The sequence below is a fragment of the Bos indicus genome, chromosome 13, assembly GCF_029378745.1.
Source record: "Bos indicus isolate NIAB-ARS_2022 breed Sahiwal x Tharparkar chromosome 13, NIAB-ARS_B.indTharparkar_mat_pri_1.0, whole genome shotgun sequence".
Taxonomy (NCBI): Eukaryota; Metazoa; Chordata; class Mammalia; order Artiodactyla; family Bovidae; genus Bos; species Bos indicus.
Window position 1 is genome coordinate 38,466,400 of NC_091772.1, and position 61,198 is coordinate 38,527,597.

Here is a 61,198-nt window from a genome sequence, read left to right on the forward strand (position 1 = left end):
AAAAGTCTGGCGCTTTCCCTCAACATAAAGCTCCTGAAAGTTACAGGCTATTTTTGTATGTATTCTCCACATCAGCCCAGCTAGGACCTTGAACGTGTTGACAAGTGCCACTGCCCAGGTGGTGACAGGGCTTTAAAGATCTTGGAATACAGAGCACCAGGGTGAAAGGCAGGATCTCATCTGCCTCCCCTGGGCCGCCTCCCCCTTGCCCCTTACCCTGAGGCCTGGGCAGGGCTGGCTCCCGGGTGAACAGGGCTGTTTTGTGTTACAGGCACACATGGCATTCAGAGATGTGGCTGTGGATTTCACCCAGGATGAGTGGGTGCTGCTGAGCCCAGCTCAGAGGTCCCTGTACCGGGAGGTGATGCTGGAGAACTACAGCAACCTGGTCTCACTGGGTAAGCCTGCATCTCTTAGGACCCGGGTCCTGGCTGCTGGCAACTTGGAGCAGCCCTCTTGCTTTCTGGCCTTACCTTTGGGTTGGACTCCAAAGCAGAGACACTCTATAAACGTGTACAGCTGTGTATATATGTGTGTGATACTCCGCATTTCTAGCCTTCTCCCGCAGGCTCTCTGGTAAGCCTGGCATCTCTTCCTAGTCAGTATCTTCTTGTAAACGAGGGAGGTGTTCTCTCACAGCATGAAGTCGGGTCAGTGAACTCCCATCCTGGCTTCCCTTCCCTGGGGGAGCTCACCACTCTCACATCTTCCCCACCACCTTTAGAAATCCTCCCCCCTGGTGTGGCTCTGAGTGCAGGATAACCTGCAACCATCTTGTTCTCTTTTCCTCTGAGCAGGCATTCCGTTTTCTAAACCAGAACTCATCACCCAGCTGGAGCAAGGGAAGGAGACCTGGAGAGAAGAGAGGAAATGCTCGCCCGTCAGCTGCCTGGGTGAGTAGGGACCCTGGGTGGTTCAGAGGGCTGGGGGTGGGGAGGTCTTTCTGCCGGGCCCCTGGCCGCTCACTGTATGCACTGCCCTCCTGGCCTCCTTCCAGACCTGCAGCGGCACCCGAGCGTCCTGGTGTCTCGTCTCCCTGCACTGGGTTTGCCGTCTCTGCCTCACTTAGTTCCCTCCCACATACATAGTCTGGTGGCTCATGTTACTATATTTTTAAAAGGATATTTTCCCTGGATTAGAATTTTAGATTGGCTTATTTTTTCACCACTTTAAGGATACTGTTCCCCTGTTCAGGCCTCCCATTGTTTCTAATAAGAAATCAGCTGTCATTTCCACAGTTATTGCTTTGTTTTTTTGTTACTTTTTAAACCTCTGGTACTTTCAGAGCTTTCTGTATTTTGGTGTTCAGCTGTTTGACTGCGATGTCACTATTTTTCCTGTCATAGCGTGTGCTCAGATTTTTGAACCTATAAATTTATGGTTAGAGCCACATTGGGGAGATTTTTGGACATGATTCTTTCATGATTCTTTTGTTCCCTTCTGTTTCCTTCTTTTTGGAATGATATTCACATGTGTATTAGTCCATTTTACATTGTCCCACAGTTTACTGAGCCTGTTTTTTTTTTTTTATAACTTTCCATTTTTGTGATGATGCTTCCTAATTGTTCATTAATGAAGAGCAGATTTTCCTTTACCTCCTTTAACAGAAAAGCAGATACTTAGAAGATACATTTTTAAGTGAAAAATTGCAAAACAATGTTTATTACATAGTTGGGTTTGTGTGAAAGACTGTGTCAACATGTATATGTGAACATAGACATCTGCATTATTATTCACCATGATCAGTGGTTAGCTTGGGGGGTAGAGAATTGGAAAGAGTGGAGTTTCTGGGGAGTTTTTTGACTTGGCATTCTTTTTAAATGATAGAGGAATAGATAACTGTAGGGAATTGTGTGTTTTTTAGCTTTTAAAATACTGTTGACAATTTCATAATAAAGAGAAGTATATGTTTTTTTTTTCTGTAAGAGATTTTCTATTTCTCAGTTTTATCAAATTTGAAAGCTTAGTTAATTGTGTCTTAAAATCAAGGGAAATAGCATATATAATAGAAATCATTTATATTTTTTAAGTTTTTATATCCTTGTTTTTGGTCTGCTAAGAGTCATAGCAGATTACTCGCCAATGTCATTGTAATTTATATCAAATCCTCCATTTCTTTCTAAGTTTTTGCTATATATTTCACTTCAGTGTACTGTTAGGCATGTAAAGGTTCATGACAATTTTATCTCATTCATTAATGAAGTTTTTAATGTTAAAATTCTTTTGTTCTATATTATATTCCTTAAACTTTCATTTTTTTCTAAAAAACTTTTTTTTATTTTACACTGATGTATAGCTGATTAATAATGTTGTGATAGTTTCAGGTGGACAGTGAAGGGACCCAGCCATACATATACATGTATCCATTCTCCCCCAAACTCCCCTTCCATCCAGGCTGTCACATAACATGAGCAGTGTTCCCTGTGCTGTAGAGTAGGTCCTTGTCAGTTATCCGTTTTAAATAGAGTTGTGTGTTACATATCAATCCTATTATTTCTTATTAGTCTTAGCACCTGTTTTGCTGTGGCTCTTTGTTTTTTAGAGAGTTTTGGTATGATATCTAATGTGATTTGCGGTGTCATATAGCTGCTATTGCATTTTCTGCCAAACCAACTATTATCTTTGAATAGGGACTTTGGCCTTTTCACATTTACTGGAACAGCTGATGGATTTCATGGGACTTACTTAGGGACTGTAGGGCAGGTACAGAGGCACTTAGGGAAGAGCTCAAGGTAGAGGCAGCAGCATCTCTCCTAGCTCAGGCTGCTGAAACACAGCAGCAGAATTCATGGCAGAAGCAAAAGGTTTTACTGTGTTTCTGGAGGCTCGCAGTTCTTGGTTGGCAGAGGTGTTGGCAGTTTACAAAGGAGGCTACCCTCCTGGACTTTGAATGGCCACCTCCTCACTCTGTCCTAACCCGGGCTTTCTGAGGCTGCACATCCTGGCTTTCCTCCTACAGGGAGGTCATCAGACATATCGATTAGAGCCTTATGACTTCTTTTAACCTTAATCACCTCTTTGAAGGCCCTGTCTCAGAATACAGTAGCATTCTCTACTGATGGAATAATTCTAGAATGTAGATGTATACACAGTTGGTTTTCAAAAGTTCAGTTCATCAGTGAATGCAAGTGTTCAGGCAGATGCAGTGAGGTCTGGACCTGGTTCCTCAGACTATGTGATCTTGCATTCCGCCAGCTGAGTAGAACCAGCAGTGCTGAAGCAAGGTGTTCAGTGTTGACATCTCCTTACGAGAGGTACTATGAGAAGAAAACTTTTATATTGATTCCTGGTGCCATTTTTATTTTGGTTAATTATGGAAGTTAACAAGACTCAAACTGATCCGTGGCACCAGTCATTGGGGGACCTAGACCGTGTGTGTGCTGTCTACTGCTGAAAGCCTCCCGAAAGTGAAAGTGAAAGAAAGTGTTAGTCACTCAGTTGTGTCCAGCTCTTCTGCAGGTACCTCTGTCCATGGATATTCTCCAGACAAGAATGCTAGAGTGGGTTGCCGTTTCTTCCTCCAGGGGCTCTTCCCGACCCAGGGGTCAAACCTGTGTATGCTGCATTGGCAGGCAGATTCTTCCCTGTCTGAGCCACCAGGGAAGCCCTGCCTTGTGGGAATTCTGGTCCAGAGTAGGCCTCTAATAAGTATTTGTGCGTGAGTCGGGACCCTCCAGGTTCAGGTGTCTCACATGTGGTATCTAACCACTCCACTGTGTTGCCTCCTACACCAGGGTCTTCCAGGCTCAGGGACAGCTCTCTTCTTCCACCCCATCCTCCCAGGGAGACAGGGAAAGAGAAAGACGTTTCCATGTGGGTCCTCTGGTTAGAGCTCTCTTGGTCACAGACAATCCCTTTGGACCCTGTTTGTGTCACTGGGTGGCTGTGCATTAGGAGGTCGTTGTAGTGGGTCCTCTGCAGGAAGTCTTGCTGGGTGGCCCTGAAGATGTAAACATTTTGAAGAACAGGGACTGGAGTCTTAACCATCAGACCAGGCAGAACTGCTTTGGCGGCTCCACGTCTCAGTTCTGACTCAGACTCTTCTCTCTGCCACAGAACCAAAGCCAGAACTCCACCTCTGTCCTTTCTGCCCTCCGGATCTCTGCAGTCAGAAATTCCACATGCAGCAGGTGCTGTGTAGTCCCCCACCCTGGATCTTCACGTGCCTGTATGCCGAAGATCCCGTCCAGCCAGGAGACCTGTGCCTGGAGGACCAGCAGCAGCAGGCCGCTGGTGGTAGTGCCTGGATCGAGGAAGTGGAAGGGCAGGAGGGAGAAGGTGCCCGGCCTTTGTTTGGAAAGACAGAGAAAAGTACTGTAGAAGCATTCCCCAGGCCACCCCAGAGGCAGCCAGTCATCTCTGGGGGTGGGGTCCCAGGTATGGAGATAGAGGCCGGCCCTGCACAAATGGGGACCCCTGAGGAAACAGACAGGCTGTTGAAGAGGATCGAAGTCCTGGGGTTTGGGACTGTCAACTGTGGAGAGTGTGGACTGGGTTTCAGCAAGATGACGAACCTGCTCAGTCACCAGAGGATCCACTCCGGGGAGAAGCCCTACGTGTGTGGGGTGTGTGGGAAGGGCTTCAGTCTAAAGAAGAGCCTGGCCAGACACCAGAAAGCGCACTCCGGGGAGAAGCCCCTCGTGTGCGGGGAGTGTGGGCGGGGCTTTAACCGGAAGTCGACGCTCATCATACACGAGAGGACACACTCCGGCGAGAAGCCGTACATGTGCGGTGAGTGCGGGCGAGGCTTCAGCCAGAAGTCGAACCTCATCATCCACCAGAGGACACACTCTGGGGAGAAGCCCTACGTGTGCCAGGAGTGCGGGAAAGGCTTCAGCCAGAAGTCAGCCGTCGTCAGGCACCGAAGGACACACCTGGAGGAGAAGACCATCGTGTGCGGCGACTGCGGGCTGGGCTTCAGCGACAGGTCGAACCTCATCTCGCACCAGAGGACACACTCAGGGGAGAAGCCGTATGCCTGCAAGGAGTGTGGGCGCTGCTTCCGGCAGAGGTCCACACTCGTCAACCACCAGAGGACACACTCGAAGGAGAAGCCTTACGTGTGTGGCGTGTGCGGACACAGATTCAGCCAGAATTCAACCCTCATCTCGCACAGGCGCACACACACTGGGGAGAAGCCTTACGTGTGTGGGGTGTGTGGGCGGGGCTTCAGTCTCAAGTCCCATCTCAATAGGCACCAGAACACGCACTCCGGGCACAAGCCCATCGTGTGCAAGGACTGCGGGCGTGTCTTCAGCCAGCAGTCCAACCTCATCCGACACCAGAGGACGCACTCGGGGGAGAAGCCCCTGGTGTGTGCGGAGTGCGGGCGAGGCTTCAGCCAGAAGTCCAACCTTGTGGCACACCAGAGGACGCACTCTGGGGAGAAGCCGTATGTGTGCAGGGAGTGTGGGCGGGGCTTCCGCCACCAGTCGGGCCTCATCCGGCACCGCCGCACACACACAAGGGAGCAGCCGTACAACTGCCGGCTGTGCGGGCGAGGCTTCGGCAACAAGTCCGCCCTGCTCATGCACAAGTGGTCACACTTGGAAGAGAACTCCTGTCTGTGCACAGAGTGTGGCCAAGGCTTTCCCCACAAGTCACACCTCATCCTCCACCAGATGACACACCAGGGGAGGACGCCGCACGTGTGCAAGGCATGCGGGCAAGGCTTCAGCCAGAAGTGCCACCTCAGCAGACATAGGAGGAATGTGTGCCCACCACAGACCACTGTTTCAGTCTGACCCCGAGGCCCCGCGGGAGCATCCTTACTGACCCCCTCACCCGCTCCAAGAGCGCAGACTAAATCAAAACATTTTACGCTCTTCTTGAAAACGCATTCCCTAAGCGGTCAAAAAGACATTTGAACTCAGTTTACTTCCTCTACCCCAAGTTGTCGTGTTTGGGGCATTTTGTTCTAATAAAACTCTGCTGCTTTACAAATCTGTGGCCTCAACTGCCTCTCTCATTCACCCACCTATAAAGGTAGGGAATCAGGGGTGGTACAGAAATCTCGAGCTTCTGAGGCCGTGGTTCTGCAGTAATGCAGTCCTTTGGATGACATAAGAACTGAGTCAGTCTGTGATTCTTGGACACTCTGGTCCTTTGTAGAGGGAGAGGATCCCGGAACTGTGTTCAGGGGATTGGGGCGAGGGAGGGGGTCTTCCAGGAAACACGACCTCCCCTAAGCCGCTCACTCTCACCTGCAGCCCCCTCCCCACTCTCCCCCAACTCCCGTGGCAGCCCCCTACTGGCTTGCCTCCTTTGCGCTCTCTGCTGCCTCCTCCTCGCTCTCAGATGTCTCTACTTCTGCCTTTGCTCAATCAAATCAGTGGTTAGGACCACTGCTACTGTTTAGAACCACTGCTACTGCTTAGAGTTAGGGTAAACACACCACGAATAAGTGTGTGTCAGCTGGTTAACCTCGAAGAAATGAACAAACATCTAAACACTTAAATCATGTATAAGTAGGAAATCTGAACAGACTAACACGAAGGAGATTGAGTTAGTAATCAAAAACCTTCCAAAATAGCCTGAAATCAGATGGCCTGATCGGCGACTTCTAGCATTTAAAGGATTAACACCCATTCTCAAAATCTTACCAAAAAAGACTCTTCCTAAATCATTCTGTGAGGCCAGTATTACCCTATTAGCAAAACCTGACAAAGACAACACAGGGAAACTACAGACACCTAACCCTTATGGATATAGACGGAGAAACCCTTAACAGTATTAGCAACCAAATCCAGCAGCATATGAAAAGGATTTTCACACTGTGACTGAGTGGTTTCCTGGCTCAACATAGGAAAAAAAATCAATACATCATGTAAACAGAATAAAGTGGGGGGGGGGGAGCAAACACATTCCATTTATATGAAATATCCAGGATAAGCCAAAGCAAAGAGACAGAAGGCATGATAGTGGCTGCCAGAGACTAAGAGAAGAGGAAATGGGGATGACTGTTCCCCATTAACAATAAAGGACTGCCTTTGTGGGTAAAAAAAATGTTCTGGAACTCCATGGTAATGATGGCTGCAGAACATTGGAAATGTTAAAAACCATTGAACTGTATACTTTAAAAATGGCCAAAATGGTAAACTTTATATTACCTGAATCTTACCTCAATTAAAAATTTTAATCTTACCCACCCAAATCTTGTCATTGGAGGAAAAATAAAAACCCGGGGCCACAGAAATACCTGGGACCTAGAATTGCCAACATAAGATAAAGCACAACACACACTCGGTAAAACCCTAAACTGGCAGTGACAGCATTTCAATTGTTAAAAAAAAAAATGAAGTTTTCCAAAGCAAATTCTTTGTCATACTTGGAAGCAACTCAAATGAATGAGAGAAATGGTTCTGAGAAACCAGAGGCTTTGCTCTATTTTTAGATCAGAGCTGATCTTTTGGGATTGCTAAATCCTCTGAGTGTCTATTTATTAATCTGTTAAGTGTGGAAGCAAACATTTCAGAAGCAGGTGTAGCCACCCTGCTGGCCAGCCGGCCAGAATGCCTGGCTCTATAATGTCAGTTTGAGGAGAAGAAAGAAAGCAAAATGTAGTGTTCTGATCTCTGCTCGAGCTGCATACAGTATTATAGAGAAGAACAACTCAGTCCTTACGGAATACCAGGACAGTCCACAGCCAAAGGCCGTGTCTGTGCCCCTGTCTCTCGGTGCTCCCGGTCAGCCAGAGGGGCTGCCTGCACAGAGGAGAGGTGTAGCCAGGGATGTTCTCATCAAAGGTGGGGAACTGCCTGTAGGATCAAGGAATGACGACAAGGACCTGGAAAGTCAGAGGAGAGAAAGCCGAACCCAGGAAAAATTGGAGGGAGAATTTTTAGGTATGAAAACGACAGCTATAGATTCCAGAGAGAGAGACTCCTGTGCCTGGACTTTAGGGGGTGTATTAGGGAAGTAAGATAAATTGTTACTAATGGTCAGGTCAAATCCTGGAGGGCTTCAAAAACCACCTTGAGAAATCTAGAATTGGAATTATAAAGGAAAGGGACAAAATAAAATACTGAGGCATTTAAACCACGGGAGAAACTTGGTGAAAGCGTTTTAAAAAAACAAAAACAAAAAACAGCCTGACAATAACTATTACTCAGGTTTGGATGTAGATGGTAGGAGAGAAAAGGTAAGACGCCTGGCCTGTTTCAAGTCAGCCATTAAACATCTTTCAAAGCTAGCACATATTTCTACTTTTGCTATTTTATCTCAAACCTGAAGGCCACCATATGCTTCCAGCTGCATCTGTAGCTCTTTTTTTTCTCTCTCTCTTAAAGCATGTCTCCACTCTCCATGCATCGAACTGCAGAGATTCCTACCAGGGCTCAGATTGCTGAGTAAACAATGGTGGTTTCCATTCTGAAAAAAGTAACCCTGCTGCCCACCGCCCTGAGAATGTGGTGTGGGAACCAAGGGATGATTAGGTCTTAGTTGGTAAATTTTCATGTTGTCTAGTGGAGTTGAAGGAGCCTTTTCAGACATTCCCTTCACATTGTGGTGGTGGTTTAATCACTAAGTTATGTCTGACTCTTGTGATCCCATGGACTGTAGCCCTCCAGGCTCCTCTGTTTATGGTATTTCCCAGGCAAGAACACTGGAATGGGTTGCCATTTCCTGCTCCAGATCTTCCTGGCTGGGGGATCAAACCCACATCTCCTGCATCACAGGCAATCTGTTGCCTTTCAGGCAGATTCTGTGTTCTTTTTAAAGAGAGAAACTTGCCAACTGACTCAGGCTGAGGTCCTGACTAATGGCATTCTTTATTCCTCGTGATTTGAATCTAGATGTTATAAAAACAGTGGTGAAGCTGCCTGTATCTGAGTCAGTATAAATGCCAAGCCTCCCTGCCTGCTGCTTCTGTACCCAAGAAGAGAATTAATCACCTATGTCTCTGCTTCAGATTCTCTAAAACTCTTTCAGCTGTATTCCCTGAGAAAATAGCAGCAAATTCGGAATCTGTCTAAACTCCATTTAATGGCAATTTCTCATGGCCTATTGGTTAATAAATCATATCTGGAGTTATTTGTTAAAAAATAATGATTCCCTGGCGATCTAGTGGTTAGGACTGTGCACACCCACTGTGGGGGCCTGGGTTTGGTCCCTGGTCTGGGAACTAAGATCATACAAGCCTCAAGGTGTGGCAAAAAAAGAAAACAACTCACCACCACCACCAAAAAATAATAAAGAATATATAGGTAAGCTTATCACTGAAAATCCATAGTTAGACAAGTGCTGTAGTTGCCCTACCATTGTCACTATTAATTAGGCCTTCTTTTACACTTGCTTGTACACAGCTGTAGCCACAGGCGTATATGGTCAGTCATGTCTGACTCTTTGCAACCCATGGACTGTAGCCCCCAGGCTCCTGTCCATGGAATTCTCTAGGCAAGGATACTGGAGTGGGTTGCCATTTCCTTCTCCAGGGGGTCTTCCCAGACCCAGGGGTCGAATGCACATCTCCTGCATCTCTTGCTGGCAGGTGGATTCCTTAGCAGTGTGCCTCCTGGGAAGCCCTTGCATCCATTTGGGGGTGGGGTGCGTAAATGAAACGATAAGAACAATAAAACAGCAAAACAGTAAGATTCTGAGATGCTTTTTTTTTGTTCCCTGGAAGATGGGGAGATGTGGGAACATGAGGTTGGACGTCTGACCAGGTTGTCAGGAGGGCACGAAGGTACAGACAAGCTCTGTGTAAACACTGCACTTCCACCAAGTGTGAGGCCAGCATGCGGAACTTTGAATCGTGACGAGTCGGAAACATGACAAGTGGCTGGAGTAGGAAATGTCAGCCTGTGTCAAGTCTCAGCAATGAGGTAAGTCTCAAGGCTGGACGCACCCTTGCCCACATCCTACCACAGAGAGGACATGCCATGGGATTCAAATGAAGGGAGAGGGTTAAAGCCCTTTGTAGCACCGAGAGGCTGACAGGACAGGGTGACTGGACACAGATGACTGGACCTGGCTGCAGTTTTAATTGGTGACCTTCCCCGGACACCTCCCGAGCCACTGGGTAAGGGACAAACCTGCTAACATGTGGGAGCCTTAAACTCTCTGCATCCGGCATCCTCTCTCAGCATCACGGCAGGTCCTCACACACTGGGTCACTCTTTATGTCTGAAATATTCTGAAGTTTTCCACCCCATAGGGCGGGCACACACTAAATGCTCCCTCAACACCTTTTGATTGGATAACTTCACTTTCCCTGTAAAAGCTGATCCTGATTTTAAGGAATTTGAAGGAGAGAGTAAGAGAAGTGAGGGATATTTCCCCAAGAGGGAACAGATTTCTTGGTACCTGGAGCAAAAAAATCAGGATGTTGGTCTTTGGGCACAGAGGTTCCCGGTGACTCAGCAGTATGGAATCCGTCTGCCGATGCAGAAGATGTGGGTTCAATCCCTGGTTCTGGAAGATCCCCTAGAGGAGGAAATGGCAACTCACTCCAGTATTCTTGCCTGGAGAATCCCCATGGACAGAGGAGCCTGGTGGGCCACAGTCCATGGGGTTGCAAAAGAGCTGGACATGACTTAGCAACTAAGACAATTATTTTTTTAAAACAAGAAAATAGATTTCAACTTTATTAGTGAACAAAGATATGTATGTAAGTAGTCTACCCACAGAGACATCTAGAAAACTCTCTGGATGGTACAACTATCCCTCCTTCACTTGAGATTTCTGCACTGTTTTATTTTCTTACAATAAGCATGTAATGGTTTGCAGAAACAATAAATCATCTCCAGTAAGAGAATTAGTAAATCGGGCTTCCCTGATAGCTCAGTTGGTAAAGAATCTGCCTGCAATGTAGGAGACCCTGGTTCGATTCCTGGGTCAGGAAGATCCACTGGAGAAGGGATAGGCTAGCCACTCCAGTATTCTTGGGCTTCCCTTATGACTCAGCTGGTAAAGAATCTGCCTTCAATGCGGGAGACCTGGGTTCCATCGCTGGGTTGGGAAGATCCCCTGGAGAAGGGAAAGGCTACCCACTCCAGTATTCCAGTCTAGAGAATTCCATCGACTGTTATAGTCCCTAGGTTCCCAAAGAGTTGGACACGACTGAGCGACTTTCACGTTTTCTTCACTTCAGTCTGTCAAAATTTGATGAAGCCTAAATATGCACCTTGGTTGTAAAAGTGCCTAAAGAGATAAAACACACTGTTACCTGTTTTATAACAACCTATAAACCCACATAACCAGGATATTATTTGAAATGTAAAATGTTCTGAAGTTTTGCAGATTATGAGATTTGATATCCAAATATTTTCTAGTCTACTGACACACATACTTTTATTTTTCTTTACAACCTTATATCAGAACTATCTGATTAAAAAACAACAACAAATGTGTTTTTCAAACTCCACAGCCAGGATACCCCCTGCTGCAAAGCCTGCGGTTTGTCTACAAGATTCTTTTGCCCGAACTCAAAGATACAGTGAATTTTCTCAACAGCTATTTGCTGAGAACCTACCCCACCATGTTCATCTTGCTAGACTTGCAGGAAATCAAAGCAGAGTCTGCAGCAGAGAGGGTTTATTCGCAGAGCCACCGAGCAGGGAGATGGGAGAACAAACCTCAGACCTGCCTCCACAAAGGCAAGGGACTTGAGATTTGCAGGATAACCAGTCAGGCAGCAGGGCGGCCTGAAGCGCAGGGAGTGGTGACTGGGGAAAGGTATGATGAGCCTCATTCTGCACAGGTGGAACCAGGCTTCAGATTCCCACTTCCCTTAGGTCACCCCGGGGATGCTGGCGCCCACCCAGCTTAGCTGGCTGAGCGCAGACAGATGCGGCTGACTCCAAGTCCCTGGAAAACAGCTCGGGCCAATGTCTTGTCTAGGTTCCGAGCCCCTTGGAGGACAAGCAGATCTTAAAACAACCTTGATTAGTGCTGGCAGGTGAGGTCGATTTGACTCATCACCCATGGTGTCACTGCCCCATGCTGGGGACTGGAAGGAGGTACCAGAATCTCATGCCTGCAGATGTTTGGTCTCTGGGGAGACAGGCATGTGACTGGGGAGAACTGGCTGGACAGGTCATCTCTGTAGAGGGAGGGGCAGAGGGGCTGGGGTAGGAGCCTCCCAGCCTGGAGCTGAGGAGTCAGGTAATGCTCTGGGGCCCGGGTGGGATCTCAGAGCAGAACCAGAGAAGAGGCTGTGGTGATGTCTAAGCTGCTGGTCCAGGAGACCTGGGCAACTCAGGAAGGGCGTTTGGGTTTCTCACGAGGACAGTTGTGGGTGCCTGTAATGAGCAGGACACAGGCAAGATGGGAGGAAGGAGGCAGAGGGACCCGAGTTGCTGGGGAGGCCAGGCCTGAGCAAGGGCAGGGCCAGGATTTGGGTAGCAGGGTTGGGACCACAGGGCAGGCATCATGCCAGCTGGTGGGTTTGGGTGACTTGGGCACAGGCGGAGTTGTCGGGGGGGCCCACGGGGTATGTACTGGGGTTGCCCTGGCGAACGGTGACAGAGAGCCAAGCAAAGTGACTTGGTAGCCCATCAGTGCTGAAGCCAAAGGCCCCAGAAAAGGGACAAGACAGGAGTGAAAAGAGCAGATTCAAGGACTGGTCCTCAGCGCCCGCAGGGGACAGAGACCGAGCGCTGGTATCTGCACAGAGCAGCAATTGAGGCCACCCTGGTCACAGGACTGCGGCCTGAGGACACCCTGACAGAGGTAGGGACTCCTGGAGCATTCCTGCAGCTGGGGGTGGCCGGAGAGGCTGCAGGGAGGAGACCCCGGCCCTGCTGGGCCTCTGGCAACCCTCAGGCAGGAGGAACCTGTGTCTCCAGGCCCGTTGGGTGGGACGGCCCGAGGGGAGACAGGCCCCCTACAGCCCCTGCCCTCCCTGATTTGTGGGTGACAGCATGTGTTGGGCCTTAGGCTCTGTGCTTGGAGTCGTGAGCCTCACCTTTCAGAACTGGAACCAAGCGCTTATTGACAGAAAGCCCAGTCACTAGTCACTGGCCAAGTTCAGTTCCCAATGGTGCGGCCTTCAGCTCCAGAAGCCACCATCAGCCCCTCCACCTGCAGCTTGCTTCTTCAAAACCACAAGAGACTCAGCTGTTTCGGGTCTCTGACCTTGAAACACTGTTTTAAAGGGCTCCACTGATTAGGTTAGGCCCACCTGGGACAACCCCCTTTTGATTAAATCAATTAATTGCTATTGTTATTTTTAAATGGCATCAGAGGCTTTTGTCACCTCTGCCACATAAGATAATCCAGTCTCATGAGCAACACGCCTTGGTATTCCCATACATGTGACTCACTGGGAATCATCTTGGACCAGCTTGTCTCGCCCGGTCCCTGGCATGTTGTACCCCCATTTGAGAAAGAAAAAGAGTGAAAACGGGGCTGAATATCAAAGAAAAAGGACAGTAGACTAAAGCACTGCACGAGTCAAGAGTTCTCCAGAGAACCAGAGCCGATGGGATAGACGTACACTATAATAGGGAGCGATTTATTACAGGAACTGGCTAGCGCTCCTCGTGAAGGCTGAGAATCCTCACCTCCTGATGTCCGCAGCTGAGACTCAGGGAAGCTGGCCACCTGGTTCCAGTTTGAGCACAGAGGCCGGAGAACCAGGAGCATGGGTGGTGTCGGCCCAGTCTGAGGGCGGGATAAGAGGTCCCAGCTCAGGAGCCAGGCAGGGGCGTGAGTGCTCCCCTCCTTCACCTGGTTGTCCAACCCCCACCCCATCCACACATGTGACGTCATCACAGCAGGAGCAGGGACAGGTGGGCGTACCTAGGAGGCTCGGGAGGCGGGGAGGTGGTAGGGCTTGGAAAGAAGCCTGGGGTCCCCTGTCCCGTGATGAGGAAGTTGTCCAAGGCCTGAGAGCACCGGGGGACGAGCGGGTAATAAATTTAATTTCTTCAACATGAGGAGCCAAATCCGGATCTGTTTGTTGTATAAATGTCCACTTAAAATAGCTAAGAAAATGGCCAGGGAAAGAGCTAACAGCTAACTCTGAATACTTCGCTGACATATACTTTCTATATTAATCTACACAGTAACCATCCATTTTAGGCAACCGTGGTGGAAAAGGAAGGAAAGTGTTTTTTGGAGCTTGCTGACTGAGGACAGAGCCTCCTTCTTCAGACAACTTCTCACTGACTCACTTGGACTCATTCTGTGTACTTACTCCCAACGTGGCCCCTCAAAGTCCTTACCTCTTTTTTTAAAAAAATTTTTATTTATTTTAATTGGAGGCTAATTACTTTACAATAGTGTAGTGGTTTTTGCCATACATTGACATGAATCAGCCATGGGTGTACATGTGTCTGCCATCCTGAACCAACCTCCCGCCTCTCTTGATGGTCCTGCCTCTCACACCTTGGGGAGCTGAGCACAGCAGGAGCCATGGGAATGGTGGTGGGTGCTCCTGGGACAGGTGATCAAATCAACAGCTGGACCCGGCTTCACCCTCTGGGACCTTCCCTTGAGGGGAAGCCGTCGGCTGCCTGCCTTGCAGGGAGGCCACTAGAGCAGCCCAGGTGGTGGCGGCTGGGGGGCCGTTGGGTGGGGGTGTGGGTAGGTGGGTGTGTTTGTGGCCACCGGCAGTGCCCCCTGACCTGCCCCACCTCCTCCTCTCACAGGTGTTGGTCCCCAGTGAACACCCACCCTCTTCTGCCCCAAAGTGTCTCAGTACCCATTTCTAGGGGGCCTCGCCCCAACGGGCTCTACTGTGAGGGGCCCTGGCTCTCCTGAAAGATGTGAGGGGGAGGGAGATGGGTTGAGGGTTCACTTGACTCCCCTGTCCCTTGCGCCCTTTATGTGGCCACTGGGCCTCTGACCTGGGAGCCAGGGTCACTGCCGTTCAAGCCCACAACCCCACTGGGGCTCCCGTCTGACTCTGCACCCATCCCCCTGCCAACAGGCGTCCACCCTGGGAAAGGAAGTGCAGGCGGCGATGCCAGCAGCCACCCTGACAGGGTCTATCACTTATGGTCATGAATTAATTATTCTAAGTTAACGAATATCCTATTTTCAGAGGTTAAAAGAAACAATTCTGAGACTCCGTGATGGCAACGTTAGCATATTAGCACGAAGACTGAGACGATAATCTGAAAAAAAAGGAATGAATCACAGTTTCACATTCCTGTAACTGGTTTATTTGAAGCTTACCTGTCAACCAGAGAACAAGCCATAACAATACGAATAGTGATGAGTTCAGCTTCATAGGGAAAGACTCTAATAAGCTCAATCTTTATGCACTACTTTGGAACCAATTTACTAGATATATTAAGCAAATAACATGCAGAGCAGTATGTGGTTTCCCACTACTTGTCTTAGAAGAGGGGACAGAATATAGGTGTGTTACTTTCACTTAACGTTTACGTGTACTCTACACGAACACAGACACATACGACATACACTTGCTTATATAATCCTACGCTACTTCTGGAAACACACAACTGACACGGAGGTCACTGGTGGTCTGAGGAAGGGAGTGAGTGGTCGTGGGGCGGACATGGGAGGGAGACTTCACGAGATTTTACACTTCTTTGCTTAGAACCATATGCAATTTTTGGAAAAGACCAGGAAAGACTGAAGGCAAAAGGAGAAGGGGGTGGCAGAGGAGGAGATGGTGAGATAGCTTACCAACTCAAGGGACGCAAATCTAAGTAAACTCCAGGAGAGAGTGAAGGACGGAGGAACCAGGCATGCTACAGTCCACGGGGTCACAAAGAGTTGGACACGACTTAAAGACGGAACAATAACAGTATGCAATTACTGTGTACTGAGAAATAAATTAAGATTCAAGAGCAAATGCAAAGACAAGCAGCAACACACCACTAGTGTACACTACGTTCATCAGGATCCAGGGCGTTTGGGGAAATACTCAGGGAGTGAGGGCATGGGTGGCTTACACTGTCACATAGTTTTTAAAATCTTATGAGTGGCTCTCAAGCTCGATTTCCAAACCTCGAATATGCATTTGGAAGGAAGCGAACACAGCACAGCCGGAGCTGGGTGACTTCTCTGAATGATGCCCGTGGGGCTTTCAGGCTTAGCGTTCATCCAGGCCAAGCTTAGCAGCAAAGAGCGAGGTGATGGGCTCATCCCCACTTTCCAGGGCCAGGTCGTATGCCGTCTGGCCTCTTGTGTTCTTCTTCTGGATGCTGGCGTTGCATCTGCTAAGGAAAATGGGGGTGAGCTGACGGATTCCAGTCCCTGAGCCTCAGGGCCTGACTCCTTGCTGCTGCTGGGGCTCCCGGGCCCCCGTCCCAAACTTCCCCGAGAGGCCACCATGACCCAGCCCTCAAGGGTGGCTCTACCCTGAGCCCTTCTGACAGGCTCTGCGATCTCACACATCCAATGCCAGTCCTGACAGAGGGTTCCCATAGCCTCCATACCCACAACCAGGTGGATTTAAGGGGGGCAGCATTCTCATTGTGCTTTGAAAAGCCCTTAGTGCCTTGGGAGCCATGGTGGGATGGTGGCCCCCATTCACTGGGTCAGCTGTTCGGGCACCAGGACCCCCTGAAATCCTCACAGACCAACAGGGGGATCACTGTGGCAGTTGGAGTGTCCCCCAGAGGCCAAGGAACGTACCCCAGTAAGGCAGCGATGCACTCCCTTCCTGCCCGGCCAAGCAGAGTTGCTTCATGAAGAGCTGTATTTTGGAGCCTGTTTGGGTGGGGAAAAATCCCTGGCTAAATCCTTGGTTAGAATCCTCGAGAGACTGGAGAGGGAGCAGGCACAACGGGGCCTTGGTTTCACCCATGACCTACTTAACTAACCCAGGAAAATCTCTTGACTCTCCCCTTTCTGCTCCTTTCCTTGGAAGATTAGCAGGGTAAGCTTTGATATCAGAGAGAAAGTTTTAAAGTGAGGAATCCCACAAGGATCTGGTTTGTAGTCAATTTATACGAATACACACTATGTTAGTATGTTTCCTGCAAGAGTTCATGGAATGTGTGGGACATGGTCTTACCCTTGGTTTGAATCCTGGTGACTGTCCTATGACAATAACCTTTCAGGGCTGAGGCTCCTATTCTTGTGTGGGGACAATGACCTTGGCTTCAGTGAGTGTGGCTTGTGTGATATGAAAACAAACACCAGCCTTAGGGCCCTGAGGGCAGGCCTGAGAGGTCAGACAGCATATTTTGCTATGTGCCAGACTCTCTCTCCACGTTGCCTGGTCAGCTTGGCCCAGTGAGGGAGCAGTGGCTGTCACAGTGGAGGAAGGGGTGGTACCTGCATTCCAGAACTCACGAAAGGCTCCTGATCAGAGGTGGCAGGAGTGATGGAAGGTGGGAGTCATGGCTGGAGACAGAAATGAGATGAGCAGCTGAAGGTCTGCATTCTCCTGGCCCCTGGTCCTTCCCTCGACACCACCACCCCGTCCCCTGCACGTGCAGATGTATCTGCAGCCATAAACGTATCCCAGTGGAGAAAAAGTGTGTTGGCTGTCAGGAGCCACGTTAGGCATTACTGACAAAATGGAGGCACGGCCCCAACTCCCTCTCCTTGTCCCGCAGCCACGTACCCAGGATAAAGGAGTTAGGCCTTGTGATTCTGACTTGTTCTTTCCTCCCCTCAGCTGAGTAGACTGAAAAGAATATTAAGGTGTTCATTGTTCTTGAGAGGAGCATGAGAAGGCACAAAGCCTTCTGCAGCTGTGCTCAGAAAATAATTCATAAAGTTAGCCATTGACATTTGTTCAAAGACTTTTACAAAAGAGTGTTCCAGGGTGAGCACATAGGCCGCAGCTTGAGGCCATGGGAGGGATTGCTATCTGAAGCCTATTTGTGAGGAAAGTGTTTATGGCAAAGGAATATGCTGGATTTAGGGCTTAGGAATAATTAAAATAGTTAGAAGCTACAGATTTAAGGAATGTTGTAATGTTAGCATATTCTACTATAGCTTATAGAGATTAGGAACTTTAGGGATATTAATAGCTAGAAGCCCTTAAGAAATAGTGAGCTTAGGAGGAGGAGCTAAGATGGCAGAGGAATAGGACGGGCAGACCACTTTCTCCCCAACAAATTCATCAAAAGAACATTTAAACGCTGAGTAAATTCCACAAAACAACTTCTGAATGCTGGCAGAGGACATCAGGCACCCAGAAAAGCAGCCCACTGTCTTCGAAGGAGGTAGGAAAAATATAAAAGACAAAAAAAGAGACAAAAGAGGGAGGGACAGAGCTCCGTCCGGGAAGGGAGTCTTAAAAACAGAGAAGTTTCCAAACACCAGGAAACACTCTCACTGCCGAGTCTGTGGAGAGCCTTGGAAGCACAGAGGGCAACATAACAGGGAGGAAAAATAAATAAATAATTAAAACCCACAGATTACTGAGCCCAACGGTAACTCCCCCAGCGGAGAAGCAGCACAGACGCCTGCACCCGCCACTAGCAAGCGGGGGGCTGGGCAGGGAGGTGCGGGCTGCATTGCTTAGAGTAAGGATCTGGCCTGAATGCCCCGAGCACTATCTGAGTGAACTAACTTGGGCTAGCAAACGAGACTGTGGGATGACTACCACGCGAAAAGCCAGCCCTAACCTAAGACACCGCCAGGCCCATGCACAGAACAAAGGACTGAACATAGATAGCCGGCTGCAGACCATCCCCCTCCGGTGACAGGCAGCCAGAGCCGAAAGGGGGCAATTGCAGCCCCACACAGACATTATCTACAAAACTGTAAGTGGGCTTCTTTGCTAACTAAGACTTCTTGGGGTTCTGGACGGTCAAGATCCGCCTAAGAAGGTGCGCCAGTTGTACACCCAGAAAACTGAGTGGCAGGGACGGGGGAGGCGATAAGTTGCAGCGACCATGCTCGCCAAACACCTCATCACCTGAGCTGCTTGGACCTGGGAAGGGCACAAAACGCAGGCCCAACCGAGTCTGCGCCTCTGAGGACTACCCGAGTGCCTGAACCTGAGTGGCTTAGACCTGGGAGGTGCATGCAGCCCAGGGCCGGCTTCGGACGGTTCCCGGTGGAGCAACCTAGAGCCTGAGCAGTGTGGACAGGGAGGGTACACGCACTGTGAGCGGGGGCAGGCCCAGTGTGGCTGAGGCACTGCGAGCACACGCCAGTGTTATTTGTTTGCAGCGTCCCTCCCTCCCCACAGCGTGACTGAAAAAGTGAGCCTTAAAAAAAAAAAAAAAAAAAAAGTGTCCACCACCGCCCCCTTTGTGTCAGGGCGGAAGTCAGACACTGAAGAGACTGGCAAACAGAAGAAGCTAAAACAGAGGGAACCACCTTGGAAGTGACAGGTGCAACAGATTAAAACCCTGTCGTTAGTTCCAACTACATAGGAAGGGGCCTATAGATCTTGAGAAATATAAGCTGGACCAAGGAACTATCTGAAAATGAACTGAACCCACAATACCCACAACAACACCAGAGAAAGTCCTAGACATATTTTTACTACTTTTACAATCATTCTTTTTCTCTTTTTTAAAAATGTTTAAAAATTTTAAGTCCTCTATTACTTCTTTAATTTTCACTTTTATAACCTACTATGACTTTGCAAAAAAAAAAAGACCCTATTTTTTTAAAAGCAAACTTTATATATATATATTTTTATAATTTTTGTGACTTTGTTTTTTCTCTCTCTCTCTCTCTTTTTTTTTTTTTTCTTTTCTTTAACATTGTATTTTTGAAATTCCAAACTCTACTCTAGATTTTTAATTTTTGCTTTTTGGTATTTGTTATCAATTTTGTACCTTTAAGAACCCAATCTTCAGTACCCATTTTTACTTGGGAGCGAGATTACTGGCTTGACTGCTCTCTCCTCCTTTGGACTCTCCTTTTTCTCTACCAGGTCACCTGTGTCTCCTCCCTAACCCCTCTCTTCTCTACCCAACTCTGTGAATTTCTGTGTGTTCCAGACGGTGGAGAACACTTAGGGAACTGATTACTGGCTGGATCTGTCTCTCTCCTTTTCATTCCCCTCTTTTATCCTCCTGGCCACCTCTGTCTCCTTCCTCCCTCTTCTCTTCTCTGTATAACTCCGTGAACATCTCTGAGTGGTCCAGTTGTGGAGTGCACATAAGGAAGTGATTACTGGCTAGCCTGCTCTCTCCTCTATTGATTCCACCTCATCTCATTCGGGTCACCTCTAACTCCCTCCTCCCTCTTCTTTTCTCCATGTAACTCTGTGAACCTCTCTGGGTGTCCCTCACTGTGGAGAAACTTTTCATCTTTAACCTAGATGTTTTATCAATGGTGCTGTATAGAAGGAGAAGTTTTGAGACTACTGTAAAAATAAGACTGAAAGCCAGAAGCAGGAGGCTTAAGTCCAAACCCTGACTCCAGGGAACTCCTGACTCCAGGGAACATTAATTGACAGGAGCTCATCAAATGCCTCCATACCTACACTGAAACCAAGCACCACCAAAGGGCCAACAAGTTCCAGAGCAAGACATACCATGCAAATTCTCCAGCAACACAGGAACACAGCCCTGAGCTCCAATATACAGGCTGCCCAAGTTACTACAAAACCATAGACATCTCATAACTCATTACTGGACACTTCATTGCACTCCAGAGAGAAGAAATCCAGCTCCACCCACCAGAACACCAACACAAGCTTCCCTAACCAAGAAACCTTGACAAGCCACTTGTATGAACCCACCCACAGCAAGGAAACTCCACAATAAAGAGAACACCACAAACTGCCAGAATACAGAAATACCACAAACTCAGCAATTTAAACAAGATGAAGAGACAGAGGAATACCCAGCAGGTAAAGGAACAGGATAAATGCCCACCAAACCAAACAAAAGAGGAAGAGATAGGGAATCTACCTGATAAAGAATTCCAAATACTGATAGTGAAAATGATCAAAAATCTTGAAATCAAAATGAAATCACAGATAAATAGCTGGGAGACAAGGATTGAGAACATGCAAGAAAGGTTTAACAAGGACCTAGAAGAAATAAAAAAGAGTCAATATATAATGAATAATGCAATAAATGAGATCAAAAACACTCTGGAGGCAACAAATAGTAGAATAACAGAGGCAGAAGGTAGGATTAGTGAATTAGAAGATAGAATGGTAGAAATAAATGAATCAGAGAGGAAAAAAGAAAAATGAATTAAAAGAAATGAGGACAAGCTCAGAGACCTCCCGGACAATATTAAACGCTACAACATTCGAATCATAGGGGTCCCAGAAGAAGAAGACAAAAAGAAAGACCATGAGAAAATACTTGAGGAGATAATCGTTGAAAACTTCCCTAAATTGGGGAAGGAAATAATCATCCAAGTCCAAGAAACCCAGAGAGTCCCAAACAGGATAAACCCAAGGCAAAACACCCCAAGACACATATTAATCAAATTAACAAAGATCAAACACAAAGAACAAATATTAAAAGCAGCAAGGGAAAAACAACAAATAACACACAAGGGGATTCCCATAAGAATAACAGATGATCTTTCAATAGAAACTCTTCAGGCCAGGAGGGAATGGCAAAACATACTTAAAGTGAAGAAAGGAAATAACCTACAGCCCAGATTACTGTACCCAGCAAGGATCTCGTTCAAATATGAAGGGGAAATAAAAAGCTTTACAGACAAGCAAAAGCTGAGAGAATTCAGCACCACCAAACCAGCTCTCCAACAAATGCTAAAGGAGATTCTCTAGACAGGAAACACAAAAAAGGGTGTATAAACTCGAACCTAAAACAATAAAGTAAATGGCAACGGGATCATACTTATCAATAATTACCTTAAACGTAAATGGGTTGAATGCCCCAACCAAAAGACAAAGACTGGCTGAATGGATACAAAAACAAGACCCCTATATATGTTGTCTACAAGAGACCCACCTCAAAACAGGGGACACATACAGACTGAAAGTGAAGGGCTGGAAAAGATATTCCATGCAAATAGAGATCAAAAGAAAGCAGGAGTAGCAATACTCATATCAGATAAAATAGACTTTAAAACAAAGGCTGTGAAAAGAGACAAAGAAGGACACTACATAATGATCAAAGGATCAATCCAAGAAGAAGATATAACAATTATAAATATATATGCTCCCAACATAGGAGCACAACAATATGTAAGACAAATGCTAACAAGTATGAAAGGGGAAATTAACAATAACACAATAATGGTGGGAGACTTTAATACCGCACTCACACCTATGGATAGATCAACTGAACAGAAAATTAACAAGGAAACACAAACTTTAAATGATATAATAGACCAGTTAGACCTAATTGATATCTATAGGACTTTCACCCCAAAACAATGAATTTCACCTTTTTCTCAAGCGCACACGGAACCTTCTCCAGGATAGATCACATCCTGGGCCACAAATCTAGCCTTGGTAAATTCAAAAAAATTGAAATCATGCCAAGCATCTTTTCTGACCACAATGCAGTAAGATTAGATCTCAATTACAGGAGAAAAACTACTAAAAATTCCAACATATGGAGGCTGAACAACACGCTGCTGAATAACCAACAAATCACAGAAGAAATCAAAATATGCATAGAAACGAATGAAAATGAAAACACAACAACCCAAAACCTGTGGGACACTGTAAAAGCAGTCCTAAGGGGAAAGTTCATAGTGATACAGGCATACCTCAAGAAACAAGAAAAAAGTCAAATAAATAACCTAACTCTACACCTAAAGCAACTAGAAAAGGAAGAAATGAAGAACCCCAGGGTTAGTAGAAGGAAAGAAATCTTAAAAATTAGGGCAGAAATAAATGCAAAAGAAAAGAGAACATAGCAAAAATCAACAAAGCCAAAAGCTGGTTCTTTGAAAGGATAAATAAAATTGACAAACCATTAGCCAGACTCATCAAGAAACAAAGGGAGAAAAATCAAATCAATAAAATTAGAAACGAAAATGGAGAGATCACAACAGACAACACAGAAATACAAAGGATCATAAGAGACTACTATCAGCAATTATATGCCAATAAAATGGACAACGTGGATGAAATGGATAAATTCTTAGAAAAGTACAACTTTCCAAAACTGGACCAGGAAGAAATAGAAAATCTTAACAGACCCATCACAAGCACAGAAATTGAAACCGTAATCAGAAATCTTCCAGCAAACTAAAGCCCAGGTCCAAACAGCTTCACAGCTGAATTCTACCAAAAATTTAGAGAAGAGCTAACATGTATCCTTGGAGAAGGCAATGGCACCCCACTCCAGTACTCTCGCGTGGAGAATCCCAGGGATGGGGGAGCCTGGTGGGCTGCCATCTATGGGGTCGCACAGAGTTGGACACGACTGAAGTGACTTAGCAGCAGCAACACCTATCCTACTCAAACTCTTCCAGAAAATTGTAGAGGAAGGTAAACTTCCAAACTCATTCTGTGAGGCCACCATCACCCTAATACCAAAACCTGACAAAGATGCCACAGAAAAAGAAAACTACAGGCCAATATCACTGATGAACATAGATGCAAAAATCCTTAACAAAATTCTAGCAATCAGAATCCAACAACACATTAAAAAGATCATACACCATGACCAAGTGGGCTTTATCCCAGGGATGCAAGGATTCTTTAATATCTGCAAATCAATCAGTGTAATACACCACATTAACAAATTGAAAAATAAAAACCATATGATTATCTCAATAGATGCAGAGAAAGCCTTTGACAAAATTCAACATCCATTTATGATAAAAACTCTCCAGAAAGCAGGAATAGAAGGAACATGCCTCAACATAATAAAAGCTATATATGACAAACCCACAGCAAACATTATCCTCAATGGTGAAAAATTGAAAGCATTTCCCCTAAAGTCAGGAACAAGACAAGGGTGCCCACTTTCACCATTACTATTCACCATAGTTTTGGCCACAGCAATCAGAGCAGAAAAAGAAATAAAAGGAATCCAAATTGGAAAAGAAGAAGTAAAACTCTCACTGTTTGCAGATGACATGATCCTCTACATAGAAAACCCTAAAGACTCCACCAGAAAATTACTAGAACTGATCAATGAATATAGTAAAGTTGTAGGATATAAAATCAACACACAGAAATCCTTTGCATTCCTATACACTAATAATGAGAAAACAGAAAGAGAAATTAAGGAAACAATTCCATTCACCATTGCAACGAAAAGAATAAAATACTTAGGAATATATCTACCTAAAGAAACTAAAGACCTATATACAGAAAACGATAAAACACTGGTGAAAGAAATCAAAGAGGACACTAATAGATGGAGAAATATACCATGTTCATGGATTGGAAGAATCAATATAGTGAAAATGAGTACACTACCCAAAGTAATTTATAGATTCAATGCAATCCCTATCAAGCTACCAACGGTATTCTTCACAGAGCTAGAACAAATAATTTCACAATTTGTATGGAAATATAAAAAACCTCAAATAGCCAAAGCAATCTTGAGAAAGAAGAATGGAACTGGAGGAATCAACCTGCCTGTCTTCAAGGTCTACTACAAAGCCACAGTCATCAAGACAGTATGGTACTGGCACAAAGACAGAAATATAGATAAATGGAACAAAATAGAAAGCCCAGAGATAAATCCACGCACCTATGGACACCTTATCTTTGACAAAGGAGGCAAGAATATACAATGGATTAAGACAATCTGTTTAACAAGTGGTGCTGGGAAAACTGGTCAACCACTTGTAAAAGAATGAATCTAGAACACTTTCTAACACCATACACAAAAAGAAACTCAAAATGGATTAAAGATCTAAACATAAGACCGGAAACTATAAAACTCCTAGAGGAGAACACAGGCAAAACACTCTCTGACATGCTTCACAGCAGGATCCTCTATGACCCACCTCCTAGAATATTGGAAATAAAAGCAAAAATAAACAAATAATAAACAAATGGGACCTAATAAACTTAAAAGCTTCTGCACAACAAAGGAAACTATAAGCAAGGTGAAAAGACAGCCTTCAGAATGGGAGAAAATAATAGCAAATGAAGCAACTGACAAACATCTAATCTCAAAAATATACAAGCAACTCCTACAGTCAATTCCAGAAAAATAAATTACCCAATCAAAAAATGGGCCAAAGAACTAAATAGACATTTCTCCAAAGAAGACATACAGATGGCTAACAAACACATGAAAAGATGCTCAACATCACTCATTATCAGAGAAATGAAAATCAATACCACAATGAGGTACCATTTCACACCAGTCAGAATGGCTGCGATCCGAAAGTCTACAAGCAATAAATGCTGGAGAGGGTGTGGGGAAAAGGGAACCCTCTTACACTGTTGGTGGGAATGCAAACTAGTACAGCCACTATGGAGAACAGTGTGGAGATTCCTTAAAAAACTGGAAATAGAACTGCCTTATGATCCAGCAATCCCACTGCTGGGCGTACACACTGAGGAAACCAGAATTGAAAGAGATACCTGTACCCCAATGTTCATTGCAGCACTGTTTATAATAGCCAGGACATGGAAGCAACAGATGTTGCTAGATGTCCATCAACAGGTGAATGGATAAGAAAGCTGTGGTACGTATACACAATGGAGTATTACTCAGCTATTAAAAAGAATACATTTGAATCTGTTCTAATGAGGTGGATGAAACTGGAGCCTATTATACAGAGTGAAGTAAGCCAGAAAGAAAAACACCAATACAGTATACTAACGCATATATATGGAATTTAGAAAGATGGTAACAATAACCCTGTGTACGAGACAGCAAAAGAGACACTGATGTATAGAACAGTCTTTTGGACTCTGTGGGAGAGGGAGAGGGTGGGATGATTTGGGAGAATGGCATTGAAACATGTATAATATTATATATGAAACGAGTCGCCAGTCCAGGTTCAATGCATGATACTGGATGCTTGGGGCTGGTGCACTGGGACGATCCAGAGGGATGGTATGGGGAGGGAGGAGGGAGGAGGGTTCAGGATGGGGAACACGTGTATACCTGTGGCGGATTCATGTTGATATATGGCAAAGCCAATACAATATTGTGAAGTTAAAAAATAAAAAAATAAATAAAATAAAATAAATAGTGAGCTTAGGATACTAGGGCCAAACAGGACTTAGAAAGATAAGAAATAAACTGAGGAATGTGGTATGGAGCTCAGACATTAGCATGAGTTACAATGTATTCACAAGGACACATGAGAAGAAGTAGATAAGAGAATCTCTGAGGCAGGAACTCCTTTTGAGGGGGAACAATGATTTATGGAGACACAAATCTGGGTCAGTGGGAACTGAAAATGTCAAACCTCTGACCTAATGCTTTTGTAAAAGTATAAAAGAGAATCTTAAGCTTGAAATAAATACGCAGTCCAAGAAAACTGAGAGGCTGCGTCGTTTCTTGTCAACACCACTCATCTCTTTAGGTTGATTCCCTGGCTGCTGGAGCTGGACTCTTTTCTGAAGATGATATGTGGAGCCTCTGGTGAGAACCAGGTCAGCAACTCCCATGCCCAGAGGGAAGCCTTCCACTTGTCCCAGCCTGAGAGTAGTTTCACAGACATGCCAAGCCCCCCATCATTCGATAAGCTTCTGCTATATACACAGAATTATCACCCACCTAGCCCATTTCCCATTTGCAAATCTGAATGGATGATAAAGGATTGTGCACATCTGAGAAAAACTGGCAGCATCAAAGAGAAAAAAACCGAGACACACAAACATAAGAAACTTTAAAATGACTGAAGACAACATAAAACAAAAACAGAGGCTTTGAAGAAGAAGCAATCAGAACCAAAAGGCACTCTTAGAAAGTAAACTTCCAGATGTTCAAGTTGGATTTAGAAAAGGCAGAGGAACCAGAGATCAAATTGCCAACACCCGTTGGATCATAGAAAAAGCAAGCGAGTTCCAGAAAAACATCTACTTCTGCTCTATTGACTATGCCAAAGCCTTTGACTGTGGATCACAACAAACTGTGGAAAATTCTTAAAGAGATGGGAATACCAGACCACCTTACCTGCCTCCTGAGAAATCTGTATGCAGGTCAAGAAGCAACAGTTAGAACTGGACATGGAACAACAGCTGCTGCTGCTGCTGCTAAGTCACTTCAGTTGTGTCCGACTCTGTGTGACCCCATAGACGGCAGCCCACCAGGCTCCCCAACCCCTGGGATTCTCCAGGCAAGAACATTGGAGTGGGTTGCCATTTACTTCTCCAATGCATGAAAATGAAAAGTGAAAGTCAAGTCGCTCAATCGTGTCTGACTCTTAGCGACAAAATGGACTGCAGCCCACCAGGCTCCTCCGTCCATGGGATTTTCTAGGTAAGAGTACTGCAGTGGGTTGCCATTGCCTTCTCCTGGAATAACAGACTGGTTCCAAATAGGGAAAGGAGTATGTCAGGGTTGTATACTGTCACCCTGCTTATTTAACTTATATCCAGGGTATATGAGAAACGCTGGGCTGGATGAAGCACAAGCTGGAATCGAGATTGCCGGGAGAAGTACCAATAACCTCAGATATGCAGATGACACCACCCTTATGGCAGAAAACAAAGAAGAACTAAAGAGCCTCCTGATGAAAGTGAAAGAGGAGACTTAAAAAGTTAAAAAGTGAAAATATTAAAACTCAACATTCAGAAAACAAAGATCATGGCATCTGGTCCCATCACTTCATGGCAAGTAGATGGGAAACAATGGAAACAGTGACAGATTTTATTTTCTTGGGCTCCAAAATCACTGCAGACGGTGACTGCAGCCATGAAATTAAAAGACGCTTGCTCCTTGGAAGAAAAGCTATGACCAACCTAGACAGCATATTAAAAAGCAGAGACATTACTTTGCTAACATAGGTTCATCTAGTCAAAGTTATGGTTTTTCCAGTAATCATGTATGCATGTAAGAGTTGGACCATAAAGAAAGCTGACCACCAAAGAATTGATTCTTTTGAACTATGGTGTTGGAGAAGACTCTTAAGAGTCCCTTGGACTGCATGGAGAGCCACCCAATCAATCCTAAAGGAAATGAGTCCTAAATATTCATTAGAAGGACTGATGCTGAAGCTGAAACCCCAATACGTTGGCCACCTGATACGAAGAACTGACTTATTAGAAAAGACCATGATGCTGGGAAAGATTGAAGGCAGGAGAAGACAGGGATGCCAGAGGATGAGATGATTGGATGGCATCACTGACTGGATGGACATGAATTTGAGCAAGTTCCGGGAGTTGGTGATGGACTGAGAAGCCTGGCATGCTACAGTCCATGGGGTCACAAAGAATTGGACACAACTGAGCAACTGAACTGAACTGAATTGAGAAATTGATTCTGGCTCCAGAGTCGGAACTGTCCAGGTGATGACTTTCCATTTTCCAGAAAGTGAGAAACTTAGCACTTTCAACTGGTTTTTGCTGCAGCAGAACTCTCAGTACCAAGCCACCCCAGTGGTTTCAGGTCTCATCTAATTTTAGATCTTAGCATTCATGTATGTTCCATTCCGCCAGCTTACCTCCAAGGACTCTCAGATCAGATCAGTCGCTCAGTTGTCTCTGACTCTTTGCGACCAGGTAAATTGGTGGTGTGATTGGCTAGTTCCTCCTCATCTTTCTCCAGAGGCAGGAAGTGAGAATGGCTGTGTGCCTTACACCTGAATTCGCATGGCTTTCCAAAGATCTGCCTTTGGGTTGAGGCATACAGTAGCTCCTGGCAACTAAGATTTGGGGATCAGCCTTCATATTGCTGTTGGTGGTGGTGGTGATATTATTATTCGTTTGAGCAGATCAACGTCACTGACCTGTGAGGCATGGGGAAAATCCCATGTCGAACAGCACTGTGAGGCCATCTCCTTACTGAAGGCCACGCTGGGCCATCTCTTAACATCTCGGTTTTTTTAAGAATGGGCTTTGATCCCTGCTACTCAGATGGTGGCACCTGGACCACTGGCCTCTCCTGAGAGCTTATTAGAGATGCAGGATCTCATCCCTGGCTACACCCAGATCTACAGAATGTGCATTTTAACAAGGTCCTTGGGTGATTCATACACATGTTATAGTATAAGAAGCACTTATGAAGTTCATCTTCTTAGAGCTTGGGGCATTAATAAAATACACATCCCCTTTTCTTAATGTGAAAATGTGGAGCTGGGAGGGCTTGGCAACATCTCTTAACAGCAACAGAAGAATTCAGAACTTAAACCCAGTCCTAATACCTTTCTGGGCTATTCTCCCTGGCCCTTCTCATCCCCATCTTTTGCACTGACCATCATTGAGCAGTTGACACTTTCCACTCAAATCCTGACAACCCACCTTTTCATTACCACAGCATCGTGACTGCTACCACTAGAGTCCAATCATTAGGCTCCTCACGGGCACCTCAAAACAATTGTTTCATCCTCCACTAACTCTATGACGTGAGCACAATCCCTCCATTTGACAGATGAGAAGAATACGTTCATTTTCTCCACATTTTGCTCTCTCGTGCTTCCAAACTGTTCCATCACCACAGAAGGCTATCTCTTCCCCTTCCCTCCACCGTTAGCAAAATTCCCAGGGGTCACCTCACCCAGCGCTGTCCCCTCCTCACGTCTCACTTACATACCCCACTGCTGGTCCACGTCCGCTCCTCTCTGCACGAGAACTGGATGGCTTCGTGGTGTTGGTTCATGGCCGCCAGGCTCAGGGCAGGCTGGTCTTGGTTGTCATTGCAGTTGGGGTCGGCTCCCTGCCGCGTGCGGAAAGGGACAAACTCTCACAAGAGCCTGCATTCCGTGGCACCCCCTCGCCCTCCTAGTAGCAAGTCCTTGTTGGAAGTAAACTGCTTAACTCAGGAGAGAGGAGAAGCAGGCAGCCCAGGACCAGCTCTGAAGACGTCGCGTCACACGGGTGATGGGCTCAAGTTCCTGTCCCCCGCCCCCCCACCCCCCGCCCAGCAGGAGGCCCCCAGAGGGACCACTCTGCTTCTTCAGCAGACAGGAAGCTCCCACAGGGTCACAGACCATGGGTTCTGTCCCCCCGCCTGGAAGTTATTTGGGTTCCTGTGCACTTTTCTGTATTTTTTTTTTTTTTTTTGCTATAAAAATTAGCAACAGGTAACAGTATGAAGTGTTTTTGTTTTTTGTTTTTTTTAATGTGGATCATTTTTTTAAAGACTTTATTGAATTCATTACAATATTGCTTCTGTTTTATGTTTTGGATTTTGGGTCACAGGCACGTGGGATCTTAGCTCCCCCACCAGGGATGGAACCTGCACCCCCTGCACTGGAACCCAAAGTCTTAACCACTGGACCACCGGGGAAGTCCCTACAGTGCAGGTTTTGACTAGCCACTGGGCCCGCTGCCTGGACAGTTTCTGATTAATCGGCTCTGTGAGTGTGCCCGAGATAGGATGGAAGGCCGGCTGTCCTCACCTCATCCAGCAGCTGCTCCATCACAGATGCCCTTCCCTCCCCTGCGGGTCTGACCTCCTTCAGCAGAAGCCTGTCTTCAGGCTGATGGAGCACAGAAGCTGGTCATTTGTGCGGCCGCAGAGTATTTTTACTCTCCAAGTCCCACTGGGCCAGCTCAACCCTCAGGTCAAATGTCTCCTCTCTGGGTTACATTCTGGGCCCCAAAGTCAGGTAAGCATGAGCATGTGTGTGTGCGTGCGTGTGTGGTGTGTATGTGGTGTGTAGGAAGCGTGCATGTGTGGTATATATGATCCTCAACGGCCAGCAGCACAAGTAAACACATCTAAAGTAAGCCTGGCCGGTCTCTGATGTCTTGCCTGGGGGAAGGACTCCACACAGACACTCGTTTGTGCTACTAAGGACAGGGATGCAATGAGAAACCTCACAAAAAAACCCCAGAAACCCCACACTAGTTTTATCATCAGTGTTTCTAGGAAAAGCAACCAGGTGAACCCTGACGTTGACTCTGCATGGTTTATGTAGTGTCCGTTGCTCAGGTGGGTCTGACTCTTTGCTACTCCGTGGACTGTAGCCCGCCAGGCTCCTCTGTCCATGGGATTCCCCAGGTAAGAATACTGAAGTGTATTTCCTTCTCCATTTCCTTCTCCAGGGGATCTCCCAAGGATCGAACCCGGGTCTCCTACACTGCAGGCAGATTCTTTACCGTGTGAACTTATGCTTTATAAGGTGTTTGAAATCAGCCTGAATGTGAGCACCTGCCTGCGGAGAACTCCTGCTGCAGGCTGGGTGCTGGAGTGTGAGCCGGAGAGGCCCGGGGCTTGATGTGACTGAGGATGGAGGAAGAACCGACGTTGTCTGTATTTACCTGCATCTTAGGCGGGGACCCTGGCTCTGGGCTCATGGCTAAGCACCTCTGTTCCCCTTGCCACAGCCAAAGACATCCAGCCAAAGGGCAGGATGGTGGGTGAGCAGGGGCACCCGTGTCTCTTTCTCTCTCCAAGCTCCCCTTAAAACTATTCAGGGTCCATATTTGTGAAAAACTACACTCGAACAGCTGTGGGAAACCTGGAAAAGGTACTGTCCGTGGATCAGAAATGGTGAGGGATTCCAGAGGGAGAAAATAGATGGAATCAGACGCATCAGGAAACGAAGCCAAGAGGAAAAGCAAGTGTGGACCCCAGTAGTGTAAGTGGGTTCTCCCCAAGGAGCCCAGAGGGAGGGCGGGCACTGGGTGTGGCTGAATCCACAGTGCGTTATTAAAGGGCTTCACGGTGAAAGCGGGGGTGGCTAGCGCCCCCTGTCTCCAGAGAAGGGTATAGTAGGGTGGAGGTTTCTCCTGCTGCTTGAACCCAATGCTGTTTTCCAGATGGTTCATGATTTGCCTAATAGAGTCTTCTATGGAACATGGGGCCCAAGAAAGTGAAGGGCAGAGCCCAGGCCTCTATGATGGACACAGGAAGGGGAGGGAGGGCCAGGAAGGAATGGAAAACACCACAGCACTCACACCACCACATTGCCCACCAGGGGAGAAGCCTTCCCAGGCCAGGCACTTCAGGAACCCTCTGCCGACAGGGACCTCGGGCCCACACCTAGCCAGGCACCCAGGCTGGGCTCCCGTGCTGATCAAAGCAGCCCTTCATTTGTCAATATGACCTGACATCCAAGGGTCAGCACGTGTTTAAGACAAACCAAAAAAAAAGAGAGAGAAAGATAAGCAGATGGAATTGACTCTAGAGAAAAAAGAAAGGTGGTTCAGGAGACTGGAGAGAACTGTAAAATAATTTCAATGAATAATCTTGAGAGATTTTATAGGGTTTTATCCCCATAAGGTGGAAACATAGTGTAAAAAAAAAAAAGGAAACAGAAAATGAAAAAGTATTCTTCCATTTAAAAAAATCTCAAAATGGGGTGGCAGGTGGGAGATGGTAGGGAGGTGGTGTGTATACCTGTGGCTGATTCATGTTGATGTATGGCACAAACCACCACAACGCTGGAGAGCAACTATCCTCCAATTAAAAATGAATAAATCTGTAAAAATCTCAAAACAAAACACTAGACGCACAGGCTGAAGCATCAAGGAGCACACGTACCGAAAGCTGCTGCTTCTTCTCTTGAAAGGGTTTGGTCTTGAAATTCTTGGTCCTGGTGACTTTCTCCTCGGTGTCAGGAGCGCCCTGGCTGTAGTCGCTCACTGGAATGACAGGAGTCCAGGACTGAGTGATGCCCCCTGCAACCCCCCTTGTGGAACAGCCACTCTCCCTCCCCGCGTGCCCCCTTGGAAGTCAGGAGGAGGAAAAGGCTTTTATAGAAATTTCTATTTGATGAAACCTGGCAGAAAGGACTCTTGGGGCTGGCCCTCTGAGTCCAGAACTAGAGGATGGATGAGAAGGAGGGGAAAAAAAGAAGCTACAGTTTTCAGACCCCAAACTGTACCCCCTGCCCCAATCTATCTGCAAAGGTCTCACACTTGACTTCTGGGAGGCCAGAGGAGGTAACACGGCCTGAAGGTGAAAGCGCTGGCCGGGTGTGGCTGGCCAGCAAATGGTAAGCATTTCTCTGCCATCCTTGTGGAGTCACTGTGTGTGTTTGGTCCACTGTCCTTTTTATTTTCATTAAAAAAAATTTTTTTTGATGGGCACCGTTTTTAAAGTCTTTGTTGAATTTGTTACAACACTGTGGCCTCTCTTCTATGCTTTGGTTTTCTGGCTTTGAGGCACATAGGATCTTAGCTTCTCGACCAGGGATCGAACCCTTACCGCCTGCACTGGAAGAAGTCGTAACCACCGGGACCACCAGGGAAGTCTCCCGGTTTTTCTTTTTTTAATTATTATTTTTCTTCCAGTTTTGTTGAGATGTAATTGACATCCAGCACTGCCTAACTTTCAGGTGTGCAGCATGATGACTTACGCCATGAAATAGTGATCACAAGAAGCTTGGTGGACAGTGTCATCTCGTACAGAAACAAAACTAAAGAGGTAGGCAAAATACTGTTCCTCGTGATGAGAACTCATAGGATTTGTCCTCTTAACAATGTCCATATTTAATGGGTCAATGTTTTAACGGTCCCAGAAAGGGGACAACTCACCCAAGCTGGACCCGCTGCCGAATAGCCCGTTCCCGCCCTCAAGTGATGCTGCTCAGGAAGTGGTCACTGAAATTCATCGCCTTGTTCAGGTAAAAGTTCTGGCCAATGAAAAAATTCACGCACAGTGAACAACGCCACGTCCCAGCACAAAGAACGGTCTCCCTGCTCACCTGCCCCTGTCTCTGTTAATGACGGATGGTCAAGCCTGAAGCCTGGCCGTCCTGGACATCTCCCTGACCTCACGGTGTTGCTTTGTCCATTCTGCCTCTTAAACGCCGCCTTGGTCTGGCCCCTGCTCTCTCACGAGGAACATGGCAACAGCCTCCAAATGGGTTCCTGCCAGCCCACTTTCCCTCAGCTGCCCCAGCCCCTCTATACAACGTGTATGTAACTGTGCCCTCCCAAGTCTTGGAATTAGGTCGGCCTGACGGGCAGGCTCAGGCTGCAGAGCTTGAATCCTGGTGCTGTCACTTACTACCTTAGGAACCTTGAGCCTCAGTTTCCTCATCTGTAAAGTGGAAATATTATGACCAGAAGGTAAAATGAGGTTATGTGGATGTCTGTAAAATCAGGATGGGTGGACAAAGGCCAGACCTGGAATTCTGATCCACCTGGACCACTCACACAGCGTGGCATCCTGCCCACCCCACCATGGGGCCACCCACTACTTCCTGAGCACAGAACACACAGGCTAAGAAGAAACATACTGTGAACCTGGGGACACTTGTCCCACTTCTACATGATGGACACACACTGTAGATGCTCTTGGCGGCTGCCCAGTTCCCCTAAACCCATCAGCTACCATCCCAGCTGCTACGCTGGCTGCTAACAACTCATGGCTGATCCCTGTCCCCAGCTGCCCTCAGTTCTTTTACCAGAAGAGAACCCACAGCCTCTCAACTTCTGCCCACATCTTCTGGAAGTGGAGAAGGAAGCCAGCAGCTCCCTGACTTGAGTTCTTTGCTAGGATTCTTGTACCGGTTCCTTAAGTGCAAGGTGTTTTCTTACATGAGCACATGTCTTGGTCCCTTCATATTGCCAAGACAAAAATACTGCATGGCTTAAACAAATTATTTATTTCCGACAGTCCCATAAGCTGGAAAGTGCAAGATCAAGGCCCTGGCAGATATGGTGTCTTGTGAGAACCCGCTTCAGGTTCGGCTGTCTCATGGACAGCAAACTTTTCTATGGTGGAAGGACTGAGGGAACTTTTCGGGGTCTTTGTTTTAAGGGCACTAATCCCATTCATAAGGTTCTGTCCTCATGACCGAATCAGCTTCCAAAGGCCCCACCTCCAAATATCGTCACATTGGAGCTGAGGTTTCAACATATGAATACTGGAGGGACACACACTTTCAGTCTATGGCAACGTAACATCAAGAACACCACAAGTAATATTTCATTGTTACTAAAATTAATTCCAAAGAAATTACACCTTCATTTATTTGTTTACTTTTTAAAGTATTTATTGCCTGGCATCCTCCTGGAAATTGTAAGCTCTTGAGAAGACAGACGCTCTGTCTTGTTTATTGTCAAAGTCTTAGTGCCTGGAATCATGCCAGGCACATGCTGTGCTGTGCTTAGTTGCTCAATCATGTCTGACTATTTGTGACCTCATGGACTGTAGCCCTCTAGGCTCCACTGTCCATGGGGATTCTCCAGGCAAGAATCCTGGAGTGTGTTGCCACTTCTTTCTCCAGAGGATCTTACCCAGCCAGGGATCAAACCCTGGTCTCCTGCACTGCAGGAGGATTCTTTACCTCTGAGCCACCAGGGAAGCCCGATTATAAGAATATGCATCATGATTTCCATTATCTTCAATGGTATCCATGCTTAAAATACATTTAAATATTTCAATCTCACAAATATTTGAAAAGATACAAGATGGGTGGTTTCCTCTGAGGCTGTGGTCATCCCCATTGTTCCTGGGAAGGGCTGGCTCTAGACAGCTGAGCCCTGACTTCTGAGTGGCTGGCCTGTGCCCAGTCTCCACCTGGACGGCCAGCCACCTATGGGGAGGGGAGGGCTCCCTGTGTAGAGGGTGCCCCCTGCTGTTCAGTGGCGATGAGGCCATGTGGAGAGCGGAGGGGAGGCTTCCAGGGGAGGAGGGTCTCAGGTCAAAGGTCAGAGCCCTCTGGACTTCACTGGAAAGGACCTTCAAGGAGATCAGTTCAAACCCACGTATTTTAGATAGAAAAACTGAGGCCCAAAGAGGTCAATGTCTTGTCCGTGCTCACAGTTCGTTAAAGCTGGCTTTCCCGACCCCTGCCTCGCATCAAGGAGACACCAAACTCAGAACTCGAGTGTTCCGCCTTTTTTAAAAAAGAACAATTCATCACAAATGTACTTTCAGCTTTCTATAATGTGAACCATTCACATTTTCAAGACATGATTTAAAACAATCAAGTGATTTTAAAAGTCATTTATTATACCTGGCTTCAGGAATATGTGAACTGTGAACTTCCTGATGTTCAAGCTGGTTTTAGAAAAGGCAGAGGAACCAGAGATCAAATTGCCAACATCGGCTGGATCATCGAAAAAGCAAGAGAGTTCCAGAAAAACATCTATTTCTGCTTTATTGACTATGCCAAAGCCTTTGACTGTGTGGATCACAATAAACTGTGGGAAATTCTGAAAGAGATGGGAATACCAGACCATCTGATCTGCTTCTTGAGAAATTTGTATGCAAGTCAGTTAGAACTGGACATGGAACAACAGACTGGTTCCAAATAGGAAAAAGAGTTCGTCAAGGCTGTATATTGTCACCCTGCTTATTTAAATTATATGCAGAGTACATAATGAGAAACGCTGGACTGGAAGAAACACAAGCTGGAATCAAGATTGCTGGGAGAAATATCAATTACCTCAGATATGCAGATGACACCACCCTTATGGCAGAAAGTGAAGAGGAACTCAAAAGCCTCTTGATGAAAGTGAAAGTGGAGAGTGAAAAAGTTGGCTTAAAGCTCAACATTCAGAAAACGAAGATCATGGCATCCGGTCCCATCACTTCATGGGAAATAGACGGGGAAACAGTGGAAACAGTGTCAGACTTTATTTTTCTGGGCTCCAAAATCACTGCAGATGGTGACTGCAGCCATGAAATTAAAAGACGCTTACTCCTTGGAAGGAAAGTTATGTCCAACCTAGATAGCATATTCAAAAGCAGAGACATTACTTTGCCAACAAAGGTTCGTCTAGTCAAGGCTATGGTTTTTCCTATGGTCATGTATGGATGTGAGAGTTGGACTGTGAAGAAGGCTGAGCACTGAAGAACTGATCCTTTTGAACTGTGGTATTGGAGAAGACTCTTGCAAGTCCCTTGGACTGCAAGGAGATCCAACCAGTCCATTGTGAAAGAGATCAGCCCTGGGATTTCTTTAGAAGGAATGATGCTAAAGCTGAAACTCCAGTACTTTGGCCACCTCATGCGAAGAGCTGACTCATTGGAAAAGACTCTGATGCTGGGAGGGATTGGGGGCAAGAGGAGAAGGGGACGACAGAGGATGAGATGGCTGGATGGCATCACTGACTCGACGGACCTGAGTCTCAGTGAACTCCGGGTGTTAGTGATGGACAGGGAGGCCTGGCGTGCTGCGATTCATGGGGTCGAAAAGAGTCGGACACGACTGAGCAATTGATCTGATCTAATTATACCTGGACCCCAGAAGCTCCCCAGAAGGGGATTTCCTTGAGGACCAACGGAAGAGGGGCCTGCCTCTTACTAGCCCAGCCGTTTTGTTCATTATAATTCTCCAGAGGCCTCATGTTTTGAAGGTTTTTAAAAATCTACCAAACAAAGCTCATATTTAGAGGAAACATGTTCACTTTTAGACGCACAGACTGTAGTTCTAACTGATATCACGAAATGAAATTGGAGGTGTGGAACACTCTACCCCATGACAGTGACAGTGTGGGCTTTCTGGAAATATTAGCCATGAGAATTGTATCTTAACAGCCAAAGCCAAGGGGGAAAGGGGTTTTTTTTAGTCTCTGGTGCCCTGTGGAAGGTTAGTATCTCTTCTATCTGGTGTTTTGAAATACTAAAAAGAATCTTAAGAGGTCAAAGGAACCTGGTATCTTTGATTTCGGTATGGACACATGTATCTGAGGATGTCCGAAGGCCCAGAAGCCCCAGGCTGGGGCTGACTCTGTGAGTCACTGACTCTCCCGCCCTGGGGACCACTTTGTTCTCACATGGCACTGGGATGTGCCTTGATCTAGTCTGTCGATGCATCTACCTTGGTATGAGGGCTTGCCAGTACAACCCTCCAAACCTGACCACTCAACTAAAGCAAATGTTTCCTGTAAACTAAATTATGTGTGTGTGTGTGTGTGTGTGTGTGGCTGCACCACCTTTTTGGCTTGCCTGGATCTTAGTTCCCCGACCAAGGATGGACCCTATGACCCTGCAGTGAAAGCATGGAGTCTTAACCACTGGACAGCCAGGGAAGTCCCTAAACTAATCCTTTTACAGATATAAATGTATCTGGAGACTAGTAAGCTGTGTTGAACATACGCAACTATTTGCTAAAGCCACAGGCTTCTCAAAAAAAGAGAAAAAGCTAATTCCATTTATATGAAGTTCTAGGATGAGAATCACTAATCTAGCAATTGCCCTTAAGGCCACGAGGATGAGGATGTAGCCGGAAGGGGCCTGAGGGAACTTCCTGGAGTGATGGGAACGTTCTGTAACTGGAGAAGGATTGGGGTTTTATGGGTGTCTGCATCTGTCACACTTCATTAAATGGTACTCGTTAGTTTCACACACTTCACTGTAAGCACATTTTACTTTCAAAATGAGCTGTAAACAAATACTGAACTTTAGCTAATGACTTGCATGCTGAAGTGCTTAGGGGTGAACCGATGTCTGTGACCTTGCAGTGCATCCCAAATTAGATGAACTAATGGATGGGCAGAAAGAGAGGTGTGTGACAAATACATATATATGATAATATATTAACTGTGATGGGCGTCTGGACATTCCAATCTCCCAATTATTTGTGTCAGAAAATTTTCATAATAAAATGGGAGGAAAAGAATTAAGATTCAATCAGTTACTCCCTTAAGCATAATGTTACTATAGCTGAGTCAACTTTCAAGATTCTACTTTAGAAAAGGACATTTATACAGTTCTAACCGAAGAAGTCTTCAGAGTGGAAAGCTGGTACCTCGGTGGTGTTTGTCTCTAGTAACATGGCTGGCTGGTTATTACTTGCAGACATGTCCTTCTTTCCCAGAGTCTGTGCTGCTGGAGGGCTTGGAGTGTAACACATTCACCTAACAAGCCCTGTGAGTGGTGTGTGGTGGGCACTTAATGCATGTGTGGTAAGAGCAGGACTGGGGGCTCAGAGGTGGATTCTGCAGCTTACTGGCTGCTGCCAGCTCTGAGCTTGGGGGCTTCAAGAAGGTGATGTAGGTAAAACAAGAGTATCTGGCTCCTGAGTAGTAGTAGTAGTGTTAGTCGCTCAGACATGTCCAACTCTTTGCAACCCAATGGACTGTAGCACGCCAGTCCTACACGCCAGCATGCTCGCGTGTCCATGGAATCCTCCAAGCAAGAATACCACAGTGCGTTGCCATTCCCTTCTCCAGGGGATATTCCCGACCTAGTGATTGAACCTGGGTCTCCTGCGTTGCAGGCAGATTCTTTACCATCTGAGCCACCAGGGAAGCTCCTGGCTCCTGAGAAGAGCTTTAAAAATAGAAAAATGGGTATAAGGTCTTTAAGGGTCTACCCAGAGATGGTCTTTGGTACCAGGCAGAAACTGAGCAGCACTGAACGTGATGCCTCATGAAGGACACAATCCCACTCCAGTTAGTGCTCATACCAGGACCTCAACCTGGGCCCAACCGTACGGGAGCCCTAGGCAGACCCTAGTAAGAACCATGGTTTCCAAAATAGAAGCCCCAACTCTTCAAAAATGCTGTTGTCATAAAAGACAAAAACACAAGTGTGGAATATTCCAGATTAGAGGAAATTAGGGACACCACAATTAAAACTCAAATCCTAGACTGGATCCTGTGCTGGGGAGGGGTACATATTATAAAACACACTCGGGCCAGTTGTCAAACCAGAATGTGGATGGCAGGCTAATGTAAAATATTGCTCTAGTGTTAAATTTGGAAGGACTGATGCTAAAGCTGAAGCTTCAATACTTTGGCCACCTGATTTGAAGAGCTGACTAATTTGAAAAGACCCTGATGCTGGGAAAGATTGAGGGCAGGAGGAGAAGGGGATGACGAAAGATGAGATGGTTGGATGGCATCACCAACTTAAGGGGCATTAGTTTGAGCAAATTCCAAGACTTGTTGATGGACAGGGAAGCCTGGCATGCTGCAGTCCATGGGGTTGCAAAGAGTTGGACACGACTGAGCCATTGAACTGAACTGAGTGTTAAATTTACTGAACCCAGTAACTACTGTGGTCACATAAGAGAATGTCTTTGTTCTTAGGAAACACATGCCAACATAGCTAAGGGTCTACAGTGTGTGCAATTACACGTGGTTCAAAGGATAGAAAGAAGAGCTTGTTCACTTGGACACATAAGAGAGACCCTGGAGCAAAACACTAATTATCAGTGAGTCTGATAAATACAGTATTGGTGTTGTCCAATTAAAAAATATGTACAACCTAAACCCACTTTAGTATTCTTGCCCGAGAAATTCCATGGACACACGAACCTGGCGCACTACAGTCCATGGCGTTGCAAAGAGTTGGACACGACTTAGCAACTAAACAACAGCAACTGTAGTTCTAGCCAAAACAAGAGAAAAAAGTTGTAAGGAACTGGAGATTGGGGCTGAAACGAAAATCCTACTGTTTACAGATGTGATAAATTGTGAGAATTGTGTTTTACTCAGTGGACATACTGAGGATTTAAGCCCAAGAGACAGCCTCTCAGGTGGCTCTGAGGTACTGTTCAGAAGAGGTAAGGAAGGAGCCAAGAGATACAGGGGTTTTTGAGAGAAAACAAAACAAAGCAAAACAAAACAAAAAAAAACAGGTAGTCAAAACATCAAAATATTACTGTTATTTAAAGAAAAACCAGGGGACTTGCTGGGTGGGTCAGCAATAAATAATCTGCCTGTAAAGCAGGAACTGCAGGAGACTCAAGTTCAATTCCTGGGTCCGGAGGATCCCTGGGAGGAGGGCATGGCAACCCACTCCGGTATTCTTGCCTGGAAAATCCCATGCACAGAGGAGCCTGGAGTGCTACAATCGATAGGGTCACAAAGAGTCTGACACAACTGGAACGACTGAGCACGCACCTAAAGAAAAACTAGAATCTCAGGTTAATGAACTTAGCACTTCTAGGTATGGGAAAATCCAAAAGTCTAGGTTCTTTGAAATCATCCTTTGATATATACCCAATGTTTAGTTGGTAAAGAATCCGTTTGCAAGGCAGGAGACCCCAGTTCAATTCCTGGGTCGGGAAGATCCACTGGAGAAGGGATAGGCCACCCACTCAGGTATTCTCGGGCTTCCCTTGTAGCTCAGCTGGTAAACAATCTGCCTGCAATGTGGGAGACCTAGGTTTGATCGCTGGTTTGGGAAGATCCTCTGAAGGAGGGAAAGGTACCCACTCCAATATTTGGGCCTGGAGAATTCCATGGATTGTATGGGATGGCAAAGAGTCAGACACAACAGAGCAACTTTCACTTTCAACTATCTAGGACCAGCACTCTTTTTTTCTCTATCTTGAATCCCCTCAGGGTGCATAGTTGGGGGTGACTGTAGTAGCCACAGCATCCTTTGTTTACTGATTTGGTAGGTGACATTCTCGACTTTTCTTTGTTCATTGCTGGTGAGGACTAAGAATGGTTACACAAAGGATGTTGTGGGCCATTAAGCCATCACATTACAGGCCCCCTGCCCCACGGTGAGCCCTTAGGGACCTCAGGATGGAAAAACAGAACACTCGATCTCAAGCCATCAGGCCCATCCCCATGTACTTCAGGGAACTAGGATGGGAAAGAACAGGATGCTCACCCTAGATAGCTAAGGTGCTTGTCAAAAGAATGCTTTCAGTGTACCCAGACTTTGGCATCTTCTGCTTCATAGAAAAGCACTAAATTCATTAACTTGATGTCTGGTTTTCCTTTATTAATAGTAATTTTTTGATGTTCTTATTATCTGTTTTATAAAACTCCAATACATCCTGGCTCCCCTGTCCTTCAAAGCAGTCCTTCAGAGGTAACTGAGAGGCTGCTTCCTAGGCTTGAGGTCTTCTGAAAATCTGCCTAATAAAATAGAATTCTCAGTTTTTAGGTTGTGCATATATATATATATATATATATATATATATATTTTTTTTTTAGTGGACTCTAATTTCTTGGTGAACTACTAGTCCTATCGTAGAGCAGAAAGGGATGTGGAGAGAGTGTCCAAGTCAGACTAGGAACTTTCCTTAGGGCAGGGGCTGAACTGAATTCACTGTGAATGAGGCAGCCTCTGGGCAAGAGAAGGGGACAGATGCACCATCAGGGAGCTGAGAAAGAATTGTAGGAAATGTTTGTCTCTCCTTGGCTTTGCAGGCCATGTGAACATCTTCTTGGTCTTCTAGATGACAAAACTTCAGAAAGCAAATCTAGGGGAAGTAAGGAAAACTGAGAGGGTGCCTTGGTGGAAACACCCTCCACAGTGAAGGGGGTGTGCTCCTCAGCTCCCCAGTGGGTGTGTCCCAGATGACACCAGTACCTCCCTGACCTCAATCAGAACCCTGAACAAAGACTCAGAGAGCTGTAGACCAAAAAGAAAAAGATGCTGTTTTAGTAAACAACGGGATGCTGCCTGCCATGAAGCCATCAACCTCTGCAGGCACTCTGAGGGTGCACATTTAGGGAAACTAAGGATGGAGAAAAACAGTATGCTGGCCCTAGATACTTCAGATGCATCTCAAAGGAATGATTTAAGGGAGCCCAGATTCTTTCATCTTCCCATAGTAGAAAAGTTCTGAATTCATAAAGCTGTCTGTTCCTTTGTGATCAGCAGTAACCTTTCGATGTTCAAACACCCTGTTTTCTTTTCAGCAAACTCCTACATATCCTGCTCCTCCCATAACTCTTTGAAGCAGTTCCTCAGAGCTGCGAGGCTGTCTCCTAGTTATAAGGCCATCAATTGAAACACAATTCTCAACTTTTAGGTTGTCATTCTTGATATTTTGCTTTTTCAAAGGACACTAAGAGGGACTGAGCCCCAAGCTATGGTCTAACGGTGAGGCTTCTGTCCCCCAGAAGACGGATGAGATTGCCCATAAACGCGCGGACTGCGACAGAGGGACAGGATCTAGGGAGAGCGGTGCGGGTGCGCTAGTTGGGGACATGGGCTCGGAACCCAGGGCTGCCTCCTTTGACAGTAAGATCGCGGTAAGGTACCTCGCCTTCTCAGTCTCAGTCCCCACCGTGGGTTTAAGTGAATTAAAGGGAGCTGGTCGACACTACGCCTGCGCGGCTCACGGAACCCTCTCCCCACCCGCCCAGACACAGCCTTGCTTTCCCTGGAGCAAGCGTGGCCCGGAAACCGTTGTCCGCTCCGCCGCGCACCCCGGAACTAAACGGAGATTCCCCGGGCACATCACTTCCGCCAGCCGAGGGGTGGGCCCAGCACCGGAGGCAGGAGTCACTGCTGGGGTCACTGGGGAGTGTATTCTTTAAGGCGGAGGCGTTAGCGAAGTGGTCACTGAAGGAGAGGCGTTTCACCCCGGGTCCTCTGTAAAAGAGGGGGCGGGGCGGAAATCTAGGCGCCACAGTGGCCATTCTCCCAAGGGCATGTTACTGAGAAACAGCTCCCTCAGAGGCCTCTGGGCGCGCCGAGCATCCTGGGAGATGTAGTCCTGCCGCTAGGCCGAGGATTCTGGGTAGTGTAGTCCTAGCGTCCTAGCCCAGCTGGTGGCTGGAGTGAACCCTTGTTCCTCGCTGGTGAGTGTGGCGCCCGTGGGGCTCTAAGCTGCAGGCGTGCCCTTCCCTGCATGGAAAGGTAGGTCTTGAAAGTCTGGGCTGTTGGCTGGGCCTGAGGCTGGGGACTGTGCGGGTGCCGGGCAGAGGAGGCGGCGGCGGGACGCGCTGTCGCGGTTCAGGCCGTGCCCTCGCGGATGTCATATTTTGGATGTGAGCGCGCATCTTCGATGGACGTGAGCGAAGCTCAGCCGTGATGCCCAGTGGTGGCGGATGCCGGAATCCAGCCACGTCCCGGGGCTTCTGTGGGTGAGGACACGTTAGGCCTTGGCCGAAAGAGCGATGATGATTGGGGACGGGGGGTGGGCGTGTCGCCTTTATCCCCAAGTCCCTGGGGGCCAGAGGGTTGAGTAAGTTGGCATGGAGCCCTGATGTTTCCCAGCTGCCGGGATGAGGGCCAGCCCGCCGCCAGGAGTTTTGGTGGGTGGTTTGCCGTGGGCAGCATGTGCCTGGGGATGGGCTGGGTGTGGAACGGGCCACTTTGGCAGCAATCTTGGGTGTGTTTTTGGCCGGTCACCCCTGGATTCAGGCCGTGGAGGAAGAGGTTGTCTGAGGCCCACTGGGCAAGTTTCTCAAAGGTCCTGGAAACCTGCGTTGACCCCAGCAGTCACGGATGTGCAGGGCTCCAGTGTTTCCGGACTTCGGGATTTTGAGTTCCATTTTAAAGTTTTATTAAGGAGGGATTTTAGACAGAAATAAATAGAACTCTACAGACCCACCATCCAGATGTAACCCTTGTCACCTGGGGAGCAATCTTGATTCATCTCAAAATGGCACACTGAGAAGCCTACAACCCACAGAGGTTCACTGTCCCTGCCCTACTTGAAGAGCATAGCCTCGGCTGCCAGCTTCATCCAGACTCTGTGACTTTGTAACGGTGTCACCTTGGATAAGGGACTGACTTCACTGTGCTTCAGTTTTCTCATCTGTAAAATAAAGATAATAAATTGTACTCCATTGGATTGTGAGGCTAGAATGAAGTAAGACGGTTCTGTGCCTGGAACCGTCTCTGATGTTTACAGTCCTAAGTGCCCAGTAAGTAAGAACTTTGCTTAGGAAGGTCTGAGGCAAGAGTGGGTCAGCTCAGCCCTGGTGTCGGCAGCATTATTGGGGCAGGCTGTGTTCTGAGCGAGCTGCCCGCAGCCTTTTCTTCTGTGACAGGTCCATTCCTGATGCCTTTAAGGAAGAGGAAAGCCTAAGGGCGTGAGTTTCCAGTGACTCTCCTGAACCTTTCTGCTCTTGTGCTGCCCAGAGAGGAAGCCTGGTGGGCGAGGGGAGGGCTCCTGACAGCCCGGACTCACGTGGGGACTGCTCGCCTTCCGTGTGCTGAACCAAAGGTGCGTTTCCTTCGCTCAGCCTTGACATATTGTGCCCAGCACGCCCCGCCCGGGGATCAGAGCCCAGCTGGTTTCCCCAGGGGACATGGTCTGTGGTAGGGGTGGCTGCTGTCCCAGGGACTCTTGTTCAGACTCTGTGTCCTCCTTGACCACCCCCTCCTCCCCCATCCTTGTGGTGTGTTGAGGCCTGTGCACTCTCAGGCTTGTCTGTTGTGAAGGCCTCGGCCTTCTGTTCTGGTTCCATCCAGCGAGGCCCTCACTGCCTGTGTCCCCGTCCTGTCATCTCCCCTGCAGTTACCTCAGGAGGCAGCTCTAACATTAGAGCTTCCTGTAAAATAACCACAGGGTCATCACTACACTCAAGGGAATGAATAGCTGTTTCAGTCAGAGCAGCTCTGTTCAGAGGCAGGAGAGGGGAGGTGTGTGGCCGGGGAGGAATTCCGGGGGACAGTGTCCCTGTGTCTGGCCCTCCCCCCGATTCTGACCTTGTGGACCTCAATGAACACCCGCAGCTTGGCCTCTTTGCTCTTTCCAGGCTCACCTGCCCTGTCTCTCAGCAGCACATACACTGTGCCCTGGACCCCTCTCCTCCTGGTCCTCACTCCTGCTCCGCCCTCACTCGTCTCTGCTCCACCTTCTTGTCCCTCTCCCCACCTGCCTCTTGCATTGGGCACCTGACATCCACATACTGAACTTGGCACTCAGCCTGCTAGAAAGAGACCTTCCTAATCGTCTGCTTCTGTCCCGACTCCAAAGTCAGGATGCTTGGGTTCAAATCTCAGTTTTACCATGTCTAGCTGTGTGGCCCTGAGCTTGTTATTTCACCTCCCTGAGCCTTCTTTTCCTCATCTGCCAGATGGGAATCATCAGAATGGTGTCCACCTCCCGGGGATGTTGGAGGAGATAACCCTAGCAATGCAGTTACAGTGTGGGGCACATAATGCCTAGGTAATTTTTAGAATTACTTTAATGCCTCCAGCTTCTCCAAGTCTCCTCCTCAGTCTCCTCCCCGACTCCCAGCCTGGTCAGACCCTGCTTTACAGCTGCACAGAAGCATATTCCTTGTCTGCTTGTGTTTCCCCGAGCATTTCTGTTTCTGTGTCAACTGGTGATGAGCTGGGATGCTCTCCCCGTGCAGAGCAGCCTGCACATCCCCGGCAGTGTTCCCAGGTTCCCTGTTCATGGTGGGACCCTGGGGCTCAGGACTCCAGGGCTTAGGCTGTGTCATGACTGTCTGACCCTCCCACTGGACCAGGAGGTGGTTGTTAGAGGGTAGGGTACCTCATTTGCTCCTCTTGAGCCATCGATACAGTTCCTGTCACTGGGTTAGCCTAAGCAGGTGAAGACACCAGTGTCGTCTTTGCTAGGCCCCACACCCTCTCCACATGGTATCGGGCCTCTGCTTCTGTTTGGTCCCTCTAGCAGGGGTGCTGACGTTCTTAACCTGGTGCCTTGGGCCCTCTGAGAGCATACAGACTTAAGCCTGTGACTGGCACAGCATCCCTTGTCGCACATTTGTGGGTGAAAGCAGGGATGAGATCAGCCTGAAGGAGCACCCAGTGTTTGATGAAATAATTTGAGCAGCAAAATAGTGATAATATTCTAATATAACCCCTAGGATAAGCTATGAATCCACACTGAAGTAAATAAGAAGGGACAACTCTTGGATTTCCCTGGTGATACAGTGCATAAGAATCTGGCTGCCAGTGAAGGGGTCTTGGGTTCAATCCCTGGTCTGGGAAGATTCCACATGCCGTGGAGCAACGGAGCCTGTGCTCCATGACCACTGAAGCCACCGCAGCGAGAAACCTGTACACTGCTGCGAAGAGTTGTCCCCGCTTGCCCAACTTGATAAAGCCTGCATGCAGCACCGAAGACCCAGCACAGCCAACAATAAATGAATTAATTTAAAAAAAAGAGAAGGGACAACTCTTGCTTACAGAATTCCAGCTAATGAATTTCAAAGGAAAGAAGGGGGTAGAACATTGTCATTTGGTCAACACTGCAGTAATAATGGTTGAAGACAGCTCCCACAAAGTGATGCTAAAATTATTTGGTAAAAGGTTGAAGAGAAACAGGATATTTGTATAATCTCAAAGTAACTCTCCCAAGATGTGTATTAAATGTAAAGGCAAAATGAGTGACTTTGTAATGAAAAAACCCAGCAGACGCTGCCTTAACCAAGTGATCAAGGTTAACATCATCAGTAGTAAAACATACCGATATCATGAACTCCTATCAAGGGGTATGAAAAGGGCACGTGACTTCTGAGACAATCTAGCCAAAAGTGAACTAGGGTCATTCTAATCATTTTCTTGTCAAATCTGATAAATCACAATTGAGGGCTGTTCTTCAAAAATGTCATTCATGAAAGAAGGATTGGAGGAGATTAAAGATATATGACAGCTAAATGCAGTGCGAGAACCTCAGTTGAATCCTGGACCAGAAGAAGGAGGACATTAGTAGAAAAAACCTGTTGAAATGTGGTTATGAGCTGTAGTTTAGAAAATAGTAATAATAATCAATGTTAATCTGGTTTTGATCATTGTAGTATAGTTTTCTCAGATGTTAACATTAGAGAAAACTGGATTAAGGTTACATGGGAATTCATATTTTTGCAACTTCTAAGTCTAAAATTCAAAATGAAAGTTCTATGGATCATTAGTCTTACAGTGAATTGGATGTTGGATGAGTTCTGTTAAAGAATACTTCAGCATGTATAAATGCAATCATGTTTTTTCTCCTTGGTCCAGTTCATTAATACGTATAATATACAGTAATGAATTTCCTCATATTCAGCCAGTCTTACATTTCTGGGCACTCTGTCTTGGTGAAATTAAAAAAAAATTTATTTGGCTCTGCTGGGTCTTAGTTGTGGCACGTGGGGTCTAGTTCTCTGACCAAGGATTGAACCCAGGCCCCCTGCATTGGGAGTGTGAAGTCTTAGCCACCTGACCACCAGGGAAGTCCCCGAAATATTTTCTTATTGCTTTGAATGATATTCTTGCCATGCATTTAAAGTCATAAAATATATATAACATAAGACTTACCATCTTAACTGTTTTAAGTCTATAGTCCAGTATCATTAAGTACATTTATATTGTTGTACAACTGTTCACACTCTCCATTTCCAGAACTTTTCAGAATGAAACTATCCCCATTAAACAATAACTGAGTTTCCCCTTCCTCCTAGCTCCTGTCAACCATCGCTGTACTCTGTCTATATGGATTACTCTAGGTACCTCATATAAGTGGAATTTTATATTTGTCCTTTTGTATCTGGTTTGTTTCACTTAGCATAGTATCTTTAATGTTCATCCATGTTGTAGCATGTGTCAGAATTTCTTTTCTAAGGCTTAATAATATTCCATTATATACATACACACACATACACACACACACACCACTGTGTTATCCATTTGTCTACTGATAGACACTTGGGTCACGTCTACATTTTGGCTGTTGTGAATAACGCTGCTCACGTGAGTGTACAAATATCTATTCAAGTCCCTGCTTCCAATTCTTTTGGGGAAATACCCAGAAGTGGAATTGGTGGATCATATGCTAATGTGTATTTTTACATTTTTGAGGAACTGCTGTGCTGTTTTCCATAGTGCTTGCACCATTGCACATTCCCACCTGCAGTGCACGTGAGTTGAATGATGATTTTGAAAAGTCTCATGGAAGTCTGGTATATTTTTTGTCTAGAGTCACTTAGGAGTTTTCTTGTTATTCTTCAGAGCCTGATAGTTTTTCCAGTAGAAATATACCTTGAAGCTGTTGGCTGTGTGTCAGCTTCTCCCTGGTCCTTTGTAGGCCCTTCATATTTTGATTCAGGTCATCTTTTTTTCCCAATTTTTACTGTAGTACAGTTGATTTACAATGTTGTGGTAATTCAGGTGTACAGAAAAGTAATTCAGTTATACATATACGTATGTTCATTCTTTTTCAGATTCTTTTCTCATATAGGTTATTAGAGAGTATTGAGTAGGGTTTGCTGTCCTATATAGTAGGGTCTGGTTGGTTACCTGTCTATGTACTTTTTATATTATATATTGTAGTGTGTGTATGTTAATCCCAAACTCCTAATTTATTCCTCTCCCCACCACACACACACATTTCCCCTTTGGTAACCATACATTTTGTTTTTTAAGTGTGTGAGTCTGTTTCTGTTTTATAAATAAGTTCATTTATATCATTTTAAAAACTTAGGTTCCACGTATGAGTGATATATTTGCCTTTGTTTGACTTACTTTACTTAGTATGATAATCTCTAGGTCCATCCATGTTGCTGAAAATGACATTATTTCATTCTTTATATGGCTGCGTAATAGTCCATTGTACAAAGATGTACTACATTTTTTAAAAAAATTTTATTTATTCATAGCTGTGCTGGGTCTCACTGCTGCTTGGGCTTTTCTCTGGCTGCGGCAGGTGGGGGCTACTCTCTAGTGGTGGCGCACGGGCTTCTCATTGAGGTGGTGAGAGAGTCATTTCCTAGGCAGGTTGATAAGGAGTCTCGGGGTCCCCAAGGAGAGAGGGGTCTGGAATTCTCAAGGAGGAAGAAAGGAGAAACTTTTTTTTCCTTCTCTACATTCCTTAGGATTATATAACAATAATGTATCCTGCCTGAGGACACTCTCTGGATTAGACCTTCTGTTATCTTAAAATGTAAATTATGGGAGTAGACCTGGTCTTTACAAGGATGTATCCTGCCTGAGGACAGTCTCTGGATTAAACCTTCTGGCTAATTCTGTTATCTTAAAATGTAAATTATGGGAGTAGGTCTGGTGAGGTCTTTACAACCTCCAGACATTCTTTGGATTCATTGGAGAGTATATAACTCCACTGCTAACACTAGCCAGCCGGTACTCTTTCTACCCCCTTCTGATGCCTATGTCAGAAGCTTTCTCTATCTCCTTTATACTTTAATGAAACTTCATTACACAAAAGCTCTGAGCAGTCAAGCCTCGTCTCTGGCCCCGGATTGAATTCTCCTCCCGGGGCCAAGAATCCCGGTGTCTTCGTGTGATTCAACAACAACCTTTCAGTGGCTACTCTTGTGGCAGAGCTCGGGCTGTAGAGTACAGGTTCAGTAATTGCAGGACATGGGTTTAGCCGCTCGAAGCCTGTAGGACCTTCCCGGATCAGGGATCGAACTCGTGTCTCCTAAATTCACAGGATTCTTTACCACTGAAACTGTGTGAATGCAGGTGGATTCTTTACCACTGAGCCACCGGGGAAGGCTGTACCACATCTTCTTTATCCATTCCTCCGTTGGTGGACATTTAGGTTGCTTCCGTGTGTTGGCTATAATAAATAGTACTGCAGTGAACACTGGGTGCATGTATCTTTTCGAATTATGAATTTTTCTGGATATGTGCCCAGGAGTGGGACTGCTGGATCATATGGTAGTTCTATTTTTAGTTTTTTAAAGAACCTCCATACTGTTCTCTAGAGGGTCTGTTACGAATTTTACATTCCCATCAACAGTGTGGGAGGGGTCCCTTTTCTCTACATCCTCTCCCGTATTTATTGTTTGTGGACTTTTTGAGGATGGCCATTCTGACTGGTGTGAATTGTACTTTTGATTTGCATTTCTCTAACAAAAAGGTCCATCTAGTCAAGGCTATGGTTTTTCCAGTAGTCATGTATGGATGTGAGAGTTGGACTGTGAAGAAAGCTGAGCACCGAAGAATTGATGCTTTTGAACTGCGGTATTGGAGAAGACTCTTGAGAGTCCCTTGGACTGCAAGCAGATCCAACAAGTCCATCCTAAAGGAGATCAGTCCTGGGTGTTCATTGGAAGGACTGATGCTGAGGCTGAAACTCCAATACTTTGGCCACCTTTTGTGAAGAGCTGACTCATTGCAAAAGACCCTGATGCTGGGAGGGATTGGGGACAGGAGGAGAAGGGGACAACAGAGAATGAGATGGCTGCGTCGCATCACTGACTCGATGGACATGAGTTTGGGTGAACTCCGGGAGTTGGTGATGGACAGGGAGGCCTGGCGTGCTGTGATTCATGGGGTCGCAAAGAGTCGGACACGACTGAGTGACTGAACTGAACTGAACAATTAGCGATGTTGAGCCTCTCTTCATGTGTCTCATGGCCATCTGTATGTCTTTGGTCTGTGGCTGAAACTTGAAGACATTACGCTGAATGAAATAAGCCAGACACAAAAGGACAGACACCGTATGATTTCACATATTTGGGATACCTAGAATAGCCAAATGCATGGAGACAAAAAGTAAAATGATGGTTGGTTACCAGGGTTTGTGAGAAAGGGCATTGTGGTTAATGGCCACAGAGTTTCAACGTGAGATGATGAACCAGTTCTGGAGATGGATAGTGGTGATGGTTGTACCACATTAAGTGCGAGCATGCTTAATGTACTGAAATGTACACTTCACATGGTAAAAATAGTAAAATGCTTATGTATATTTTACAATCATTTAAAACCCACAAGCTGTCCTACGCTCGACCTGTTCTGCATTTCTCCCACTTAGTGCCTTTTATTCCTCCTGAGTGGTCCTACATCCCAGGATTCAGGCTTCCTCTCCTCCTTGGCGCAGGTGTCCTCTTCTGTGCTCCCCATACACCTCATCGGGAACACCTGGCACATTTCTCTTCCCTAGACTCCTGTGCTTCGTTCAAGACCAAGTTCCTGGGCCTCTTGTGAAAACCTCTCCTGATGTCCCTATTGCAGGGTGCTTTCCACTTTGAAACAGTGTTGCGATAAAGGCAGTAAAGTTGGGCAGGGTGTGAGAATGGCATGTGAGATGAATTCTGGACTGAATGGCAGGGACGTCCACCCTGAGCACCACAGTGTGGGACAGGACGTTTAGTGGACTGCTACCCACAGTTGAAAAAGCGGAGTTGCTAGCTGATGGCTGGGATGGGCTCCAAACCAGGGCAGTAGGGTTCAAATTCGTGCTCTTGACCATTCCCTGCTGGTTGGTGCCTCTCAGGGAAGGAGGGCCGGAGGGGCTGTGGGATTCAGGGAGGGACTGAGTTGTGTTTGGTCTTTGCCATAACTGAATTGTGTGAACCTCAGTCATTCGGATGCTTCAACACTAATACCGTGGTTCAGACTATTCTTTTAAATTCTTAAAAGTCTGGCGCTTTCCCTCAACATAAAGCTCCTGAAAGTTACAGGCTATTTTTGTATGTATTCTCCACATCAGCCCAGCTAGGACCTTGAACGTGTTGACAAGTGCCACTGCCCAGGTGGTGACAGGGCTTTAAAGATCTTGGAATACAGAGCACCAGGGTGAAAGGCAGGATCTCACCTGCCTCCCCTGGGCCGCCTCCCCCTTGCCCCTTACCCTGAGGCCTGGGCAGGGCTGGCTCCCGGGTGAACAGGGCTGTTTTGTGTTACAGGCACACATGGCATTCAGAGATGTGGCTGTGGATTTCACCCAGGATGAGTGGGTGCTGCTGAGCCCTGCTCAGAGGTCCCTGTACCGGGAGGTGATGCTGGAGAACTACAGCAACCTGGTCTCACTGGGTAAGCCTGCATCTCTTAGGACCCGGGTCCTGGCTGCTGGCAACTTGGAGCAGCCCTCTTGCTTTCTGGCCTTACCTTTGGGTTGGACTCCAAAGCAGAGACACTCTATAAACGTGTACAGGTGTGTATATGTGTGTGATACTCCGCATTTCTAGCCTTCTCCCGCAGGCTCTCTGGTAAGCCTGGCATCTCTTCCTAGTCAGTATCTTCTTGTAAACGAGGGAGGTGTTCTCTCACAGCATGAAGTCGGGTCAGTGAACTCCCATCCTGGCTTCCCTTCCCTGGGGGAGCTCACCACTCTCACATCTTCCCCACCACCTTTAGAAATCCTCCCCCCTGGTGTGGCTCTGAGTGCAGGATAACCTGCAACCATCTTGTTCTCTTTTCCTCTGAGCAGGCATTCCGTTTTCTAAACCAGAACTCATCACCCAGCTGGAGCAAGGGAAGGAGACCTGGAGAGAAGAGAGGAAATGCTCGCCCGTCAGCTGCCTGGGTGAGTAGGGACCCTGGGTGGTTCAGAGGGCTGGGGGTGGGGAGGTCTTTCTGCCGGGCCCTGGCCGCTCACCGTATGCACTGCCCTCCTGGCCTCCTTCCAGACCTGCAGCGGCACCCGAGCGTCCTGGTGTCTCGTCTCCCTGCACTGGGTTTGCCGTCTCTGCCTCACTTAGTTCTCTCCCACATACATAGTCTGGTGGCTCATGTTACTATATTTTTAAAAGGATATTTTCCCTGGATTAGAATTTTAGATTGGCTTATTTTTTCACCACTTTAAGGTTACTGTTCCCCTGTTTAGGCCTCCCATTGTTTCTAATAAGAAATCAGCTGTCATTTCCACAGTTATTGCTTTGTTTTTTTGTTACTTTTTAAGCCTCTGGTACTTTCAGAGCTTTCTGTATTTTGGTGTTCAGCTGTTTGACTGCGATGTCACTATTTTTCCTGTCATAGCATGTGCTCAGATTTTTGAACCTATAAATTTATGGTTAGAGCCACATTGGGGAGATTTTTGGACATGATTCTTTCATGATTCTTTTGTTCCCTTCTGTTTCCTTCTTTTTGGAATGATATTCACATGTGTATTAGTCCATTTTACATTGTCCCACAGTTTACTGAGCCTGTTTTTTTTTTTTTTTTAATAACTTTCCATTTTTGTGATGATGCTTCCTAATTGTTCATTAATGAAGAGCAGATTTTCCTTTACCTTCTTTAACAGAAAAGCAGATACTTAGAAGATACATTTTTAAGTGAAAAATTGCAAAAGAATGTTTATTACATAGTTGGGTTTGTGTGAAAGACTGTGTCAACATGTATATGTGAACATAGACATCTGCATTATTATTCACCATGATCAGTGGTTAGCCTGGGGGGTAGAGAATTGGAAAGAGTGGAGTTTCTGGGGAGTTTTTTGACTTGGCATTCTTTTTAAATGATAGAGGAATAGATAACTGTAGGGAATTGTGTGTTTTTTAGCTTTTAAAATACTGTTGACAATTTCATAATAAAAAGTATATGTTTTCTTTTTCTGTAGGAGATTTTCTATTTCTCAGTTTTATCAAATTTGAAGGCTTAGCTAATTTTGTCTTAAATCAAGGGAAATAGCATATATAATAGAAATCATTTACATTTTTCAAGTTGTTTATATCCTTGTTTTTGGTCTGCTAAGAGTCATAGCCTTGACTAGATGGACCTTTGTTGGCAAAGTAATGTCTCTGCTTTTGAATATGCTATCTAGGTTGGTCATAATTTTCCTTCCAAGGAGTAAGCGTCTGTTAATTTCATGACTGCAGTCACCATCTGCAGTGATTTTGGAGCCCAGAACAGTAAAGTCTGACACTGTTTCCACTGTTTCCCCATCCATTTCCCATAAAGTGATGGGACCGGATGTGAAGAAGGCTGAGCGATGAAGAATTGATGCTTTTGAACTGTGGTGTTGGAGAAGACTCTTGAGAGTCCCTTGGACTGCAAGGAGATCAGCCCTGGGATTTCTTTGGAGGGAATGATGCTAAAGCTGAAACTCCAGTACTTTGGCCACCTCATGCGAAGAGCTGACTCATTGGAAAAGACTCTGATGCTGGGAGGGATTAGGGGCAGGAGGAGAAGGGGACGACAGAGGATGAGATGGCTGGATGGCATCACTGACTCGACGGATGTGAGTCTTAGTGAACTCTGGGAGTTGGTGATGGACAGGGAGGCCTGGCGTGCTTCGATTCATGGGGTCGAAAAGAGTTGGACACAACTGAGCGACTGAACTGAACTGAACTGCTCCTTGGAAGAAAAGCTATGACAAACCTAGACATCATATTAAAAAGTGGAGGCATTACTTTCCTGACAAAGGTTCATATAGTCATAGCTATGGTTTTTCCAGTAGTCAGGTATGGATATGAGTGTTGGATCATAAAGAAAGCTGAGTGCCAAAGAATTGATGCTTTTAAACTGTGGTGTTTGAGAAGACTCTTGAGAGTCCCTTGGACAGTTTGATCAAGGAGATCCAACCAGTCCAGTGTAAAGGAAATCAGTTCTGAATTTTCACTGGAAGGATGGATGCTGAAGCTGAAGTTCCAATACTTTGGCCACCTGATGGGAAGAACGAACTCATTTGAAAAGACCCTGATGCTGGGAAAGATTGAAGACGGGAGGAGAAGGGGACAACACAGGATGAGCTTGTTGGATGGCAACCCCAAGCTCAATGGATATGAGTTTGAGCAAGCTCAGGAGTTGGTGATGGACAGGGAAGCCTGGCATGCTGCAGTCCATGGGGTGGCAAAGAGTTGGATATGAATGAGTGACTGAACTGAACTGAATGTGTATATACATGTGTTTATTAGGTATTCCCTAACTGCAAGGAGATACAACCAGTCCATCCTAAAGGAGACCAGTCTTGGGTGTTCATTGGAATGACTGAGGCTGAGGCTCAAACTCCAATACTTTGGCCATCTCAATGTGAAGAGTTGACTCATTGGAAAAGACCCTGATGCTGGGAGGGATTGAGGGCAGGAGGAGAAGGGGACAACAGAGGATGCAATGGCTGGATGGCATCACCGACTTGATGCACATGAGTTTGGGTGAACTCCAGGAGTTGGTGATGGACAGGGAGGCCTGGTGTGCTGCAGTTCATGGGGTCGCAAAGAGTTGGACCCGACTGAGCGACTGAATGGAATGGAAGAGTCATAGCAGATTACTCGCCAATGGCATTGTAATTTATATCAAATCCTCCATTTCTTTCTAAGTTTTTGCTATATATTTCACTTCAGTGTACTGTTAGGCATGTAAAGGTTCATGACAATTTTATCTCATTCATTAATGAAGTTTTTAATGTTAAAATTCTTTTGTTCTATATTATATTCCTTAAACTTTCATTTTTTTCTAAAAAACTTTTTTTTATTTTACACTGATGTATAGCTGATTAATAATGTTGTGATAGTTTCAGGTGGACAGTGAAGGGACCCAGCCATACATATACATGTATCCATTCTCCCCCAAACTCCCCTTCCATCCAGGCTGTCACATAACATGAGCAGTGTTCCCTGTGCTGTAGAGTAGGTCCTTGTCAGTTATCCGTTTTAAATAGAGTTGTGTGTTACATATCAATCCTATTATTTCTTATTAGTCTTAGCACCTGTTTTGCTGTGGCTCTTTGTTTTTTAGAGAGTTTTGGTATGATATCTAATGTGATTTGCGGTGTCATATAGCTGCTATTGCATTTTCTGCCAAACCAACTATTATCTTTGAATAGGGACTTTGGCCTTTTCACATTTACTGGAACAGCTGATGGATTTCATGGGACTTACTTAGGGACTGTAGGGCAGGTACAGAGGCACTTAGGGAAGAGCTCAAGGTAGAGGCAGCAGCATCTCTCCTAGCTCAGGCTGCTGAAACACAGCAGCAGAATTCATGGCAGAAGCAAAAGGTTTTACTGTGTTTCTGGAGGCTCGCAGTTCTTGGTTGGCAGAGGTGTTGGCAGTTTACAAAGGAGGCTACCCTCCTGGACTTTGAATGGCCACCTCCTCACTCTGTCCTAACCCGGGCTTTCTGAGGCTGCACATCCTGGCTTTCCTCCTACAGGGAGGTCATCAGACATATCGATTAGAGCCTTATGACTTCTTTTAACCTTAATCACCTCTTTGAAGGCCCTGTCTCAGAATACAGTAGCATTCTCTACTGATGGAATAATTCTAGAATGTAGATGTATACACAGTTGGTTTTCAAAAGTTCAGTTCATCAGTGAATGCAAGTGTTCAGGCAGATGCAGTGAGGTCTGGACCTGGTTCCTCAGACTATGATGTGATCCTGCATTCCGCCAGCTGAGTAGAACCAGCAGTGCTGAAGCAAGTTGTTCAGTGTTGACATCTCCTTACGAGAGGTACTATGAGAAGAAAACTTTTATATTGATTCCTGGTGCCATTTTTATTTTGGTTAATTATGGAAATTAACAAGACTCAAACTGATCCGTGGCACCAGTCATTGGGGGACCTAGACCATGTGTGTGCTGTCTACTGCTGAAAGCCTCCCGAAAGTGAAAGTGAAAGAAAGTGTTAGTCACTCAGTTGTGTCCAGCTCTTCTGCAGGTTCCTCTGTCCATGGATATTCTCCAGACAAGAATGCTAGAGTGGGTTGCCATTTCTTCCTCCAGGGGCTCTTCCCGACCCAGGGGTCAAACCTGTGTATGCTGCATTGGCAGGCAGATTCTTCCCTGTCTGAGCCACCAGGGAAGCCCTGCCTTGTGGGAATTCTGGTCCAGAGTAGGCCTCTAATAAGTATTTGTGCGTGAGTCGGGACCCTCCAGGTTCAGGTGTCTCACATGTGGTATCTAACCACTCCACTGTGTTGCCTCCTACACCAGGGTCTTCCAGGCTCAGGGACAGCTCTCTTCTTCCACCCCATCCTCCCAGGGAGACAGGGAAAGAGAAAGACGTTTCCATGTGGGTCCTCTGGTTAGAGCTCTCTTGGTCACAGACAATCCCTTTGGACCCTGTTTGTGTCACTGGGTGGCTGTGCGTTAGGAGGTCGTTGTAGTGGGTCCTCTGCAGGAAGTCTTGCTGGGTGGCCCTGAAGATGTAAACATTTTGAAGAACAGGGACTGGAGTCTTAACCATCAGACCAGGCAGAACTGCTTTGGCGGCTCCACGTCTCAGTTCTGACTCAGACTCCTCTCTCTGCCACAGAACCAAAGCCAGAACTCCACCTCTGTCCTTTCTGCCCTCCGGATCTCTGCAGTCAGAAATTCCACATGCAGCAGGTGCTGTGTAGTCCCCCACCCTGGATCTTCACGTGCCTGTATGCCGAAGATCCCGTCCAGCCAGGAGACCTGTGCCTGGAGGACCAGCAGCAGCAGGCCGCTGGTGGTAGTGCCTGGATCGAGGAAGTGGAAGGGCAGGAGGGAGAAGGTGCCCGGCCTTTGTTTGGAAAGACAGAGAAAAGTACTGTAGAAGCATTCCCCAGGCCACCCCAGAGGCAGCCAGTCATCTCTGGGGGTGGGGTCCCAGGTATGGAGATAGAGGCCGGCCCTGCACAAATGGGGACCCCTGAGGAAACAGACAGGCTGTTGAAGAGGATCGAAGTCCTGGGGTTTGGGACTGTCAACTGTGGAGAGTGTGGACTGGGTTTCAGCAAGAAGACAAACCTGCTCAGTCACCAGAGGATCCACTCCCGGGAGAAGCCCTACGTGTGTGGGGTGTGTGGGAAGGGCTTCAGTCTAAAGAGGAGCCTGGACGGACACCAGAATGCACACTCGGGGGAGAAGCCCCTCGTGTGCGGAGAGTGTGGGCGGGGCTTTAAACAGAGGTCGAAGCTCATCATACACGAGAGGAGACACTCCGGCGAGAAGCCATACATGTGCGGTGAGTGCGGGCGAGGCTTCAGCGATAAGTCGAACCTCATCGTCCACCAGAGGACACACTCTGGGGAGAAGCCCTACGTGTGCCAGGAGTGCGGGAAAGGCTTCAGCCAGAAGTCAGCCGTCATCAGGCACCAGACGACACACCTGAAGGAGAAGACCATCGTGTGTGGCAACTGTGGGCTGGGCTTCAGCGACAGGTCGAACCTCATCAAGCACCAGAGGACACACACACGGGAGAAGCCGTATGCCTGCAAGGAGTGTGGGTGGTGCTTCCGGCAGAGGTCCACACTCGTCAACCACCAGAGGACACACTTGAAGGAGAAGCCTTACGTGTGTGGCGTGTGCGGACACAGATTCAGCCAGAATTCAACCCTCATCTCGCACAGGCGCACACACACCGGGGAGAAGCCTTACGTGTGTGGGGTGTGTGGGCGGGGCTTCAGTCTAAAGTCCCATCTCAATAGGCACCAGAACACGCACTCCGGGCACAAGCCCATCGTGTGCAAGGACTGCGGGCGTGTCTTCAGCCAGCAGTCGAACCTCATCAGACACCAGAGGACGCACTCGGGGGAGAAGCCCCTGGTGTGTGTGGAATGTGGGCGAGGCTTCAGCCAGAAGTCCAACCTCGTGGAACACCAGAGGACGCACTCCGGGGAGAAGCCGTATGTGTGCAGGGAGTGTGGGCGGGGCTTCCGCCACCAGTCGGCTCTCATCCGGCACTGCAGCACGCACACAAGGGAGCAGCCCTTCAACTGCCGGCGGTGCGGGCGAGGCTTCGGCAACAAGTCCGCCCTGCTCATGCACAAGTGGTCACACTTGGAAGAGAACTCCTTTCTGTGCACAGAGTGTGGCCAAGGCTTTTCCCACAAGAAACACCTCATCCTCCACCAGATGACACACCAGGGGAGGACGCCGCACATGTGCAAGGGGTGCGGGCAAGGCTTCATCCAGAAGTCCCACCTCAACAGACATAGGAGGAATGTGTGCCGGCCACAGAACACCATTTCAGTCTGACCCGAGGCCCCGCCGGAGCATCCTTACTGACCCCCTCACCCGCTCCAAGAGCGCTGCTGCTGCTAAGTCACTTCAGTCGTGTCCAACTCTGTGCGACCCCATAGACGGCGGCCCACCAGGCTCCCCCGTCCCTGGGATTCCCCAGACAAGAACACTGGAGTAGGTTGCCATTTCCTTCTTCAGTGCATGAAAGGGAAAAGTGAAAGTGAAGTCGCTCAGTCATGTCCGACTTTTCACGACCCCATGGTCTGCAGCCTACCAGGCTCCTCTGTCCATGGGATTTTCCAGGCAAGAGTACTGGAGTGGGGTGCCATTGCGTTCTCCATCCAAGAGCACAGACTAAATCAAAACATTTTACGCTCTTCTTGAAAACACATTCCTTAACTGGTCATTTGAACTCAGTTTACTTCCTCTACCTCAAGTTGTCGTGTTTGGGGCCTTTTGTTCTAATAAAACTCTGCTGCTTTACAAATCTGTGGCCTCAACTGCCTCTCTCATTCACCCACCTATAAAGGTAGGGAATCAGGGGTGGTACAGAAATCTCGAGCTTCTGAGGCCAAGGTTCCGCAGTAATGCAGTGCTTTGGATGGCATAAGAACTGAGTCAGTCTGTGATTCTTGGACAGCCTGGTCCTTTGTAGAGGGAGAGGATCCCGGAACTGTGTTCAGGGGATTTGGGCGAGGGAGGAGGTCTTCCAGGAAACACGACCTCCCCTAAGCCGCTTACTCTCACCTGCAGCCCCCTCCCCACTCTCTCCCAGCTCCTGTGGCAGCCCCCTACTGGCTTGCCTCCTCCTCACTCTCAGACGTCTCCACTTCTGCCTTTGGTGAATCAAATCAGTGGTTAGGACCACTGCTACTGCTTAGAGTTAGGTAAACACACCACGAATAATTGTGTGTCAGCTGGTTAACCTAGAAGAAATGAACAAACATCTAAACACTTAAATCATGTATAAGTAGGAAATCTGAACAGACCAACATGAAGAAGGAGATTGAGTTAGTAATCAAAAACCTTCCAAAAAAGACTGAAATCAGATGGCCTTATTGGCGACTTCTAGCATTTAAAGGATTAACACCCATTCTCAAAATCTTACCAAAAAGACTCTTCCTAAATCATTCTGTGAGGCCAGTATTACCCTACTAGCAAAACCTGACAAAGACAACACAAGGAAACTACAGACACCTAACCCTTATGGATATAGACGGAGAAACCCTTGACACAGTATTAGCAACCAAATCCAGCAGCATATGAAAAGGATTTTCACACTGTGACTGAGTGGTTTCCTGGCTCAACATAGGAAAAAAAAAATCAATACATCATGTTAATAGTTTAGCAAACATTCCATTTATATGAAATATCCAGGATAAGCCAAAGCAAAGAGACAGAAGGCACGATAGTGGCTGCCAGAGACTAAGAGAAGAGGAAATGGGGATGACTGTTCCCCATTAACAATAAAGGACTGCCTTTGTGGGTAATAAAAATGTTCTGGAACTCGATGGTAATGATGGCTGCAGAACATTGGAAATGTTAAAAACCATTGAACTGTATACTTTAAAAATGGTCAAAATGGTAAACTTTATATTACCTGAATCTCACCTCAATTAAAAATTTTAAATCTTAACCCACCCAAATCTTGTCATTAGAGGAAAAATAAAAACCTGGGGCCAAAGAAATATCTGGGACCTAGAATTGCCGACATAAGATAAAGCACAACACACACTTGGTAAAACCCTAAACTGGCAGTGACAGCATTTCAATTGTTTAAAAAAACAAAAAAAATTAAGTTTTCCAAAGCAAATTCTTTGTCATACTTGGAAGCAACTCGAATGAGAGAAATGGTTCTGAGAAACCAGAGGCTTTGCTCTGTTTTTAGATCAGAGCTGATTGTTTGGATTGCTAAATCCTCTGAGTGTCTATTTATTAATCTGTTAAGTGTGGAAGCAAACATTTCAGAAGCAGGTGTAGCCACCCTGCTGGCCAGCCAGACTGAGTGCCCAGCTCTATAATGTCAGTCTGGGGAGAAAAAAGAAAGCAAAATGTAGTGTTCTGATCTCTGCTCGAGCTGCATACAGTATTATAGAAAAGAACAACTCAGTCCTTACGGAATACCAGGACAGTCCACAGCCAAAGGCCGTGTCTGTGCCCCTGTCTCTCGGTGCTCCCGGTCAGCCAGAGGGGCTGCCTGCACAGAGGAGAGGTG

General features: G+C 46.7%; 2 protein-coding genes and 2 long non-coding RNA genes across 10 annotated transcripts in view; 2 read left to right on the forward strand and 2 right to left on the reverse strand.

Annotated features, from left to right (window-relative positions):
• The window catches only part of ZNF133 (zinc finger protein 133), a 15,172-nt gene extending 9,229 nt beyond the window's left edge, over positions 1–5,943 (forward strand). For all 3 annotated transcript variants that reach the window (XM_019973227.2, XM_019973225.2, XM_019973226.2), the window contains 3 exons: positions 272–398; positions 798–893; positions 4,057–5,943. In XM_019973227.2, coding sequence (XP_019828786.2) covers positions 278–398; positions 798–893; positions 4,057–5,744 — 1,905 coding nt within the window. In that variant the 5' untranslated portion in view covers positions 272–277 and the 3' untranslated portion in view covers positions 5,745–5,943. The remainder of the gene's footprint in view (positions 1–271; positions 399–797; positions 894–4,056) is intronic.
• Positions 5,944–15,087: 9,144 nt separating this feature from the next.
• LOC139186488 (uncharacterized) lies at positions 15,088–17,406 on the reverse strand. Its single transcript, XR_011570056.1, has 3 exons — positions 17,200–17,406; positions 16,555–16,629; positions 15,088–16,133 (listed from the first exon to the last, which is right to left on the reverse strand). It is a non-coding gene; the product is annotated as an uncharacterized lncRNA (long non-coding RNA).
• A 12,054-nt stretch (positions 17,407–29,460) lies between these two features.
• LOC109567742 (uncharacterized) lies at positions 29,461–33,898 on the reverse strand. Its single transcript, XR_002182091.2, has 4 exons — positions 33,347–33,898; positions 32,352–32,452; positions 30,262–30,342; positions 29,461–29,576 (listed from the first exon to the last, which is right to left on the reverse strand). It is a non-coding gene; the product is annotated as an uncharacterized lncRNA (long non-coding RNA).
• A 9,033-nt stretch (positions 33,899–42,931) lies between these two features.
• On the forward strand, positions 42,932–60,619 carry LOC109568029 (zinc finger protein 133-like). 5 transcript variants are annotated; one of them, XM_070801041.1, is made up of 5 exons: positions 42,932–43,325; positions 44,556–44,640; positions 52,025–52,151; positions 52,549–52,644; positions 57,311–60,619. In XM_070801041.1, the coding sequence occupies exons 1-5, from the start codon at positions 43,318–43,320 to the stop codon at positions 58,996–58,998; spliced, it is 2,004 nt and encodes a 667-aa protein (XP_070657142.1). In that variant the 5' UTR covers positions 42,932–43,317; the 3' UTR covers positions 58,999–60,619. The 5 variants fall into 5 exon arrangements, with proteins under 5 accessions (XP_070657142.1, XP_019828788.2, XP_019828787.2 ...); XM_019973228.2 differs by having other exon boundaries at positions 42,933–43,325; positions 44,465–44,640; XM_070801042.1 differs by lacking the exon at positions 42,932–43,325 and adding an exon at positions 43,338–43,552 and having other exon boundaries at positions 44,465–44,640.
• The last annotated feature ends 579 nt before the right edge of the window (positions 60,620–61,198 follow it).

Bases quoted from the DNA above. Each gene is read 5' to 3' on its own strand.
- LOC109568029 (XM_070801041.1), top strand. The intron at 52,152-52,548 runs GTAAGCCTGCAT...TCCTCTGAGCAG, and splicing joins CAGCAACCTGGTCTCACTGG to GCATTCCGTTTTCTAAACCA. The intron at 52,645-57,310 runs GTGAGTAGGGAC...TCTCTGCCACAG, and splicing joins CTCGCCCGTCAGCTGCCTGG to AACCAAAGCCAGAACTCCAC.